The following is a 72,089-nucleotide window of genomic DNA, read 5'->3' as shown; positions in this document are numbered from 1 at the left end:
TTTAAAAAAAAAATGGGAAAAATACCTTCTTCTGTTGCCGTAAATGACAATTTTTAATCCAAAATATTAAAAAACTTTTATTCGGTCTACACAACACATATGACAGGTGCATTTGTGTTTCGAAACAATTGTGTTTTTAAGAAAATTGAACAATGATTATTGATAGTATGTTGACATGTTTCTGTTGATCACACCTCCTTCCGAAATGTGCAACATCAAAGCGGTTATACACACTTGTTTGTCATTAAGCGGATTAAGTTAATGACAATGACACATAATTATAGACCGTTATTGCTACTGCAGCAGGTACACGGTAAAACTAAAGGGAACAATCAAAGATATGTCCTACAACAATAGTAGTCTTAAATCGCTTATTGCTGATAGTATTGCTCATCCCGTTTTTATGGTAAAGTTTTAAAGAAAACTCGTAAAATTATTTTTTTTCCAGCAGGTAGTTGGCTTAATGAATTACTTGGATTTTATTTAAACCGTGCTATAAAGGCAACTTTTTGAAGAGCACTTGCCTTCTTGTTTTTGAAGATGAATACCTGAAACAAACTATTGGGTTGAATATAGCATCCTTTCATAACTAAGCTTTCAGTGCTTTGATTTTTATGAAGATTTTGCTAATTCATGTTATCTTTAAAACCGTATTGGCGAACACGTTTTGGCTGACTCCGAGTGTTTTTGGCATGTGACTTCATTTTCTTCAAATCTTTTACAGTTTCAAATCATTTAGAAGGAGAGATTAGCAAATACAAGTCGCTTTTATTTTAATATGTTTTTCTTTATTTGTTACCAGTTTTAGTACAATGATGCTTTTTATTCTTGATAAACATACCAAGTTTGTAGAGTTTTGTGCTGTTCTATGTTTCTTGTTTGTGATTTTGTGTTCTATGTCTGTAGCGTTTGCCCAGTGCCACTAAACCGGGTTTATGTTTAAACTTTTGCTACCGAGCTTGTTTCTGTTGCTTTTTGCATAAATATTAAAGGGGATGCCGACATGTCCAAAATGTTATTCTCGCCCAACTAACCCTATTTTCAGATTTTTACCCAAACTTATTTCACCCCCGAAAAATTTATTTTATCCAAAAACTAATTACATTTTTGTCAAAAATGGTATTTTCGCCAAAACTTACCAGATTTTTATCAAAATCTTGTTTTTGCGAAAATAACTTTATTTTATAGTAGCCCAAACTAATTACATAATTTTCAAAAGAAAATGATATTTTCGCCAAAACTTTCATTTTCGCGAAAATACCTTATTTTAGCCATAAATTAACTACATTGTACATGTTTGTCAAAGATGTTATTTTCGCCAAAACTAACCCTATTTTCAGATTTTTACCAAAACTAATTTCCGTGAAAATAACTTTATTGTATCCAAAAACTAACTACATTTTTTTTCCGAAATGTTATTTTCGCCAAAACTTACCCTATTTTCAGAGTTTTACCATAACTTATTCCCCCCCCCAAAAAAATAAAATAAAATGAAAAAATATATATATATATATATTATCCAAAAACTAACTAAATTTTTGTCAAAAGTGTTATTTTCGCGAAAATAACTTATTTTCATCAAAATAACCTTATTTTCGTATTTTAGTCAAAAAAGCTATTTTCGCGAAAATAACCTATTTTCGCGAATATAACCTATTTTCGTATTTTAGTCATACCCCATATCTCACTTTAGAAAATAATACAGCCCGAGCAAAACTGAGCAAGTTTTTATAAGAATGAGTTTAGTGTTAACTGAGAAGTAAAAAGCAGTTTCATATTTAATACCTACATGCAAACTTTTCAACGTCCAAAATATATCCGATCTCTTCTTATTGTCAAACAAACTGACCGGGAGCTCCCAAGATACCGTTTGCACATGCGCAGTGCCCATTTGGTAAGCGCGGTCTTCAGGTAATCAGATTTTAAAAGCTGATGAAATTACCCGCGGACATTGAAAAACACAATGGGTGTGAACATCGAAATGTACCAAGCTTTTATGAGAAGGCCGAATGGTCACGATTGACACAATACAGGTGTGAAGAATATATATCAAATATTCGAATATTAAAGGTTTTATGCCACGAGTGTTAATTTGTTATTTATACAAAACTGTACATGGTTTTAATCAACAATGAACTGTATTAGTACCCTATATGCAAACACCTATGTATTCTGATTGTCGCGGATTCGTCGTCTAGTGGTTACGCACATGACTGTCAATTCAGGGGTCGCAGGTTCGTTCCCCGCCGCACCACTAAACAAATACTTATCGCCTTCCGGGAGGGACGTTACATGGGGATCCCGTGTGACAGTGCTACACTAGTGCACGTTAAAGAACCAGACTTACATATAAAGACTAACAATCTTATCGGAGCATTCGTCGAATGGACAATGCCCGAGTGCGTGTATAAACAAGCTTACACACCACCAAATGTAATCATTACTCCGAAAAGCGACAATTTGACACGGACAGGCAGAATATGACCCAAATGAGCGGCATACATGCACCGTTTGAAATAAAATTTGAATTATTTATAGGTGTTAGGTTAACGAACGAAGGGATCAACAGGTGATATACCAATTCATCTTACACTTATAATTAAGTATTTGCCATATTTATGATGCAGGTATTTCAAATACATCTGACTATTGTAATATTTGATTTAACGGGTGTCATAAACAACGTAAGCGACATTTGAGGATGCTGCACACGTATGATTACAAGTCTTAGAACGAAATAGAACCAATAGTTTAATGTCACCAAAGCCATATGAAAACGAGAATCAGTGATTGACCACGGTGCTGTCGCGGAAACTGCAGTGAAACTGTATCAATATTAAGTTTCAATAAAGAATTTAAGTCGTATGTCAATAATCTTAATTATTTGTAAATGTCTAAAATTGCATATGTTTTTTATTTCCTCAATTGTGTGTACATTTCGAGTACTGACAGAATCTGAATTCGCTCAAATACAATTTGTTTTTATACATTTGAAAGAAACAAAACAATACAACCATGAAACTGAGACAAATTCTATAAAAGATCATATCGACTTAAATCTTCATCTAAACCTCCTTAGACGTATGTTGATTTTTTTTCTACCTTAAATGCAGAAAACTTATTTCTCCCACCTCAGATAAGTAGATCCAATAATTTAACCATGCATTTTACTATGCTTGAAATCACCACATTGTAATTACCTCCCTTGTTAAAGGCTGCTTCCAAAATAATATTTAACAGTGCTCCATCACGCATGCAGCGGTTTTGTCTAAGTATTTAAAGAAACTTAACTCTCAATCAAACTCTGGTAAACAACCAAAGGCGGGGTTATGTAAGCGGCGTAGATTGCGCTATGTTTCATTTGAAATGGTGAAAAAAGGAAAGGTATCTTTGTTAAAAGTCTACATTCGAAGCAAAATATTGCATTTCGACGTAGCATTTATGACGTAATTTATCACTTGGTATACACATACTGAAATAAGGCTTGATAATGATACTTACGAAAATATACAGGGTCCAACGTTCTTTGTGTTTGCCGAATTCTAAGTGAGGAAAATGTGTGATGTGCATAACTTTGCAGCGTTCGAAGAGATTTGGTGTTTTTGAAGGATATTTTCACCTGATAAGTAAGTTTTATAACTTTTCTCGCAATATAAATACGCCGTCCCGGAGGCCATACGTGTGAGCTTCTCTCAGTTTTTTAGATGTTTCTAGAGGCCTCAACAAAAACGTTATTGAATGTTTAAGTTGAACGATTTGTTGTTTACAAAGTGAAAAAAGAAATACAATTTTTCTCCCACCTCAGATAAGTAGATCCCATAATTTAACCATGCTAGAAATTCTTATCTTGCCCTCGGGCGAAGATAAAATGCCCGTATGGAACTCCTTTTTAATGGTCGCCGCATTGAAATTACCTCCCTTGTTGAAGACCGTCGTATGTAGCATCATTGAAACCTTGTCTTATGACAATATTTAGAACGCTTATTATTTATTTCTCGCTTCAAATGTCACCATTAAACAGTTTTCACGCACCTTTCACGAAATAATGCTTCACTCTCCTTAGAACTATTTGACTATTAACATAATCTTAATCACTGCGCGCATATCCATGACAACCACGAACACTCGCGGCCATGGAAGATACTTATACAGACGAGTGTGTTCACCATACTCAGAAGGTTCGCTATTAGCAAAATCACAAGATAATACAGCTATGTTTAGATTAAGTTTGATTTGTGGCGTGTGTGAAATTAGAAATAGAGCGGTTTCCTTCAATCAGTTTATGTTAGGCCTATGTCTTGTGCCTTTTTTTCTGCATTTGACTACATTGACTGTATTGTTTGAAGTAACTGTTGTCAGTAATAGAGACGATTATAAAAAAGTCACCGAACAACTTCAACAAAGATGTTTCACAAATGATTTCCATTTCTGCTGTACTAGACTTAATGACTTCCAAGAACACATTTCGTTTAATATTTGCATGGCCATACGCCTTTGCCTTTATCCAGGACCTTGTTTGATGTTAAGACTTTAGGACTTAAAACCTTGCTCGTAGCTTATGCTGTGGCTGAAAGCAGTCGAGATAGGGTTGATTTCACCGCTGTTGTAATATTATGAAGAACAAACACAACACACAAGCGACAGAGATGGTAACTTGTACGAATTGGTCTGCTTCATTCTATTGACGCATATTTATGCTAGCTTTCATAAAGTTTATGCTTCATTTTCCTCTAATTGGTAACAGTAGGGACAAATGTTTGAGTACTCATCCATCGGAAAACCGCCAGTACAAACATTTTCAATGACTCTTTTCTCGGCAGTTTACATCAACATTGAATTGTTGCGTCCAGAGTGACAACGGCGTATAACGGTAGAAACATAAGCAATGAACTGGTGGAACAATTGTGCGGTTGGTTATTTGTTAATTGGTCTACCTATAGTGCAATAATATTTTCAATGAACGTTTCACGAGACTAACGTTATAATGAATATGTTGAGACAAGTGCGTGAAATGGTTCTGTCATAAATCACCTTATACCCTAGTGAATGCATGTTTCCACTGATACTGAGCTTTCCTTTAACTGGTCTGTTGATTTCACGCTCCTAGACTGCCAGTCTTCTAGGCTGCTGACTTCACACTGCTAAGCTGAGCTTTCGTTTAACTGTTTGTAACAATTGTGCGAAATGCATATGTTGAACGGTTTTCCCCAAGTGCACTCATAGTTGTACCGACATATGTTTACTGCAACATGTATTTGTTAGGACAACTATGAGATTTGAACTTGTAATTCGCTGTTTTCACCACATAAGGTATGTTTTACAGACTGTTACACAGCTGTTACCCTTAGTTTTAATGTTTGGATGTGTATCACCATAATTAGTATGTGAGTAAATGTTTGCTATGATTTACCATCATATTTAAATGCATTTGTGCCCATTACATTCCAGTAAAATACAATTACTTTTGATTGTATTATTTTGTCTGTGCAATCATTATTGTTATGTGATATATTTTTTTTTTTACAGTCGAAACTCGTTGGCTCGATATCCTCGTTGGCTCGAACCAAATTAAAAGGAATGATTTTTATTTACTCTTTGTTCATATAAATTTCGATCGGATGGCTCGATATCTTGAGGGTCGATGTTTCTCCACGCTCGAAGTCGTTTTCGCGGTCCCAAACAAGAATTTCACACTTTGATTTGTTTGCATGGGTCGATGTCATTTTCGTGGGTTCAGTTAAGAATCTTACACTTTGATTTGTTTGATTGGCTTCATTTAGCACAAGGTGCTAATCGATTAAAATTGCTTATTATCGAATTTAAATGGTTTAACAGTTTGAATAAACATGCCATCACTTTAAGTTCTGTCTCTAATTGTTATCCATCCCTAAATTATTATGCATTTTGATATAATTTTAAAGCTATGTTTGTGTTTACAATTGCTTGTTTTTGCATAAATGTATATTTATTATAAATAAAAAATAAAATTATATTTTCTAATAATCGAATAAGTCATATTACGAAATTTAGGGGGCGTAATAATGCCCAATAAATACTCTTCCTTCTCTTGCGGGGATAGCGTAGCCAATAACAAACGAGGTAAATAAGACTTTATGTAACAAATGATAAAATAGCGTTCTGTAAGCAATCCCGCTTGGCTCGATATTCTCGAGGCTCGAAGTACTTTGCCCGGTCCCAAGAATATCGAGCCATCGAGTTTTGACTGTATTTTCTTTTGTTACATATTCTTTAAATGCAATTGTAGCTTGCCACAGTATCTTCGCGCGAACAGATACCACAGACAATTGAACAAACAACCAATTATCCGCTTCGAAACAGACATAATAATGTCACCATACCTAGACGTTTAAGTATTTACTCGAAATCACCAATCCCATCTTCCATAGATTTGTGGAACCGGCTTGATGTTCACCTTCGTAACAGTAACACGCTTAACGAATTTAAGGCACGTTTAAAAGATACTTACAAAGGCACAGTTGTTCCGAAATATTATCTTGTCGGGGACAGAATTTCAAATATACACCATACAAGAATCCGAAATGCTTGTAGCAACCTTAATGCACATCTCCACATAAACTTTCTTCGTGATACTCCTATTTGTGACTGTGGACAAGGCACAGAAGATGCAGAACATTTTTTCTTTAAATGTAGTAGATACGGCGAAGAACGCGTGTTATTTTTTCGAAATACTCGAATATTTCATCCTTTAAGTACATCTAAATTATTATTTGGGATAGAAGATAACACAGTCGATGAAAATAGTGTGCTTTTTATTGAAGTTCTAAAGTACATAAAATTAACGAAACGTTTCTTTTGATATCACCCTCAATCACGATATAAACGGTCTGGGATGTTATTACATTGTATTTTCTTTTGGTGGCAACCAATTCTTTTCTTCTTTTTTCTAAAGTAATTAACGTTATCTCTATTGTCTATTTACGTTTAATCAAAGATTTAAACGACATTGACGCCTGGGAAGGGCTGAAACTAATGTTGTAATAACTTGTAGCCCAACCCATTTGTTCTTTTTGTTTTATTTGATTGTAAATGTACATGTAAATTGTATGCAAAATAATTCTTTACAAAAGAGCAATAAAATATGATTAAACTAAAACTAAACTAAATGCAATTGTGCACTTTATCTCAAATGCATAGGAGCTCGTTTTAAGTTGTAATGCGCAACTCACAACTTTAAGATATACATGTTGTAGTATGATGCATAATATATAATGTATACAATAGTATTGCAGATGTTTGTGTATATGTTAAATAAATCACGAACAACAAGTTTTCAAGTTTTCAAGTTTATTGGCAATATCGGCAATACATAAGCCTTTGCCCATGAACATACACATAAGATGACATGTACACAAATTGAAAAGTTGACAAATACAAAATAAACTAAACAAAAAAAAAACACACATACATAATATAAAAAACACAATCATAATTTTATTATTGTAACTAAGAAGCAACTGCATCAATGCTGGCAGAAAGTCGTTGAAAAGCATTGTTATTGTATTTATATACAATTCTTATATTGTTTGTGCTTTTTGAAGACATTAAAACCCTAAATTTATTCAAGGTATTCCATGAATTGGAAAAATTGAATTGTAGTCGTAAATCATAATAAAAAGGACAAGCAAGCAAAAAAAGAAATTCAGACTCAACCATATTAATATTGCATTGTTTATATTTTCGTACTTAACGTGAACATTATTACACCTTCCAACTTCTATTTCAAGAGAGTGAGAACATAGTCGGAATCTCGATAATGCAATTCTATTTATCATTAATATTTAAATCGAGATACTTTTCAAATTCAAAACTTACCTTGAATTGTTTATAATAATTTAACTTCGGTTGTGAATGAATGGTATCAGTCCACTGATGTACATACTGATCGTGGAGGCGTTGTCTTAATGATTTAAAACAAGAATTGTTTATATTATCAGAAGACCAAACATAACTAAAACCGAGGGTGTCTAAAACATTCTTTACAGATTTAGACCAGTTATCTTTAGCATTGCAGTAAACAAAACTAGCATCATTAACTTGTCCACAATACATATTATTCATAAGCGAGGTTTGGGAAGATTTGATCTTGCACCAAAATTTAAGTGCTCTGATTTTACATACCAATGTTAAAGGAAATCGTCCTAGCTCTCCAAGAACAGCAGCATTAGAAGTTTGGGAGCGAACTCCAAGAATGTGTTTACAATATTTAAGGTAGAGTTTATCCACCTCTTTCCTGTCATATATACCCCAAACCTTACAACCATACATAAGAATAGGAGCAATCATAGAGTCGAACAATAACAGTTTGGTCTTAACGTCGACATTACACGACGGTAGCACCAACATTTACCTGCTGTGACAAGTTTGAGTTTGAGTAAATATGTATCCCTTTATCTCCATTGAACGCATTCTTTTACTGGCCGTTACACGGCGGTAGCATCAACATTTACCTGCTGTGACAAGTTTGTGACAAGTTTGAGTTTGAGAAAATATGTATCCCTTTATCTCCATTAAACGCATTCTTTTACTGGCCGTTACACCGCGGTAGCACCAACATTAACCTGCTGTGACAAGTTTGTGACAAGTTTGAGTTTGAGTAAATATAAATCCCTTTATCTCCATTGAACGCATTCTTTACTGGCCGTTACACGGCGGTAGCACCAACATTTACCTGCTGTGACAAGTTTGTGACAAGTTTGAGTTTGAGTAAATATAAATCCCTTTATCTCCATTGAACGCATTCTTTTACTGGCCGTTACACGGCGGAAGCACCAACATTTACCTGCTGTGACAAATTTGTGACAAGTTTGAGTTTGAGAAAATATGTATCCCTTTATCTCCATTGAACGCATTCTTTTACTGCCCGTTACACGGCGGTAGCACCAACATTTACCTGCTGTGACAAATTTGTGACAAGTTTGAGTTTGAGAAAATATGTATCCCTTTATCTCCATTAAACGCATTCTTTTACTGGCCGTTACACGGCGGTAGCACCAACATTTACCTGCTGTGACAAATTTGTGACAAGTTTGAGTTTGAGAAAATATGTATCCCTTTATCTCCATTAAACGCATTCTTTTACTGCCCGTTACACGGCGGTAGCACCAACATTTACCTGCTGTGACAAGTTTGTGACAAGTTTGAGTTTGAGTAAATATAAATCCCTTTATCTCCATTGAACGCATTCTTTTACTGGCCGTTACACGGCGGTAGCACCAACATTTACCTGCTGTGACAAGTTTGTGACAAGTTTGAGTTTGAGAAAATATTAATCCCTTTATCTCCATTGAACGCATTCTTTTACTGGCCGTTACACGGCGGTAGCACCAATATTTACCTGCTGTGACAAGTTTGTGACAAGTTTGAGTTTGAGTAAATATAAATCCCTTTATCTCCATTAAACGCATTCTTTTACTGGCCGTTACACGGCGGTAGCACCAACATTTACCTGCTGTGACAAGATTGTGACAAGTTTGAGTTTGAGAAAATATGTATCCCTTTATCTCCATTGAACGCATTCTTTTACTGGCCGTTACACGGCGGTAGCACCAACATTTACCTGCTGTGACAAATTTGTGACAAGTTTGAGTTTGAGAAAATATGTATCCCTTTATCTCCATTGAACGCATTCTTTTACTGGCCGTTACACGGCGGTAGCACCAACATTTACCTGCTGTGACAAGATTTTGACAAGTTTGAGTTTTAGTAAATATAAATCCCTTTATCTCCATTAAACGCATTCTTTTACTGGCCGTTACACGGCGGTAGCACCAACATTTACCAGCTGTGACAAATTTGTGACAAGTTTGAGTTTGAGAAAATATGTATCCCTTTATCTCCATTGAACGCATTCTTTTACTGGCCGTTACACGGCGGTAGCACCAACATTTACCCGCTGTGACAAGTTTGTGACAAGTTTGAGTTTGAGTAAATATAAATCCCTTTATCTCCATTGAACGCATTCTTTACTGGCCGTTACACGGCGGTAGCACCAACATTTACCTGCTGTGACAAGTTTGTGACAAGTTTGAGTTTGAGTAAATATAAATCCCTTTATCTCCATTGAACGCATTCTTTTACTGGCCGTTACACGGCGGAAGCACCAACATTTACCTGCTGTGACAAATTTGTGACAAGTTTGAGTTTGAGAAAATATGTATCCCTTTATCTCCATTAAACGCATTCTTTTACTGGCCGTTACACGGCGGTAGCACCAACATTTACCTGCTGTGACAAATTTGTGACAAGTTTGAGTTTGAGAAAATATGTATCCCTTTATCTCCATTGAACGCATTCTTTTACTGGCCGTTACACGGCGGTAGCACCAACATTTACCTGCTGTGACAAGTTTTTGACAAGTTTGAGTTTTAGTAAATATAAATCCCTTTATCTCCATTAAACGCATTCTTTTACTGGCCGTTACACGGCGGTAGCACCAACATTTACCAGCTGTGACAAATTTGTGACAAGTTTGAGTTTGAGAAAATATGTATCCCTTTATCTCCATTGAACGCATTCTTTTACTGGCCGTTACACGGCGGTAGCACCAACATTTACCCGCTGTGACAAGTTTGTGACAAGTTTGAGTTTGAGTAAATATAAATCCCTTTATCTCCATTGAACGCATTCTTTACTGGCCGTTACACGGCGGTAGCACCAACATTTACCTGCTGTGACAAGTTTGTGACAAGTTTGAGTTTGAGTAAATATAAATCCCTTTATCTCCATTGAACGCATTCTTTTACTGGCCGTTACACGGCGGAAGCACCAACATTTACCTGCTGTGACAAATTTGTGACAAGTTTGAGTTTGAGAAAATATGTATCCCTTTATCTCCATTAAACGCATTCTTTTACTGGCCGTTACACGGCGGTAGCACCAACATTTACCTGCTGTGACAAATTTGTGACAAGTTTGAGTTTGAGAAAATATGTATCCCTTTATCTCCATTGAACGCATTCTTTTACTGGCCGTTACACGGCGGTAGCACCAACATTTACCCGCTGTGACAAGTTTGTGACAAGTTTGAGTTTGAGTAAATATATATCCCTTTATCTCCATTGAACGCATTCTTTTACTGGCCGTTACACGGCGGTAGCACCAACATTTACCTGCTGTGACAAGTTTGTGACAAGTTTGAGTTTGAGTAAATATAAATCCCTTTATCTGCATTGAACGCATTCTTTTACTGGCCGTTACACGGCGGTAGCACCAACATTTACCTGCTGTGACAAGTTTGTGACAAGTTTGAGTTTGAGAAAATATAAATCCCTTTATCTCCATTGAACGCATTCTTTTACTGGCCGTTACACGGCGGTAGCACCAACATTTACCTGCTGTGACAAGTTTGTGACAAGTTTGAGTTTGAGAAAATATAAATCCCTTTATCTCCATTAAACGCATTCTTTTACTGGCCATAAATTATTATTATATATAATTTAGCAATTCACAATCGCCAAAGTTGGTGTTTATCAATTTTAGAAAACTGGATTAATTTCTTAGTTTCATTTCCACTTGATACCTCCGTATACAGTAAGGGTCATCATATAATTTTGATTATTCAATACCTAATTTATATTTCCAATCGTAGACGTTCTTATGAACCACGTAACCATACAATATATTTCTGTATTTGGACGCACGAGCGTACAAAAATCTCATATTTTTTCATATTATACGATTCACAGGCCCCATGTTGAACCTATGATAAAGACCGAAACACGAGAAAAGAAAAGACCGAAACACGAGAAAAGGTTCCGAATGAAAATACGAATCAACAGGCGCTCTAGATAAAGCGTTACGATTAAGCTTGATAGAAGAAGAAGAAGAAGAAGAAGAAGAAGAAGAAGAAGAAGAAGAAGAAGAAGAAGAAGAAGAAGAAGAAGAAGAAGAAGAAGAAGAAGAAGAAGAAGAAGAAGAAGAAGAATATAGGCGAGAGATCAAACCGGGAATAATGAAATTGTTCTATGTAGGTCTACAACCAATCCTCACTCTTGAACTACGATATTCAAGACGCTTGTGGTGCCATTCAAGCAAGAAAGGGAGAATGAAACGTCTGTAAATAAGAGCATCTGGTTGTATTATGCAATTGATTATTTTGACATCCGACAAACAAACACCGACAAGTGTTGACCTCTCGTTATGTTAACTGCACCGTTAGAATATTTGTTTAAGGATGTTTCTTTTAAAGGGGCTGGACACCCGATGGTACCAAAAGCTGCAAATACTTTATATCCTAAAGGCAAGCAAAACATTGTCAATACCAACTAATATGAGGCCAAAAATACAATTTTTACACGATTAAAAGAATATTTTGTTCATATCTCAGCTGAGTTAACCCGTTTAAAATTAATTTTAAAAGGTTTCCAGATTTATGGTGTGAATAATTAGCATGTGAAAGTAACGTGATAAGTACAGATACGTAAATCGACGCTTTTTATAAATTAACTGGGATTTATGTTGTGGATGTCGTGTCTACAGCAGTGAAATTCGATTACAAAAAATTTGGAACACAGTAAAAGATACATGCTATATCACAAGGATATCAATTTTATGTTATTTTTGAAAATATTTATTTTTTCTTGCAGTTGTATCATCTGGTGTTTAGTTCATTTAAATAGTTTACAATTCCTTTACAATTCCTTTACATATATGCACCTCAGTCATTTTATCAGACAATCAGGAATAACACGCTTTCTTATATAATTCGGAAAGCACGGAAAACACATTTGTAACATCAGATAATGACCTTTATGTGTTTACAACGTAATAATTTTTATTAAACACTAAAATTCATTGAAAAGATAGATTGCTTGATTAATGAAATAATTTAGAAGAGGAAACGTGCATCATTTAGCTTAAAAGAACTTCCAAAATAAGTGTATATACGACAATTATGGAACTTGATGGAGATACTACGAAGTAAAGAAAAGTTAAACATGTAAAATGTATCAACACGGATTTAAACGACACGTGTTTATGAAAATTATGGTAGCCGTAAAGTTAAAGGCAATCTACAACATGTATCGGCATTGCAAATCTATTTATTGCTGAAAAGTTGTCTGTTCCTTTTAATTTTTGCTACATCTATTTACTACGGTAATAAAACCTCGATTGATCTAGGCACTTGAAAATATGTTACATAACGATAGAACAATATACAATAGCCATTTCGATTAAAGTATGGCTTTTGTAAATGTTAATATTCGGTTGTGAGGTAAACAAAGTGGTTAGCGCACTCGCTTCTGAAAAAGGCGAACTTGACCCGATTTCCGGTCCGTGTGTATGGATCAGTATGTTAGTACGTTAGTTCGGTTTGTGTCAATCAAGCCGTACAGGGTGCTCTGATTTACACAAGACAGCATTCTCGGGCAACATCGTATAAATAAGAAAATAACACTAACGTGAATCTAGCCGAGCACACCTAAAAAGAGCTTGAAATCGCTTCTAAAAAGGCATGTGAGTGAATTTGTTAGTTTTTTCTGTTATCAACAAGACAGAGTAGCGTTTATCGGAGTACTACAGTCTCTCCCTTAATACAAGATTTCTTGCCTATCGTCGTGCCGACGAGAGTGACCTAAAATAAGTTAATATGTGTACCCTTTTACAAACGTTGTAAAATCAAATATTTTTTGACTACATATAATGTTTCAATTAAAGTGCGTTCCTTTAGTATGTTTAGTAGAAAATTTAAGTATATAGATAAGTTTTTATGATCATTATATAATTGCTATAAAAATAATGTGAAGATTATCTAGACGAATAAAGCAGAAATAAGATCCTGCTTTGACTCACTCGCTTATTGAAATCATAATTCCTTATTTTGAATTGAATACATATTCAAACATAAGTGAGGGTGAGGGTGGTCTAATGATATAGTTGTGAGCCTCTCATCCTAGAGTTTGTGGGTTAGCTCTCCACCAGCACTTTCTCATGGCCTCTTAAAATGACCACCACTACTGGTTTCTGCCTAGGAAATAGACTGCCAGCTTTCGCCAAAGTCGAGCTGAAATGAATTAGATTAAACTACAATTATACAAAGGAAACAATTATTTAACGACTCCATCACAATCAAGTTTAGCTAGTGGAAAGTATGTACTGTTTTATGCTTTATGATTGTTCAAATTAAAAACCACACTTTTTGGGAATGGATAATTAGTTTATGCTTGATCTTAAAGAAAGAAAGAAAGAAAACTTATCAAATATGCAATTAAATTTATCTTAAAAGATAGACGTTTGAAGAAATAAAAATCTTGCCTTCAGATTTGTACTTGTTTCTGAAAAATTATATTCTTGTATTTCTTGATTGCTGTTAAAGGCGCATTGATTGTCACAAATTCGATTTGTTTTAAAGGACATTTAACGTACAAAGGTACATTAACAGTGAATGAGTTATTAATACGGGCTTGAAGACAAACGCGAAGCGTTTGTCTGTACAAGCCCTCTTACGGTTTGTACGTGTATGCAAGGGACTACTTCTTTTTTGCCGGAGTAATAGGCATTAAAAAATTGGGCACCACTGAACCGTGAAAATGAGAACCAGAAAAGCTCGTCATACATTGTTCATATAAAGCGTGTGCATACCGGCAAGCAAATTGTACATGTTTAGGGCGGGGTTTGACCTCCGTTAGCCAATTAAAATCAATACGGAAATACCCGAGGTACATGTACAATCCACCTTCGGCACTTCCATAAAAGGAGTGGAGAACACATATTATGAATACACGTCTAAAGAGTACTTCTTTTGACCGGAAATTATATTTCATAACTCTGCAATAATAATACAAAAAGAACAGGGTTTGTCATAACAATTGTTTTTTTACCCCACATCTTAAAAAATACCGTCTAAACCGGATATCTAAATAATTAAGATAAATGTATTTATGCGCATTTTACGACAGTTGATGTAAACAATGATTTGCATATATCAATATCATGATGCAATAACACGGATTTAACGTTGTTTTCACGGTGAGTTGAACTAAGAATTATACTTGTTATTGTAAATTCAATCGTTCATACGTTGCTGTTTGGACACCATAATGACATAACGTTGGTTTTTACGTAATGAACAAGCTAAAGTGATGCAAACGGTATTCACATCAATTCCAAAGTGGTTGGGGAAGGTCAAAAACTAAAACGTTGAAAATGCTTGTTTTATTTAGATTTGAAAAAAGATCTTTTTTGGGGTTGAAACATTTATTCTTGGCGACATGTTTGGGGTTATTTAGGAGTTGGACAAATTTTACAAACAAAAGATTTTAACAGATTATGGATCAAAAAGCATTCACATTATTACGAAAAAGTCTGTCGACATAAGTACTTCGTCAATATGTCAAAATGCCACAGAATACTTATCCAACAACGTCTTGAGAGATCCTGATAATAGTTTGTCAAATAAGAATGTTATTCAGAAAAATAATGAATTTTCGCGGTTGAAATTCATTTCCAGGTTACAAAAATGCATAAATCTTTTAAAAAATAACAATCAACACAAATCCTCAAGACATTATTGATTGGGAAGTCCCGATAAATTTGACTCTCAAACATATTATTTTTGCTTTACGACATTTCCGGGAAAGCGTAAATTTATGCTTTTTGAATAGATATCTAATAAAATATTCTTTTCATAAAGATTGTTCAACTCCTAATTACAACTTTTTATGTAGCATCGGATATATAAGTCATGCTGGTTAAATATTGAACCTCAAAACTACATAGAAGTGGATTTTTTCAATATTTAAGATTTTTGGTCCTTCAATCGACTTTTTCATCGCTAAGTAGTGAAAACTAAATCTAAAAAAACATTTGATTTTCATTAAAAATCATTGTGCATGATTATGGTAAACCTGAGAAGAAAAGTGTGCCTGGTGTGGGGCTCAGACTCACGGCCGCAGGAACACTAGCACGGCGCTCTTGCCAACTGAGTTAAACGGGCAGCTGGTCACTCAGGCTAGACTCGGTCGCCCATTAAAGGGGCTGTCTCACAGATGATAAAATAAAAATTAATATTTTTGTCATGGCAGAGTGGGGCAGATGACTCGCGAATACTTTAAGCGATAAAGATGCATGAATGAAATTACAGAAAACCACTTCAGCTCAAATAATGAAATCAAATGTTTAGTAATTCATAATTTGTTTTTCAGGGGAGGGTTCGGGAGGGGTCTCGACAACCGTCAAATTTGGCATGTTTGACCTGGTTTCAACAAGCATAATAATGTGAGTGTTATAGATTATGAACCCGGGGGAGATTTCAGCATAAAAGGCAGCGTTTCTTTTTGGCAGAATTACATGATAACACTATAGCTACAGCGTCTTACTGTTGATTTTTTTACCAAGGTTTTCAGAAGGATACCTGTAGGCGAGATGAAATGTATTAACATGTCTCGGTTGAACTGGCACATATTTCCGCACAGAATTTCTTTAAGTTAACCTCTTTTCAAAATTATTCAGCTGAAGGCATGTATAAGCATGCAAGACAGTTTTAGAAAAACTCTTTCCTACAAAGTAAAAAATGACATTTAAGTAATTAATTATTTAAATGTGGTGGGTTCGGGAGGGATTTCCACTGACGACAAACAATGTTTATAATACCTTTTTTCTTCTGCATATAATCAGAAAATGCGGGGTCATCAGTTCAGCACAAAAACAGTGGCGGTTTTCGCAATATTTTTCAGAAGTTTTTAACATGCTTGTAGATTAGTGATTTTTCTTCGTGCAGTGTGCAATTTACCCTTCCTAACTGCTGTTTCGACTTGAGATAGAATATGGTCGAGAAATGTTTTCTTCTCAATTTTTTCTTCAAACACAGTCTATATGAATTACTTAAAAAGCGATATTGTTCATGTAAAATTAACAAGACATTTATAATCCCAGCTCGAATATAGTAAAGCATAGCAAAATTCAAAACATTTTTATTATATATGCTTTGTGGTGATTTATAGACATTTATAGACAATAGAAAAACAATCTTTCACTGTTTCAAACATATTGATATTTTTTTACTGTTTGAAATTTCATCCAGCTCTCAAATAAATATTGAATGCTAGTGCTAAGAGGGCTGGGACACAATTTGAAAAACTTCATTACCAAAATAATGTAACCTTTGAATACAAATTATAATTTGTTGCCCTACTTCAATAATTATAATTGAATGCCATTTTATACACTTTTAGGGTCTAAAATTAAATTGTTATGTTTGTGATAGATCGCAAAATATTTCAGTTCGTTACTCTTAAAATATAGCCTTTGATTCTCACTCAGTGAAATTCATGTACATCAGGATTTTACACTAGAACAAAACAAATCCACTATTTATTCTTTCTTTAAGTTATCGCACATAGGTTATGGCATGGTACCATCCTCTTTATTTAGATTGTCAGAAAATGTGAATGCATCTCAGTAGCTCAGTTGGTGAAGAACTTGCCCTGTTAGCAAAGGGGTCCCGGGTTCCAGCCCTGCAACTGTCGTACATTTTTCTGTCTCAATTGTACTTCAATGGATAAATTTAAATTCTGACAATAAATAATGACAATTTAGCAGGTGGAGCTATGATCCTATTCATGTCATGTATTTTCATTTCTCAGTGATTAAATTTAAAGCTGCACTCTCACAGGTTTACCGTTTTTACCTTTTTTTTGCCTTGGAAAGAGCATTTTTTTGCGAAAATATCTGCAAACCAATGATAAAAGATGGCTGATAAAAGATCTGATTGCAGATCCGGGGGTATACCGGGGATAGCCGGGGAAATGGGCCGTGTTTTTACTTTCCAGGTGGCCCCGCAGGGCCGGGTGACCGTGGTGGTTTTGTCTTAGCACTAAATTTAGCGGAGATTGGGCCTTATATTGAGTCTCTGGGGACAGGGTGCGGGGGCATTTGGTCGATGTTTTACCACCAGTTCGTTCCCGCAGAGCGGGGATTTTACCCGGGGTTGGCTGGACCAAAAGTCAAAGTCCCCACTATTCCCCGGACCTGGGGGGCGTGGTTACATTTGACTGGTGCATTAATGTTTTATGTTTTTAAAACGTTACTAACGGTTTAAGAAAAATGAATAAAAATTCATTTTTTGGAAATAAGATATAAAAATCTGCGATCAAATATTTTGTCAGCAGTCTTATATAACTTGTTTCCATGCATTTACACAAAAATTGGCTCGTTAAAAGACAAAAATAAGAAAATTGTCAAAACGTTAAATCTGTTGGAGTGCAACTTTAAGGGACACCAGATTGTACAGTTGCAAGAAAAAAGAAATAGTGAAAACTTTTGCTTATGGCGCAATATTGCTTCTTTCGCTGTTTTTTTGTGTTTTACCAATTTAAAATTAAATGTTTGTGTACCATATAAAACCTGTTGATTTAAAAATATTGTCAGTATATGAGTATGTTCTTATCAAGTCACTTTTACATGCTAAATATTCACAATATGAACTGGGAAATAATATATTTGCTGATTTTTGGACCATCTGGTGTCTAGCCTTTCATAAACCATCTAGCTGCCAATGTGAGTTTTAGATACATATTGGACAGTTTCATTGGAATTTATTTAGTATAAAAAAATTGTTTCATGGCTCAAAGCGTAGCACTTACTCAGGGCTTTTTCTATAGTAACCACGGGTTCGACTTTCGGACCCATTCCCAAAGCAAAATATAAGATGTTTTTCCCAATCTTCAGAATTTTTTTTTTGAAAGTCTTTTAAAATGTACTGGTTCATTTTCAACATCTTAATAAATTATGCGATGTAAAGTTTTTTTGATAATTGTACTCGGAAATCATTGATTTTCATCACATTCAGATATATCTGTATGAAATATTATCTGTCATGATTGATTAATTGCAATAGATATTTACACCCAAGGATTGATATTTCAGCCATTTTGGTTCTAATAAAGGGAATTAAACTAATATAAAATCATTTCCTAATTCCCAGGAGACTAGACAGCTTTTTCTTTTAACAGTTAATTTTCCCAATTTCAGCATTTTCACGACGCAAAATTATCCAAAATGTCTAAGGTCTTTTTCCCAAATTGGGCAGAAAAAGCTCTGTTACTTAATAATGTTTTAGGAAAAATGTAATTCAAGGGACATTTTCATTCACTTGAGATCTGTTTTTGTAATGATACAAAAATAAGCTGATTCTTTCATCTAATACAAAAAACTAAACTGTCAAATGTGAGGTTGCATCTGTAAACTTAATCTTTGTTTAGGAAATCTGTGAATATAACTTTCACCACCCAGAACAATAAGTATCATTATAAGAAGCAAAAAAATATTCTAGTCACTATTTCCTCATATCAGGGACAATTCAATTAAAAAATCAATGGAAAAAACTGTTAAATACTATCATGTTGTTGTTTTTTCTAACTTTTAATAATATTTCTTCCCTGTGGTCGGTCGGTTTGTTGGTCGGTCCGTTGCAACTTTGTCCGGAGCAAAACTTAAAAACTTCTAGATGGAATTGGATTAAATTTCAGACAATGGTAGAGCATAATGAGAGGAAGTGCCGTGTACAATAACCATAACTCTATTCTTGCTTAATACTGAGTTATTGCCCTTTGTTACTTTTTTGGTCTGGAGTAGAACTTGAAAAGTACTGGATGGAATTCATTGGAACTTCATACAATGGTAAAGCACAACGAGAGGCAGTGTTCAAAAACCATAACTCTACTTTAGCTAATTCAATTTTTTTTCCAGACCTTAACTTGCAAACTACTATATGGAATTTATTGAAACTTCATACAACTGTAAAGCACAATGAGAGGAAGTGCAGTGCACAAGAACCATAACTCTATTTTAGCTAATTACAGAGTTATGGCCTTTAATACTTTTTTCTTGTCCCGAGCATAACTTGAAAACTATTGGATGGAATTTAATAAAGCTTCATACAGTGATAGATCATGATGAAAGGAAGTGCAGTGTATAAGAACCTCAATTCTATTTCAGCTAATTACAGAGTTACTGCCCTTTGTTATTTTTTCTTGTCCGGAGCATAACTTGAAAACTATTGGATGGAATTTAATAAAACTTCATACAGTGATAGATCATAAAGAGAGGAAGTGCAGTGTATATGAACCGCAATTCTATTTGAGCAAATTACAGAGTTATTGCCCTTTGTTACTTTTTTCTTGTCCGGAGCATAACTTGAAATGTACCGGATGGAATGTAATAAAACTTTATACAATGGTACAGCACAATGAGAAGGAGTTCAGTGTACATGAATCATTACACTATTTTAGCAAATTACAATGACAAAAGTCCATAAAATAAAGTTGTCATTTATAGGTTGGCTTTCCAAATAGTTGACTGCAATTTCATATCAGGGCGGCGTTCGGGGGTATTAATCACCTTCAGTGACAGCTCTAGTTACCTTTCAGGTGGTTCCGCAGTGCCGGATGAATGCGGTGGTTTTGTCTTTGCGCAAAATATAGCGGGGAATGGGCCTACCAAGAGTCCCTGGGGTTCGGGGGCATTTGGCAGGGATTTTACCATTTGTTCGTCCCCGCAGGGCGGAGATTTTAGCCGGGGTTGGCTTGGCCAGAAGTCAAAGTCCCTGCTATAGACCTGGGGGGTGGGGGGGATGGTTACAATTGACTGGTGCATAAATGCCAGCTTCACCAACCCAACTCGAAGCCTTTAGTGAATGTCCTTGTGAAAATAAGATTTTTAGTAATTACATCAACCAGGTATAGTGGACATTTTTTAGTGATCCAATTCCTTAATAACTTATTATTAATTTGTTATTGTTTGCAACAGGCTGGAGATGGGGATGATGACAGACCAGCCAGCCGAACTCAAATTAGATTAGACATCATGCGGTAAATTATTAGTATTTCACAATCACTTTATGAAAATGCATCCAAACAGTAGCGGGTTTGAACCTTTTAAGTACATCTTTTCTGTTTGTTTCATTCCTAAATAACTTTGTTTCATGTTGGTTGTAAAATATTTCCGGTCACGGTCATGAGATTATATCATTTTCTAATGAACTAATTTGTTTGCTTTTTTTATAAATTTCACATTTTTGAATTATCCCTCAATACTTCTTAATACATTTCCACATTCTGTAAAAGCACAAATGTATTAGTTCTTTTTTTATAGCCAGCTGGTTGCTGAAGCTCGAGAGGACCTTTATGGACAAAAAATCCTGTTCAAGATAGTTCTGTCTGGAATTCCATACCACCTCCAGAGAATGGAAAATGTCTTCAAATTAGAAGAGATTCTAAGCAAGTGCATTTCTGACTCCTCCAAAATGCTTCTTTGTAATCAATTACCTTGGAGTTGTTTAATACTCATTGCAAAATATTCAAACATAATATATTTCATCTATTTTGTCTTGATCTTTGAATCCGTCAAATTGCACTATGACTATCATTATGTGACTATATCAACGTTATCAACGTTGACGTCGTCATTTGATGTTGACGTCATTTCCTGTTCATTATATACGTACAACCTGATGAATGCCGAATGGCCGAAACGTTGTTTCATAAATAAATTATTTGTGTTGAAGTTGGACTTCTTTAATTATCACCATATGTGACTATATCAAATTTATGACTACATAAAGAAGTGTGTATGCTTCAAATGATTGTTAACTGGTATACCTTCACAGTAGTAGATAGTACTTTTATTCTGTTAAAAACATTGCATTTATGTTATTTGCAGATTCTGATGTGCCAGCAGCCTGAAGTGGTCAAACAATTTGAAACTGGATGCAGCACAGAATCCCATATTTCAAGAGAATGCAGATGTTAGTCACCCTGTCAAACTTGTTTGTGTGAATAATACAAAATGTAAATGTGACATTTACAGCAAATATGTAATAATTGAGCAACGTATAGACAATTGCAAAACTCCGTTCTGTTAATTTTGTGCCATATTTAGCATTTAAAACCAGATACTTTCAGTTTTTGCTGGTTTGTTCGGTTTCTTTTATTCATGATTTTTTCAAGAAGACACCAGTTCGGTGTATAGTACTTATGGTGTTTTAACTGTCAATGAATCCAAGATCACTGTATGTTGTTGAACTGATATATATGTTAAACATTGAAGATCCAGCTGTCAGTACAGAAAACATTGATTGTGCTTTTGAGAACACTGAATTTAATCAACATATTTTGACACTGTACATATTGCAAGCATTTTTTCAAATCTATATAAATTAATAGTAGATAACTGTAGCCTTATTTTGTGCATATTAACATATGTGAATATTTTAATAGCCTCATGATGTCATTCTGTATATATTATATAATATAATCATTTTAATTGTTTCAATTGTTTTCATATATATATGGTTTTGGAACTGAAATTTGGTCTTGCTCTTTTGGCTGGTACACTCAACAAATATATGAAATAGTGCTTAGTGAGCTCAGCTGACAGTTTTTTACTGGGTTCTTATTTGGGTGTGTTCCAACAATATCACTGACCTGATTACTTTTATTGTATATTCTATATAGGTGCTAAATTTAGAATATATTTTCAGCTCTGTTGAATGTTGATTGTAATTGCAATTTATCATTTCTTTTTATATCACCCTGTGGGTTAAACATTATGTGATAAGCTTAATCTTTAATACACTGGGTCTTGAAAGTTCCATGATATGAACAATTGATTTTGACTATTGTCATGCTTCATTTAGAATATACCTCATAAGAGGTCATAACATATTGGGCCTTTAAAAGTTAGAAATTTTTAACATTAATTTATTCATACAATTTTATTTCCCACCAGATGTAAAAAACAACAACCTTTTTATCAAAAAGGTCACTGTTGGTGATCTGTAAAAACTACATGTGTTGCTGCATATTTAATTGTCACAGGTCTTTTAGTTTATACCTGATTTTAGCAAAGCTGTTTACAATATTCATTAATTGAAATTTAGATAATTTTGATCATTAGACATACTGTTTGTCAGATTTGTAATTGCAAACACAAATTATTTTAAAGTTTATTGAAAGCATCGTTAAGATAATTCTGTAATTAAAGCAGAATTGTATTTGCCCTTAAAATCTAAACAACACATTTGTTCATAATTAACATTTTGCAACTTTTTTGGCGGGGGTGTGGTGTATGTTTTTGTAACAAACAAATAAGAATATATTCTGTATTCTCACTGAGATATTTTGCAGACAATTTTCCAGAGCTGCTTGGCTACATATTGTTCATATACAATCATAATTATAAGTAATTGATTAAATGTTTTGCCATGTTTTACCATCATATTTAAATGGATTTTTGCCCATTCAATTGTAGTTAAAATTATAATTACCCCTGCTTGTAATATACTTCAGTGCAACATTATTGATGTGTGATCATTTTTAGCTTGACTTTTCGATGAATAAGGAGAGCTATCCTAGTCACCCGAGTGTCAGCGTCAGCATTACCACTTATGTTAAAGTTTGAGTACCACCTCAAATATTTTCAAAGTCCATTAACATACTGTTTTGAAACTTCGCACGCTTGTTCATGCTCCCAACCTGTACACAGGAGGAGGTCTCTGTATCGAGCAATTTTACAGAATTATGCCCCTTTTTTACTTGGAATTTACGTGTAAGTTTGCGTACCACCTCAAATATTTTCAAAGTCCATTGACATCTGGCTTTGAAACTTTACACGCTTGTTCACCATCATGCCCCCAACCTGTACACAGGAGGAGGTAACTCTATCAAGCATTTTGACAAAATTATGCCCCTTTTTCAACTTACAATTTATGTTAAAGTTTGCGTACCACCTCAAATATTTTCCAATAAAATTTATGTTAATATCTCAGCACATCATTTATTGCATTGAAATCTAATATAACAGTGATCAATGCCTGTTTCTCCAAAACTTTTCAGTCCATACACCGAAAAGCGGCTGAATAGTCGAGCGCGCTGTCTCTGTGACAGCTCTTGTTTTTATCTATTTTCTGTTTGTAACATATTCCTCAAATGCGTTTGTGTACTTGATCTCAAATGCATAGTAGCTTTATTTAAGTTAATTAAGAAAAATAACTCTAAACTTCATATGAAATATAAAGTAATGCATTATATATAATGTATACACTATTATTGAAGATTGTTGCGTATACACGAAATAAATTGCCAACAACAACAGAACTGCTTGTTATTTAAAAAGTTTTATCAACATATACAAAAATAACGTTTCCCTTTTACTCCTAGTATGTTTCACTTCGTCATTAAGTAAACTTAAAGTGTCCGGCAATAGCACTTCAAACCCGTAGAGGCAGCGCCTTAGTTCATATTATATCACTGATGGTATCAGATATTTACGCAAAGATTGGTTTATTTCAAGATAAAAAAATATAAGAGTTTTCAAAACGGTCAATCTGTGAGAGTGTAACTTTCAGAGTTTGAAAGCAATGAAACAGAAAACAAATTGGTACCATTTCCCATTTTATTTTCCCATCTATTTTCGTTGTGCAAAGATATTGCGTAAACGCAGAAATATTGTTGAATTACGCATGTGTTAATATATATATATATATATATATATATATATATATACATGTATACACAAAAATACGCGGTAGTTACTTCATACCGAAAACAAAGTATAGCATTTAATAAAATACATAATATTAAACAACAGAAGTACATGAAAAGCGTTCTCATCATCGACATCAAACAACAATTGTAAAAGGTTCAGTAACTGAAATAGCCAACCATCAAAGGTACTTGTACTTTTTAGGCCATTTTGAAAACGCATGATATGTTTTCAATATGGATGCGAACGGCCATCAATCTACTTGTATTCGATCGCCGTTCTTTCGAAATGCGATTGTGTTGGCATCGCCATTTTTTAAACTGTATCACACACTACAAAATGTAACAAATAAACAATCACCTTATCAGATTGAGGAATCACGTGACTTCAAAGGGGTTCTCAAGTGGGTCATCACGGGTCACAACTGATGTTAACAAACAGGGAAATTACTTATATTCCTAGATAACTTTTTTGCAGAAAATATATGAACATATATCTAAGCATATAAAAGGCTATGCTATTTCTGCTTCTACACGTTTGATTTATTTCGATTTGCTTGTATTCTAATAATGCAGTCCAAAATTTCAGCGTTGCATCGTTCTACAAAATTCCCTCAAAGTCTCCATGAAGAGACTCGCTGATGTTTTTATAAAATGCATTTCATTGTATGGCGAAATAAAGTGTCGGTAATCATTAGGATGATTTAAACATAAAATACCACAAGCTAGAACCCTTCAGCAAATGTTGATATTTGCTCAAATATCGTCTTAGAAGACCACAATGTTCAAAACCATTACTAGCGGATTTCAGCGATTCGTTGTTCTGTGATTGATACATTGACATTATCACGCTATGTTATCAATGTATTGTTAAAATGTCGAAGTATCCATCATTTTTGTTTAAATCCTTCTGGCCTTGTGGTTAAGGCGACGGTATTCTAATTAGATCTTGACTTTACCGGCGTGGGTTCGCACCTACTTAAAAATATTTTGTATACCTAAATTGTATTGTTTTTCCGCAATTTCGATATTATATAATAGATTAATGATAAAATGTCTTAAGATGCCTTACTGGTAAAACTATTTTTTGGTTTCAAAGCATGAACGTGTCCCTTAAATTGGCACTAATGCAACCAATGTACACAACAAGATGTTCTAACAGAAACGCATTCGGAACTCCTCGACCATTTTTCATCGAAGGTTATTTTCGATGGTTTATTCCGAAGATATAACGGAACGGTATAACACATTTACAGAACAGTAATTGTATTATAAGATATATAACCCTTAAGTTAAATTTAAGGCTAGACCAAGACTGCTTCTGTAATAGCTGAAATAAATCACATTCAAAATAATTTTTTATAGATCGGCTACGGCACATCTACGATCCCGGCTTTAAAAACTTTAAATCCTTTGTAAGTGCAGCCATCTTCTCGTTAAAGGGATGGTAAAAGTCGTTTAGAATGGCGTATGTTTCGTTCCACATAGGTCCTTTTGCTTTGAATGATTCTTTCCTGTGGTAAGATTCTTTTGTGTTGACTTCAGCCGCTATTTCTCCTGCATCTAGCTTAGCTGAAGTGTAAAAAGCGATGCTTATCAGACCATAGTAAGTAAAGTTTAATTTTTGGACATGCTACAATATGTATATTAAAGGGTGCGTTTATTAGAGTACAACTAGATTTAAAGGCTTACAATATTGCGTTGATGCATATTCATTTCAATGCATTAACTCATTTGACTTTAGGAATAAAATAGCATTTAGGTACAGATAAAAAGTATAAGCCTTTATTTAAATGTTTGTGTTTTCTTTTCAAAAAAATAGCTACGTGACCACATATTTCCCATATAAAAACCGCCAAAATATGGCTTATTTTTTGCTGCCTCTAAATCATATGCAATTATATGTTATGATAATTAATATCAATAATATTAATATTTCCACCATTTTCATTGAAATATATCGCAGTATACGCCGCTTACGGAGCCCCACCTTCGGTTTTTTACCAGAATTTAATTGAGGCTTTAGTTTCTTAAATCACGTTGACATACCTTTTCACATTCAGGCCGTCTGACGGAGCACTGTCAAAACATTATTTCGGAAACAGGTTTGTCGAAGTGTTTGATAAAAATTTTTTTTTATTAAACTCCGGTAATAAAACGAAGGCGAGGCTCTTTTAGCGTCATATACTGCCCTTTGTGTCCTTTTAAATGGTGAAGTAAAAGAAAAGTAATCTTTGTTAAAAGTCTTCTTTTTAAGCAAAATGTTGCCTTCCGACGTAGCATGTATTACGTCATTTATCACGTGGTATAAACACACTGTACACTGCTTACTGGAACTTTTAATACACTTAATAGTGTAATAATGGACTGACAGTCCTGATAATTTGTAACTTGAAAAAGTTAATTTCACAAAACATGTTGCAAAACCTTTTTCTTAATATTGACCACAGACCAAATGCACTTTTCTTCACAATTTATTTCAATTACAAAACAGGAATATCACAGGAACGTGACAAATACCCCCACCCCTATCCCATTTGGCCTTGTCAGAGTGATTGACTTTCTTGTGTGAACGGTTTCTATATATAACCAAAAGGAGCATGGTATCGCATTATCAGACAAAAAACGAAATAAACGCTAAACCAACATAGAGCGCTTTGATAAAAAAACAAAAATATTTGATGAGTCTAGATTGTCAATCTTTAAATCTGCATTCTCACAGATGGACCGTTTTGACACTTTTTAAAAACATTTTTGTCTTGAAATGAGCCAAATTATGTTTTGAAACCAGTCATAGAAGACTGCTGACAAAAGATCAGATATCAGTTGTTCATATTTACGTTCGACTATTGATATTTTATGGCTAAAAGCGTTACACAGGCGTAAATTTAAGAAAATGAGTAAAATACGCAAATTTGTGATACGATTACGTATGAAACGCATAAAATTGCTGTAAAAACACGAACAACAATAAACTATATTTGGCTATGAAATGTGGTTAAAATACTCACATAATCCCAGAAAATCGAACATGGTTCTCACTGTGCGTTCTTTATCTCGCATATCTTCGTTGTGAAAAACGAGAATTTGTTGCCTTGGAAACACGCGCAATAGTTCCTCCCAGTATATGTAATAAATTCCTAGCTGCATTTGAATCTGCAAAATTGAATAATTATAGAACCGTGAAGGAGTTCAATTGTAATCGGAACACCTCGGCCATCTCCGCCACCGAAGAGCCTCGGATTTATGCCGGTGCATTATTACAAGTAGTTCGCAACAACAATACTTATGATATTAATAAATTGTTGTAATGTATAATATATAAAATTAAGTTCAGTTGAAGTATTATTGCTTAAATCATTAAGATTCCTAAGGAAAAATGTCCTAAGGCTTAAAATTACTACATGCAGCGTAGTTAAATGTAAATGATTCTGACATTGTAATCATTCCATATACGCAGCTTGTTATTGATGGAAAATGGCCGGGATGTTCCGGGTTTCTATTTCCAATAATAAGTCTGCTGTTTTCACGACGGAAAATACTGATAGGGTTAACTTATAAATGCTGACCTTTGTTTTATCATAGAGGGTATGATCATAAACACAACTGCGAATAGTTCGTGCACGGAAGCACTCTCTGTACAGTTTCACACCCCGAATTACAATCTCGTGGAACTGGGCGGGCCCAGGGTCGTTTTTCTTCATGAGGCTACCATACTCGTGGTAATAGTCAGAATACAACCTGTTCAAGATACAAGATACAGGAAACTTAATTTAAAATCGGGTGTATATGCTAACACGAAATAATAACTCAATGAGCTATTTTGCGACATGAATAACAAACATAAATAACATAACAAAACACAACAATCAACTGTTTTTGTCTCAAATAGATATAAACTCGTGTGACCGTACTGAAGTTTAGATAAGAACAACATCGAATATCAACCAAGATGGATTAGTGGTCAACATTATATTGTATCCAATGAGAAGGCAGTATTTTTTTTCAAAAAAGTAGCTTTTAGTTTTTTTTCCAGTTTTCCATTTTAGTAAATCAGCCGTTATTGGTTTTATTTAGGTGTGGCGGTAGATTTAAGGCAGTGAATGACCAAGGTAGTAGATAGTTTACACAATATGATGTAAAACTCTTCGTAAAAGATTATTAGTATGTACTTCCACAAAAAATGGTTACGCGAATGTGTCGCATCAAACCATTTATTTATATTACATATGTAGTTCGTTTACTCTCTAAATCGTATTTTTAATTGGCACTCTTCTGTACTTACCTATCAATCGGATCTCTAAAAGTTATGATGAGCTTCGCGTCAGGGATGAAATGCCGAATGTAGTCTAGAATGACGTATTTAGGCTCTGTGAGGTTCTCATTCCCTGGCAACCGTTGCCAGTGTGAGTTGAGATGAAGATTGGAAGGACTTGCCTCACCTGTAATAATATTTTTAGGAATGTACTACATCAATTAAAATTGAGTAAAACTGAATTATCAATGTTTCAGAAATGAGATTTAATTTCGTTTGTTTTTCCTTCTTTTAAGACCGCTTAATTATGCATTGCAAAATGATTTACGTATACATGACATTGTTATATTATTTGTACAAATATCGGCGTCATTTTCGTTTAAAAAGGTGTTCAAATTATTTAATTCTATTTACGATTACAACAAACTCCGACAGAGAAATACTCATAATATTAATAATTTGGAAATATTTACACCTCAACTTCCATTCTTTAAGTGAACGGCCTTTCGGCAATTGTAAATATTTTCCGGTGAATGCAGCATCTTCGGATATGTCCCGATCGCGAATCATCGCATTTTGATATAAATTTAAAATCGTTTGTCGTGCTATTGTTTGTATCACAAGGCCACGAAACAATTAATCCACATGTTGAAAAGTGGTAATTCATTATCTGTTTAATATATTGTTGTCATTACAAATTAAAGTTAAAAAGTGTTTTGAAGTGATTAAATATTATTGTTATTATGTTATTATGACGTCATATGATAAGCTGTTTAAAGCCGGATCGCTCTATTTACAGGATGGGTGAAAAAGGATAACGGTAAGGTTTTATTCAATGTTTTGGTTTTATTTCTGGAAAGTAATAATTAACTATTGGTTTAAATATAAGTAATGAATTGCGTGAATTATGTTATTTTCAGGGATCTGAACGCAGTTGGGCTGGGTAAAGTACGCATCGTGTCCTTCGGACACCAGACATTTTAAACCAGCCCCATGATTTCATACCCCGATAGTGACATCAATGATGCAATTCACTCCTTAATGAAGAATTGAGCATAAAACAATTTTGAAATTGTGACAAACGCTTTTCGTTCGCAGATGAAGTAACTACGATACATTTTAAAATATTTACTTAATAAAACTATTTCGTCATACTAGAATTTAAACATCAGAGTTTTAATCACATTACACATAAAACTAAAATTACATTGTGTAGCCTATTAGGCCCATATGTAAGCAGCAATAAAATAAATGACTGAGTAGAAAGGTAGAATAAATTGTAACATTGAATGGAAACCATTTATCATCATGAAATAACGAATACTAACTGTTTTTATTTTCTTCATACGTGTTATGAACTTAAAATGTTGTAAAGCTGGCTCCTCATCGGACGATTGATATACAAATATTTCATTGAAACGCGTGATATGCCACCTAGCAGATTTGTTTAATATCGTATTATCTTAGGATTTCCTTAATGCATGGATGAAAGGAATTATAGTTCTGGCCCCAATTTCTCGACACTTCTTAAGCTTAACAGGCTTAAGTCGCTTATTTCAATTAGCCAAAATACATACTAATAATGGATTTTGATAAATGAAAAATGGTTTCTTCTAATTAGCATACAGATTGTTCTTGTATAATTTCTAAAAACTCTTAAAGAAGTAAATATAACGCATATTATAGAACAACAAAAATAGTGAGCTTAGCTTAATCCTGTTATATGGGACTTAAGAAGTTTCGAGAAATTGGAGCCTCGTGTGTAAAAAGGGAGATTACAAAAATGTTAACAATTTTAGGGGGATATATATTATTAACTGTTTAGCTAAAATATACGCATCTATTATTTACAAGTGTTTAATGTTGTGGGGGAAAATGTATGATACAATTTCAGATACGCAGTTTGGGTTCAGAAAGGGGTTTTCTACAACAGATGCAATATTTTGTCTAGAATCTGTTATTGACCATATGTTGAATAATGGTAAGATACTACAGTGTACGTATATTGACATGCAAAAATGTTTTGATAGTGTTAATAGGAATGCTCTGTGGCTGAAATTACATACATTGTGTATAAATGGAAAGATTCTTAGAACCGTACGATTAATGTATACTTTTGTAAAAGCAAAGGTTAGACATTGCGGCAAATACTCGGAGCTCAAAGAGATATCAGAAGGCCTGAAGCAAGGAGATATTTGTTCGCCATATTTTGGTGAGTTTTTATAAATGTCTTAGAGTTATATCTGGAAAAAAAATAAAGCAAGTGGAATATCTGTAAATGACATTAACATTAATATTATTGTTGTAATCTATGCTGATGAAATGACACTATTTGCAGAAACACTAGAGGAGATGCAGTCAACACTCAATAATCTTAAAGCCTACTGTGATAGGTGGAGGCTAAAAGTGAACGTTGAAAATAGTAAGGCTATGGTGTTCAGACGGCGTGGACATGTTCGTTTTAATGAGAGCTGGAAATACGGCGTGGAAATATGGCGATATTTTATTAGAGATTGTTGATAATTTCAATTATCTGGGAACGGTGTTTAATTGTCATGGATCCTTTTCTTTAAAGATGCAATTGCTATGTCGAGAGACATTAAAAGCAATGAATGTGCTCCTTAATAAATTGAAAGAGCTTACGTTAAGTCCTAAAAAATATCATTTGTTTGATGATTTTGTAACTTCAACCCTGAATTACTCATCTGAAGTTTGGGGTTTTACTAAATCGAAGGACATTGAATGTTTACACTGAAAGTTTTGCAAACGTGATTATGGGCAATCAGCAAACCATCAGCAAGCAATGCGGCAATATATGGTGAGTTAAGAAGATACCAACTATTCATTAACCATTACACACGTATCATCAAGTATTGGGCAAATCTATTATGTACCAAAAAAGGATTGTGAAAACTATATATGAGATGTCTTTGCGTGACTTAGAATCAAATAAGAAAAACTTGTTAGGTGTTCCTAAGAACTTATTACTTAAGTACAACTTTGTTGACGTTTCGGAGAATTCCTCACATATAAATACACAACTATTTATAAACGATTATCAGCAAAGGATTGAAGACTGTTTTATCCAGGACTGGACAAGTAATTTACAATCAAACTATAACGTATAAGGAAATGAAAAGTGACTTCGAATTTGAAACATATCTAAGGGCGAATATTCCTACTCATTTTATTAAATTGTTCACACAAATGAGGAAATATTGCCATAAACAACGTGTGAAAACTGGGCGATACGGTTGCAATCGTATAGAGAGACATGAGAGACGTTGTGAACTGTGCCATTCTGGGGACATAGAAGATGAATCACATTTTATGTGCGTTTGTCAAAAATAAAAATAAAACTATTCGAAAACGCTATTTACCGGTGAACGTTATTCAAAGGCCAAATATGGTCAATTTTCTTGAATTTGTTGTATGCAAGAACTCTGATGTATTATATGAAATGCTTACTTTTATACGTTGTGCTATTAAAACTAGAGATAATGTATCACAAGGTTAAGATCGTCATTTTTTAACATTTATGTAGGATAATAATTCTTTAAAGGAAAAATCGAGGGAAAATGCTTAAACGTCTGTGTGAGGGTAACCTTAATTTTCTTAACGCATGTGTGACTTGAACAAAGATGACTCGTATAATTCTCGTACTTTCCAACCTGTATTGAGAGCCCCCTTTTTGGGAAAAGGTCAAAGTGGCTGCTTAAGACAGGTGGCCACTTAATCCGAGTTGTAAATTTCCGCCACTTAAGCTGCTTTCAACAGATGTCGATTATGTATGTAATTATACGAAATAATTGAATAGAAGTTCAGTTTAAAGCTTACCCGTAATTTTAACAGAGTTCGTCAATGCTCCATCTGCGTTGATGTGCGATGTAGCTTGTATTAAGTCGGCGGCCTCATCAAACCTGGTCACGTAAGTTTCAAAATCCAAGTTATTGGTTTCTGCAAAAATAAAGTGTGTCTCTAATTATGTTACACAGTCTAGAGAACTACATAATAGAACAATACAACAAAAGGGTTATTAAAGCGGATACATTCGACCCCAGTGACTTTTTGCAGAAACGGATTTCACGAGGCGCTAGCAAATCTGCAAAAAAAACAGAAGAGTCGAATATGAAATTCAGGATCATAACGCAGTAGTTGTGTATTTGCTTATGCAATTTATATTGCGCCTTGACTATATTTCGAAGTATGTACCGGCATCAATCAAATCAATATGATGAACAGAACAGAACGGAACAGACAGTTTATTAGACTTATACAAGAGTACATCGTCGCAATACATATAGTTATATATATAAATATGTCACCTAACTAAACATAATATTAAAAAAATAGAATGTTATTAAGGCAAAAAGTTTATGTAAAGTGAATACAAAATAATTATTATGGTAACTTTGGCAGGGAGGGAAAGTTTCATAACTACTGTTTTAAGTTAAATTATTTATAAGTGAGTTGTGTATAACAAATGCTTCTTTTATATATTTACAAACATTCATAACTTCCTTTTCCTCATATAATGACAATATGAATATTTTACAAATAATCAAACAACCGCCAACATGTCAGTTATTTCGGGAAAATATCATTACAATGACTCTACAAACCCATTCACGTTTTTTTCGCCATTTGTTTGTTAAAAAACGTACCTTCATTTCTAAATCTCCACCTGGCAAACCACTGAGCTTCCTTAAAGCCCGGATGTGCAAAATGTGGGTGTTTTGACAACCGGAAGAATAGGTCACTGGTTCCACACTTCTTAACGCCAATAACAAACACGTAGGGGAGACATCGTAATCGGTTCCCCTCAAACCAACATGGATTCTTGAAGTTCTTATTGAACTGTATCGGTGGCTGAAAATACACATAGACCGATATAGTGTTGAATTGTATACAAAAGTATTTATATCTTTGCTTACAAATATTTAGATGTATATTTAGGTCAATGACGTCAGAGCCAATTTTCTTAGCGCCTTAAATCACGTGACCAAAACTTTAAACCAAGTGTCTTATATAAGCTAATCAAAGCACTCTTACTCCATTACAGTTCGTTGATATGCAAAGCGGAACTACGCTAAAAATGGAAAAAAAAAATATTGTCATTTTTGCACATTCTTTACCGTTTGTTGGATATATTGTTATACGGTATTAATACAGTGCATTTCTTTTATAACGGACATACATTAACTATATTTTTTCTGCCGCGGCTCGGATGATTAGGCGATCATTATAAGATTGACCAGAAGTTCTTTGTTTCATAAAAGAAGCTCAACCCCGCGTTGGGCCTGTGTGCTTACACGCGGTCATGTGACTGCAAAATGGCGGACAAGGTGAAGAAAGTATTAACTTTTGGACACTCTTTTGTGAGTCATTTAAACTCTCTAGTGATTGGAAATCGGGATTATCCAAGTCATTTAGCACTTTGTTATTACACTCTTGTTTGTCAACATTAAGGGATAATTTAAACAAGATAGAGGACTCTCCCCCGGATATTGTGGTGTTGATAATTAGAACAAAACGATCTTTGTTCGGCAGTTAGTACACCAGCCAGTGTTTCCAGTGCTATTTTGGATTTAGTAGATACCTTATTATTTAACTGTGATGTTCGACGTTTGGTAGTTTTACCGGTATTCTACAGAAAGGTGAATTCACGTCCTATTCGACATGTCATAGACATTCTCTGGTTTAATGAACGGGCAAAAACAAAACAAAACAAAGAATGCCATAGCTTCAGGCTTGTCAACTCTCCGCACTGTAGAGCACGTTAATGGGTCCCTAAGGGCTTCTGGTCGCCCGAGACAGTCAATATAGTGTTGGCCGATGATGGCGTTTCCCCGGTTGGGGAGCACAAGCTTTACAACAACATCCGTGCCGCGGAGTTGTTTGTACTACACACTCAGGAGCATCAAGGTATGTTAATCTGTCTAGATTTCTTATGTTTTTATAACATGACGGTTATGCAGACCTTATCGAGTTTTCTTAACTCATATACAACTGCTTTGAGATAGAATATTGTTCTATTCGGGCAGCGCTAACACATCTTGGGCCTTATGACGTGCCTTTATCTTAGTTGCCATATTGCATTCTTTTTTATATGCCTTGAGAGATACTATTCGGGCAGTTTATATGTCAGCAATGTAATATTTCCATGCTGCTCCTTAATTATTCCTTCCTTGACAGCATCTATTCTAATCGGGCAGTGAGTGTTATATGTCATAGACGTTGATAATGTGTAGTGGGTGTTCTAGATATCTCTCTGTGCTAGTTGATATTAATATTGCCGTCTATGACACAGCCATTCTGTTTCATTTATCGTTTTTTGTGGTTTGTCTTTTCTCTATGGACAAACTTCTTCATAGTGCACTACCTATTTCTAAATGTTGTTTATAGAATGGGGGTTTTCGTACATAAAATTCAAATATTTTATTTAAAATCCCATTTTTTTATTAATAACATCTAAATTAAGTACTTTTTGCAACTTGCAGATGAGGCCGAAGCGGCTGGTTTTATCGACAACAGCATTATGTTCGTGCTGCCATGCCCCGTCTGCTCAGACCAGCATGTAGGTCACGAGTACGAGCGGCTGTTCGGTTGAGGTGCCCCCTCTAAAGAAATCGAGACTTCAGAAGGCCCGACTGGTTTCAACAAGTAAAGCGCTAGGTGGCAGGCACGCCAGTTCTGCGGGTAGTGGTCAGAACAGTGTTTCAAATAACGACCACGTTGAGCACCAAGAAGCTAGTCCTCATGTGCAAATTGATCTTGATTTACCTGCTGTCCGCCCCATACCACAAACCAATTCGGTGTCCGTGCCAAATGACGACAGTGGCTTCGAAGCTGCTAGTGAACTGTCTTCCGATGACGACTTCACTATTGATGGTACTATAGTTCAACACACACAAGACATTACCGGAGGTAATGACATCCAGTTTGTAGAACCGATTTCTACTCCAATAGCCGTACAGGTAAAAAACAATCCAGTGAAGGATTGTACAAAACAGATTCGTTGACTTTGCCTTGGTATTGCCGCTGCAACAAGTGGACTCCTACAGCAAATTTACGTTACAATTTGATCGCTTCTCACAAGTGAGTATTGTGCCATCTCATAGACCGAAGACAATCACATCTATCGAGATTGTATGAACATGTCTATGAACATCTTATATTGTTTTACCCAATAAACTTATCGTATCGAATACTTGATAAGGGCATTTGAGAAGATAATTGTGAAAAGTTTATGACGAGAATTTAATCGTATTCTTATGTTGTTTGTTTAGGAAATGTGTTGTATTTTGTAAAAAACAACTTTGCTAATTATTTAGTTCTTCTTTTTTCTTTGGTATTTTCACATTTAGTAAACGACAGCTTTAAACATATAAGCTATTTCTACAACGCAATACATACTCGGTGACAAAGTAAACTTACGACTTCAAATTCATGTACATTGTAAGACATTTCATAACAGACTTAAATGGAACTTTGGGTCGTTCAAAACATCGGATCACTCGATGTTTTGGCTCGGTTCCCGGTGTCCTCGAGCAATCGCAGTTTCACTGTATTTGTAAAAAACTAGTTCTTCTCAATAATAGAATGAAATTACAGGGACAAGTCGAGTAGTCAAAATTTTAAATGTAAACCCGACATTGAACTAGAAACACTATCTTACAGATATCACACACGCACGCACGCACGCACGCACGCACGCACGCACTCGCACACGCAGGTACGCGTAGGCAGGCACGCAAACGCACACATGCACGCACGCACACACACACGCACACACACACACGCACGCGCACGTACACGCACGCACACGCACACACACACACACACGCACACACACAATGCTATCATTTTGATCGAGCAAAATTGAAAAGATCAAGTTATCACTCATCAATACATGTATTTTCCACTCTTTTACCCACATATATGATATCGTTCACTTTTACAAACTATTATTTTATATTAGTTCATGCTTTATACTCACAAAGCTTAACCATTTAAATGTCCCGTATTTTGGGGATGGGGGTTGAATGATTATATTAAATACATATTTGGTCGACTTTCATTAATATCTTTGTTTTACAAATAAATATCTGTTGGGATTAAATGAAAAATTAAGTATTGAATTAATATTTGGTTGCTTTGAATATATACTTATGTTTTACAATAATGATTTCGCGGCATCCACAAAATATATAACAAATAAACAAAATTTATCAACGATATAATATTGCATCGTTTGTCACACGATAATAACCGACCATTTTCATTTTTTTGGCAGCACAGTTTACGATAACTAGAGAATAAAGGTTCTACTTAAAGCTTCCATCAAATCGTATCCATCATAAGCATCATTGTTTTCCAAATATTTTAACCGTTGAAGGACTTGATAAGCAGCACGTTGGTTAAAATTTATCCTCGATAAGTTTAAACCTAGTTCAGAATATTTCTGTTTTTCATCACGACGAATTGTATATTTGCTGTCTGCTTCATTTTCCGACTGTGTCAAAGATCTTTGCTGCATTAACGTGCTCTGACGAAGGAATCCGATAACTAGACGTATATTTATTAATGCCACCGCGATAACAATATAAAAAAGGCATTTTTTTATATTTTAAATGCATAATTTATAATAAAAAGTGAATGTATTATGTTTATAGCTGGTCAGTTATACTAGAAATGATTCCAATATTTATTGTCGTTTAAAAACTTGACGTTTTATTCCACAGCTTAGCAGCTTGACCTTAAGACCAAAGAAATAAATTGTGGTTTATGACACATTCTGCTTGTTTTACATACGTGTTACATTGTGTATCTATCATTCGTTCTATTGTTGTATTTATGGAAAAATGTTTTTAGGAGTGAAATAATATACTATCTTGCACTGAAATCAACAGTATTTCTTTTTTACTCGATACAAAATTCGTGCTTTCTTATCTTAATTAATCCCCACCCCTGGGACTGTCTCGTTATACTAGTTTGAACACCCTTTTTTCACATCAATGTATGAATTTTGCTTTTATAAATTTTAGTTTAAGTTAAACCTTAAATATTTTACACGGATTGTGAATAAGGTTATTACAACATTATTTTAATCAGTCTCGGTGGCACAATGTTGCACAAGAGTGTGGTCTTGTGTTGTAGGGGACACCGGAGAACCCGGAGTTAACCTACTTGTCCGGCTTGGTGACCACCAACCAAATTCATTTTCAATGCCCCCCCCCCCTCCCCCGACTAAAAAAGTTACAGCTGCATGGATGTTCGAGCAGTAGGCCCAGTTTTATTAAATAGTTTCATGATCATTAAAATTTCATGTTTTCATATATTTTTTTATTTCAAATAGTATTTAATTAATTCATAAAAAATAACGGAACCAAACGATTTTAGCAGTTCAAATCAGTATATTTTGAAATTTTAAACAAATATATAATTTCGTTAATGGTTTCGTAATACTTTGTATATCCTAAAATTGAACCCCGTTGGCTCGAGCTCGCTTGCCTCGAATTACTCGTTGACTCGAACTAGATATAAAGGAATCTTTTTCTTTATTTGATAAGTTAACATTCCCGCTTGGCTCGAATGTATTCGAGGCCCGAGATATTTTCGTCGGTCCCTCGGAGCTCGAGCCAACCGAGTTCGAATATTCGACTATATATATATATATATATATATATATATATATATATATATATATATATATATATATATATATATATATAAAGATTATGAAACAATGATAACAATAAGACACTGTTATATACACAGTATATACAGAGTCGCTGTATACAAAGACGAATACATTTAGAGCCGATTAGTCAGAACGTTATTAAAGTTAACAACGTTGTTAACGTGGTTTTTGTGAACTTTTAAAGTTGAAATATTTTATGATGTGCTGATGAACATTTATTTAAATAAAACAATCAGAGCTAAACAGCTGTCTCAATATGTGTATGAATGAAGTACTTTAGATCACAAATGTGTCGATGTAAATTTGCTGAGTAAAAATATTGTAAAGTTATCAACGATGACATTAACAGGGTTGTTAACTTTATAAACGTTCCGAACAATCGGCCGTTAGACTTAAATAACACAACAATTAATTGGGTATACATAGATACGTGATTCTTATAAAGCAATGTTATATATTTCAAAAAGTTTGTGAGTATTATTTTATAGATGTTTAGGTCACTTGCTAAGGTTTAGATATTAAATGTTGTAAACTATTGCACAAAGTTTTAACAATAGGAACTTGTCCTTTTTCATAAAACTTGATCAACGATTAGTCCTACAAACACAATTAATTTGTCTCTCCTTACTGTTGTCTCATAATAATCTGTATAATCTGTCTCGATTTTTCTCTCGGCAGTCAAGTATTAATTTTTAAGCCAGCTTTCTGATCTGTTCAAACTGGCATTAAATTAGAAGATTATACCTTCAAACTTTTAAGCACTGCTTGCGAAGTACATTGTTATTTATATCAAATATTACAATACATACATTCCAAAATTTGTCCAGTGTTGATCCGAATAATTAACCTTTTAAAAGATATCCAGATACAAATCGATACTTTATCGTAATGCTCTGATCAATTTTGAATATCCTACTGCTGTTTAAACCAGTTAAAGAGACCTGTTCAAACAGACCATGAATAGTGATGTTTTTAATTCCTCCTAAGGCCACACCAAATTAATGTTTCGTTCCTCGAATTTTTGCCAAAAAAAATAGACCGAGCGAGCGAAAAAAAACAAAAGCAATTTTGTTAGTTCACATTAAACCCGAAGCGAGCGAAGAGCGAAAAACATTTTTTTCCTTATTGTCAATATATATAAGAAAGATTGTTTAATATGATTGCCCTTAAACCCATTCAAATGTATTCTTGACCTGAATCTCTAATTGACAATGGGAAAATGTCGAAATACATTAATCTATTAAATTACTATTTATCATCCGTGTTTAGTACAAACATTTTATGGATAAATCAAATTTCTAATATAACTAAAACCTATTTTAATATGACGATCATTCATAATAAGAAATAACCCTGCTTTTAGTAAAAAGCTTGAAACGACTTATATAAATCTACCTAAATCAGTTTAACATCATTTGCCACTGTATCTAGACATGCTTAGGATTGATTTTGGATTTGTAAAAAATGATTTTTTACACAGGCATCAGCAAACATCAGTCATATTCATTTAAATTTTTAGAATAAGTTTTGTTTTTATTATCAACGGAAATGCAATGGCATGTGCTTATCAAAACAAAAGAACAAGGGTATGTTCAGTGTACTTTTATGGTCATTTAGATGTTTTTATGCACTAGAAGGAATGTCACCAGTCATTTTAATCTGTTAATTGCTGTTAAATTGAGATAAACACACATTTTTTCTGTTATAAATAAACTTATCGTATCGAAAACTTCATAAGGGCATTTGAGAAGATAACTGTGAAAAGCTTATGGCGAGAATTTAATTATATTCTGATGTTGTTTGTTTAGGAAATGTGTTGTTGTTGTTTTTTGTAAAAAAACAACTTTGCTAATTATTCATTTTTTTAGCATTTTCAAATTTAGTAAACGACAGCTTTTAAACATCCGAGCTATTTTCACAACGAAAAACATACTCGGTGCCAAAGTAAACTTACGACTTCAAATATATGTACATTGTAAGACATTTCATGACAGACGAAAAAGGAACTTCGGGTCGTTCAAAACATCGGATCACTCGAGGTTTTGGCTCGGTCCCCGGTGACCTCGAGCTATCGCAGTTTTACTGTAATTCTAAAGAACTAGTTATTCTCAATAATTGAATGAAATTACCGGCAAAAGACCAGTAGTCAAAATTTCAAATGTAAACCCGACATTGAACAAGAGACATCAGCTTACAGATATCACACACACACACACACACACACACACACACACACACACACACACGCAAGTACGCACGCACGCGCACACGCTGGCACGCGCAGGCACGCACACACAAACGCACACATGCACGCGTACGCACGCACGCACGCCACACACACACACAATGCTATCATTTCACTCGAGCAAAATTGAAAAGATTAAATTAGAATTCATCAATATATGTGTTTCCCACTCTTTTACCCACATATATGATATCGTTCACTTTTACAAACCATTATTTTTTATTAATTCATGCTTTTAACTCACAAAGATTAACCATTTCAATATCGCGAGTTTTGGGGGCGGGGGGGGGGGGGGGAGGTGAATGATTATATTAAATGAATATTTGGTCGTCGTATATTAATATCGTTGTTTTACAAATAAATATATTTTGGAATTAAATGAAAAAATAGGTATTGAATTAATATTTGGTTGCTTTGAATATACACTTTAGTTTTACAATAATGATTTCGCGGCATCGTTTAAATATGTAAAAAAAAATATAAACAAATATCAACTATATAATGTTGCATCGTTTGTCACACGATAATAACCGACCATTTTATTTTTTTGCAACACAGTTTACGACAAATAGGAACAAGGTTCTACTTACAGCTTCCATCAAATCGTATCCATCATAAGCATCACTGTTTTCCAAATATTTTAACCGTTGAAGGACTTGATAAGCAGCACGTTGGTTAAAATTTATCCTCGATAAGTTGAAGCCTTGTTCACCATGTTTCTGTTTTTCATCACGATGAATAGTATTTCTGTTGTCTGCTTCGTTTTCAGACTGTGTCAAAGATCTTTGCTGCATTAACGTGCTCTGACTTTATCCGCACCCTTGATACAGTCTCGTTATAATAGTTTGAACATCATTTTCAAATTGATGTATGAATTTTGCTTTTGTAAATTTTAGTTCTAGTTAAAACTTTTTTATACTACCAGGATTGTGAAAAAGGTTATTACAGCATTATGAAAATATAAATCACTCTCGTTGGCACGATGTTCCACAAGAATCTTGTGCTATGGGGCACACCGGAGAACCTGGAGAAAACCTACTTGTCCGGCTTGGTGACCACCAACCAAATTCATATTCAATGTCGGGTGCCTCCCTGACGAAAGAAGTAACAGTTGCATGAATGTTCGAGCAGTAGGCCCAGTTTTATTAAATAGTTCCATGATCATTGAAATTGAATGTTTTCATATAATTTTCATTTCAAATTGTATTTAATTAAAATCGTAAAAAAACGGAACCAAACGATTTAAGCAGTCCAAACAAGTATCTTTTGAATTTTGAACAAAAACATCATATAGTTAATGGTGTCGTTATACTTTGTACATCCTAAAATCGAACCCCGTTGACTCGAGCTCGCTTGCCTCGAATTCCTTGTTGGCTCGAACATGACATAAAGGACCGGTTTTTTTTATTTTTATCTTTATTTTGAAGGTAAACATTCCCGTTTTGCTCGAATTTCTCCGAGGCCCGAGATTTTTTCGTCGGTCCCTTGGAGCTCGAGCCAACCAGGTTCGACTATTCGACTGAATATATAAAAGAATATGAAACAATGATAACAATAAAACACTGCTTTATACAGAGTCGCTGTATACAAACAAGAAGAGATTTAGAGCTGATTACAATACATACGACAAACACACATTTACATGTTTTGCTGCTTCTATCAATATTGTTAATCCGAATAGTAACCCATTTAAAAGAGATCTAGATACAAATCGATACTTTATCGTAATGCTCTGATATATTTTGTCTATCATACTGCTGTTTAAATCTGTTTAAAAGACAAGTTCAAATAGACCAGGATTCGTGATCCATTTATTTCCCCCTAAGGCCACACCAAATTAATGTTTCGTTCCTCGGATTTTTGCCAAAAAAATGGAGCGAGCGAGCGAAAAAAAATAATTAAAATACAATTATGTTAGTTTTCATTAAACCCGAAGCGAGCGAAGAGCGAAAAATATTATTTTTCCTTATTATCAATATATATATAAGAAAGATTGTTCAATATGATTGTCCTAAAACCCATTTACATGCAATCTTGACCTGAACCTCTAATGGACATTGGGAAAATGTCTGAAAAAATACTATATAATATATTTATCATCCGTGTTTAGTACAAACATTATATGGATAGACCAAATTTTCAATATAATTAAATCCTATTTTAATATGACGATCATTCATAATAAAAAATAACCCTGCTTTTAGTAAGTTTGAAACGACTTATATAAATCTACCTGAATCACTTAAACATCATTTGCAACTGTATTTAGACATGCTTAGGATTGATTTTGGATTTGTAAAAAATGATTTTTTACACAGGCATCATCAAACATCAGTCGCCATATACATTTAAATTTCTAGACTTAGTTTTATTTTTATTATCAAAGGAAATGCAATGGGATATACGTATCAAAACAAAAAGAACAAGGGTATGTTCAGAGTACTTTTATGTTCATTTAGATGTTTTATGCACCAGCCAATTGTATATGGCCTTCCTAAGTCCGGAAAAGCGGGAACTTCCATTCCATCCAATCCCGGGTAAAATACCTGACCTGCTGGGACATACTGTTGGTAAAATTCCTGCCAAAAGCAGCCCGCCCACACCCCGGGATACCTAGGCAAGGCACATACCCCGCTGTTTTCAGTGTGAAGACAAAACCACCGCATTCACTTGGCACTCGGGGCCACCTGAAAGGTAAAAACACGGCCCATTGCCACGGTGTCCCCGGTATACCCGGGACGAGGGCAGTGCTTACAATTGACTGGTGCATTATAATCCCGGATTATGCTGCAAATGAAAACAAAATTAAAGGTGATAAGCTTAGGCTTACCTTTGTTTTGGTCAATCCAGACCTGTGTTTATATCGCTATTGGTGAAAAGATATTTGTTCAAAACTGTTGTTTTGTCAGACTTTAATCAAATATGAGCTTGATACATCAATTTGGACCAAACAATGACTCATGTTCCTGTTAAGTTGAGCTGTCATCTCATCGTCGTAACAAGGTAAAATTTTGGTCACTTGTATTATGACTTGAATACAATAATACTTAGTTGATCATTCCGATTTCCATCCAAAACGAGTCCCTAAGTTCAAACAACGCAATATAATAGCTACTAGTCTCAGATACACTTGCTTAATGGCATAATTATTGCTTTTATTAATGATCCTTTTGTGCATGAGACGAGTAACAATGACTTCAAGCATGCATCAAACATATTTATTGTCAAATATAAGATTTAATTTCCAAAATGCGAGCCACATTGTTTATACCGGAAGCCGCCATTTTAATTGAACTAATTGAAACCCATGCTAAACCGATATTAAAGAATGTTTGGCATGATAATCGCCTGCTGTGCATTTCCTGCTAATCGCACTGGTGTCACAGTAGGGGCCAATTTTCTGTGCATTGGTGTATTGGCTCAGGGCCATAAAGGGTCCATTTTTATAATACAACATCGAAAACTACACAGCAGGATACTCAGATTGGAGGTCTGATAAACCAATTAAGCAATAAGATTAAGATCAATTTACAGAGGTTGTGTACTATTACACGTTGTTTTTTTGTGTGTGTGTGGGGGGGGGGGGGGGGGGGGAGTCACTTAAAGAAGGCTTAAACTAGGCCTTTAAGGTCTGGAAACCAGTGACATAAGATAGCTGACAAAAGATCAGATCGCAGTGTTTCATATTAACGTTCGAAAATCGATGTTTTATGGCTAAATGCGCTATTTACGCTTTAAGAAAAATGATTTTAGTCAGTTTTCAAAATCATCGAGATGTGCTTTAATGAGTTATCTTAATATATAAATGAATTGAATGTATTAATGCCACATTAAGCCAATTCTATAACAAAAGATAAAATAAAAGTCGAAACTGTTAATCTATGAGAGTGAAGCTTGAAAGACAAATATATGACAGCTAATAAAATTTGAAAAATAAGAATCACTTTTGACCTATTCAACTTGAGCGAGTATCTTTAAGTTATTGGCAAGTTTTGAAATTCGAACTTTGTTTTTTCAAGAGGGTTATACTCTGCATCAGTAAATTTTATGCGAAACCTGTGCTTCATAATAATAATATTGTCAATAAAAGGTGTCGAATAACAATGACAAACGATTTGCTATACACTTACTGAAAGATGAAATGTGACAACTCCCCGTACATAAAGTTTCATCATCCGTGCCATTTTATATCGTTAACTCCAAGCAAACGTTATGTTGTGGTTCCTGGTACTTGCTAGGTAGGAAAGAAACACAGTTTACTTTGGAAAGTTATTGTAAATCGTAATATTGTTTAAATACTTCTAACTTTAAAGTTGTCAAATTTTGACGCTGACTGTATAAACACAAATCATTTATATTTTGCGTTTTCAGCTATCAAATAAACGGTCACAATATTATTATCAGTAATTAATTTTACCATCAAATGTATTTTTTTGCAAATAGTTAAAGATTTATCACTCAATGTCAAACATGTATTTGTATTGATTTTGAATATAAGTGTTACTTTAAATAAACAAACTTCTAATTTTGTATGTATTATTGTGTTCCAAGAATGATATAAGAAATAAAAACTGTTTTGATAAAGTTATTCTTATCTAAACGCAAACTAGTCTGTAAGTATAAGAAAGGTGATTAAAAGCAGCAGTTAACCATACGATTTTAACAATGAATAAACTATTAGTAACTATGTTACTGTACGAAAGCTTTATCAATGTGGGGAACTTCATATATTATGCTTGGTGTGATTAAATTAAACTATGTTAAATTGCTTGCAAACTTAAAGAACTTTTAGTATTCATATACAAACAACTGATAGGACTTCGTTCAATTGCCTGCACACTGAAATCTGAAATAACTTTTAGTATAGATACACAAACAACAAACAATGCACCATCCAATAAAATCAATAATCTGCCTTAAGCTCTAAAAATCAAAGAGCAAAACACAATCATATTCTATTATTGCTTCTTCCATCTAGGACAACATCACCATCCTTCAATTAATGTTAATCAATTTTTTTCTGTATAAGGCTTATTCACTATCCACACAGAAGATAAGATTGTAGCTTAGAATAATCTATATGAAGTTTACAATAATATACATGAAGTTCAATGGAAAAGTCTGATTGTTAAATTAAAAATGAAATTTCTCCTAAAGAATAAAGTGTATACTAATTATTTAATCTATGAACCTAAAAAAGAACAATAATTACTTTAGGATTGACTATGTTGAAGACTTAATAGAATTTAAAACATATTCACTTGTAACTAAAAATAGAAAGTTGTGGAATCTCCAACAAAAAGGGAGACCATATAGCAAGACTTGCTGCCCTTGTTTCAAGAGTAAACTTTACATAACTATCAAATTTTAACAAAATGTATTTATAATGAACTTGTAACCAACTGGGTAAGGCCAATGTTTCTCCACGGGCATTATTTGAATAAACATGATAGATAACCAATAGACATTGTTACACAACAAATATTTAAGCACTAGGCCTAATAGTATTTGCCAAAACAAGTTTTGTAAAATTTCCTTTAGGTTGCCGTGGCAATAAGAGTTCTGCATGGAATTTATTTCTTTGAACAATTTTGAAAAATCACCAACCAAGGATCACTCCAATGAAGTTTCGTTAAAATTTTCCAAGCGGTTTAGGAGAACATGATGATTATAACCAATTGTAGACACTTTTCCTTTAGGTTGCCATGGCAATAAGAGTTCTGCATGGAATTCATTGCTTTGAACAATTTTGTAAAAGCACTAACGCCGCACGACGGACGAGGGACGACGGACAACTGACGCCGGTCATAGACCGACCACAATAGCTAACCTTGAGCACTTTGTGCTAAGGTGAGCTAAAAAGGACAGAGAAAAAAATTGCCTTGATCGTATAAGTGGACAATGTTATGACAAAGTAGTTTTTATATAATTTCAGAGAAAATAAACTGCTATGAAAACGTTATGGCATATTTATGGAACTCGCAATACCCATCGAAATGTACGGGAACCTTAGGTTTTGGGATAGAAAAGGTTTATTATAGTCCACGTAACGAAAAGCAATTGCAATATCACACGTAGACAAACAGAGCTAATACACACTCGTAAACTATAATAAGATTGAAAAATATCGAACACTAAATTTAAACAGAAAAAGGACTGAAACGCGACAAGATTTTCACTGCTCAGGAAAATACAAGAGGCATACGAATAAATGACGCACAATAATATGACAAAAAAAAATGAGAAAATTCTAAACAGTCAAATGTTTTTAAGAGGAATAAAAGATGGAACCATGGAGCACGGAAGCATGTTGCGTGGAAATATGTTGCAAAACAGCAGAATTCATGGCCACATGATGAACGAGCACAAAATATGTTATAAAGATCGGCTCATGACACTGATATATTTCTAATTTTAGATACATTCAAGCAATGATTGATTACCCTTTTGGACCAAGCCTCAGATACAAACATTAAATCCCAATTAGTAATATAATTTCTATGATTATCTTATGAACACTAATAGAGATGATTTTGAAACGCTTATTTTGTTTTTCAAAAACGGTTTGACAAATAGTCCGAAATTTATATGTAGTTGGCCTATAAATGTATATATTTGAGTTGAGATGTATGATAATCCAGCAAAGAAGGCCGCATTCATGTTTATGGTCCTGAACTTTCAACCGGTGACGCTCACAAACCACTCCAAATGAAGCACTTTTTCCCAATAGTCGGCTTGAAACAAATTGACATTGTACATCGCAATGTTTTATTTCGGAATGTTAGTATTTTATTTAACAATGCACTCGATGACATACGAAAGTGAAGTCAATTCTTGCCTTTTTATGATTAGTGCATGACATAAGCGATGTTTAACAAACATGTTGACAGCACATTAAAGTTATTTCATTTTGCAGTAATTAACCGCTTCATACCAGACTGATTTCATCTTAAAAGATGTGAAGATTTCTACGTTTGATCTAATTATAGTTACTTTAATCAAAACGAGGCTGTACAATCAGTGACTGGTAAAACTTGGCGTGTTATCTGGTTGTATGGAAAACCACATTGAAGTATGTTTCAATTACCAATAGTATATTTCTAATTCCTTTCATTTCAAGTATTGTATTGCTTGTTATCGTATGTATTGACACTAATGCTAAATATTTTTTTTTAGATTAAATCCAACCCATGTGCCGAAATTAACCCTAAACGAAAACTGCACAAGCTGAATATTTAAAAAATGTTGTCCAAGTCTTTGTTTTGATATTGTTATGAAAACCCTAAAATACGAAATTCGAAAAAAATACTGAAGCGTAGTCTTTGATCAAGCAAACCAGAAATATGTACTATACCTTAAATATACAGGTGAAACATGAGTATTTTCATATGCCAGAGTTTATTCTCATTTATGAAGAAAAAACTGATTGCATAAATGGAAGGTAGCATCAACAGTTGAAGTAGTAGTAGTAATAGTAGTAGTAGTAGTAGTAGTAGTAGTAGTAGTAGTATCAATATTCATCATAAAAAAAAATTTGTCTTCAAAAAGAAATTACTCATCGGGGAGATGAAGCGTATAGCTGAGCGATGGGAAATTTCGTTAATTGGCACATTCACATTGAATAGTATAGTTTATAATCGTATGCATTCTACCGACTTGTTTGATATATATTTGATTTAAGTGTAATGACTACTTTAAATACAAACATATTCTTACTTCTTCAAGCAATTTAAACTTGTATTGAATGTGAATTCAACCGAAAACCACACCCTTTTTCACCACGATTTCATTTGCCTAAATTGATATAGGTTGTTGTATCATGTATTTCGAATGAATTGCTTTATAAACTATGTCTATACGAAAAATCTGATTGAAGTCTTTGGATAACTACCGTATTAGGTAATACTTAGATAATAACACTCAGGACAAATATAGTTATAAGGTCAATGCAAAACATCCGAATGCAATTATGTAAAGAATGAATCAAACTAGAAGGAATAAAACAAAAGAGAGTGATTCCATGCGTGTTTAATGAGAAGTGGTTGTTTGGAAACTGGCTGATGTTCGGCAAGGCTTACAAAAGCGGTAAATCACCTGTACGGTTGTTTTCACGTTAACAACGGTAAAGCTCTGAAAATAAACGTACAAGTATGGGAGAAATTTCAAAAGGAAATTTAACCATGAGCAATCTCAACACTGAAGGATATAATAAGATGGATCCAAATATTCAGAAAGTAAGAATTCATTGTTTTTAAGCAATATGTGCGTCGCAGTGGTGGACATATTGTGTGTCTTAAGCAATTTTGACCAGTTATCATTGTGCCATTAAACAGTATAACAGAAATAATCTTTTACTGCCGACAGCTTGGAATGTCTCTATTTATCATTATTAATATTTTTTCAAATAATGCTTTTTGATGTTTTTCGTCAAAGATCATTTAGATGTATAACGTACATTTTAGAAGGTAAGATTGTTACTTTTACCAAAAAAGCTAAAATAGTTTTGACAGTTTTTCAGCACAGAAAATCATGGAGATTTCATCCTTAAAGGATTGCAGCTTAATTTTCCTGCAGGTAATTTCATTGTCATACTTAAGTCTAGCTTAACATGTAATATTATAAATAGCAGAATTTCAAAAATGAACTTTTCCTACAAAGAAACAATATGGAGGCTACATTTGATGCGAAATTATTATCGACATTGACTATTCATGTGTGCATTTATTTACATATATCTCCAATGATGCATAACACGATCTAATTATATTTCGTAATCTTGGTTTTACACTTTAAACATTAAATGTCACATACCTCAGGCAAATAAGATTGTTACACAAATATTTCCTATACAAAATGTATTATGAGCTTGATCTTTTTATAGTATACTATTTTCCTGGAGACACTAGATTCCTGTTCTATTATAAAACTATGAAATAACAAGAAGGAAACATATGCTTTAGTGCAAAATATTAAAATGTAAGTTATGTGTTCACTCTCATATGATCACATCAAAACTTCCAGGTGTTGTGTTGTCGATGTTGTTCGTTCTGTTGTTAGTGATGTTGCATGAAGGATTTACCTATTGGATTCAACACAAATGGGAAATCATCCGTAGTCTAAAGACTTTCAGGTAAATCTTGATTTGTGTCATGTGAACAAAACATATCATAGTAAAGTTAAAACTATTGTCAGTAGTATAAAAGCATTTTTGTAGCGATTAGGGACATTCAATTAATGCATTTAAAAGAAAAGATTCTTTTGCGGAACAAAGAAGCGGTAATACAAATGAAATATGAAATTCGATCGCCACAGTCGTGATATTGAATGGACGTTGACAGTACAGTGGTATATGCGTTATTAGCACCGTTTTATATATTGAAGTTTCATCACGCCATAGTCTGGGATTTTTTAGGACTAAAATCGTTTTCATTGAAAACAATTCGGTTATGTAATTAAGCAGAAATCTAGCAAGCAACCAGCCAATAGGAATAATTATGTGATAACTGGGATATAATTACACAGGGAAGAAACTGGCATACAATTTGATAAATTTATACTTCTTTGTTAATATTCCAAATGAATGGAACGGACACCTTCTGATCATTTTCATGTTATTATGTAATACTTGTGAATTTATCAATGTGTATTATTAAAAAAGAGATCCTAAATTAATTCACAATAATGCTAATCTTTGGTGCGTTATCTGAGTAATAATTACAAACATATCTAAACAAGTTATATTGTTTTTATTTCGATACTATGTTGTACTAGTTTCATGTTTATTTCAGATCAAAGAATGACCAACAGGCGGCTGAAAGTCGTTTTCATTTAATTGCTACACTGAACAAACTGTTGACAACTACCCTCTTGTATCTTATGGTGCTATGTCTCGTGTCAAGAAACATTTGGATTCTTGTTTCCGCTATTTTGGGCAAAGGTGTTGGATATCTTCTCCTCCGGCCATTCGTGTCGGCGTACGGCCATGTGGGTTTCGAAAAGTCCATAGAGCGACGTACGTACATTGAAATGGGACATGTTAATGGAACTGTGTCCGGAAACAATGAAGAATTAATATGTCCACTCATAGAGGTTTCGTGTTAAGAGTCTCTAACTAACGTTTAATATGATGTCTATATCTTTCCATAGAGTGACTCTGATCTGAAAACTGCTAAGCTCATTGTATTGTGTGTAAAATATACATACAATGGATTTTAATCCTTAGTGAACTTTTTCGTTGACCGTCCAAGGCCAAAACCCCACCATTCATTAATGCCTGTACCTTGACCGTCTACGGCATGTCTGTGTTAATTTTGTACATTATGTGTATAAGTATAAGTCAAGCCCTTGTCTTACGCCCTTTAACGGTTTATTCGTGAAATCTTTTGCTACTAGGTTTCTCTCTGTTGTTTTATTGTTTGATAATATGTTCACGCAACACTTACTACGTATAAGTAAAACATAATACATGACTCATTTTGATGCAAAGCATCAAAGACGTCGCGAATGTTGTTGAAACAAGACTAAAAGAAAGAAGATGCAGTATAGAAGCATACCATCACTGTCCTGTGATACCTGGATTTTATCAGATGACAAATCTCGGTATCAATGACCCGCTATTTATTGCCTATTCGTATGAGTATCGGATATAGATTTCTATTTGCAGTTTTTTATTACAATAAGATTATCTTAGTGTCATCTCTCATAATTCATGTAAAATGGTGATATGAAAAAATACCTCATTGAAGTATATTAAGAGTAATAAACGTATCAAAGGAACTTTGAAATGCAATTTACAATTTCAAAAGAATCAGTGTATCCCGACTCATGTGTCGATACCAAACGTGACCGCAAACAAACATAATCTGTAACAAATGTTGTCCGAATACTTGTTTTGATAGTTTAGTGAATCTGGTTGTTAGCCCTTAGAACTGCAAGCCAAATTCGAAGGTAACTGCAAGCCGGAACCTAGACAGTCTAGTACGGCCCGACTTATTCAGTGATTTCTTTTCTCTGTTCTTCTGATGATCTTGTTGCGTTTTCATATGCATATCGTACAGAATGCGTTACGTTGCAGTTGCAGTTGGAGCTATGTTTGTTGTGATAGTACTAGCAGGCTTTCTCAAGGGTTTTAAACTCTGGCTGTACATACAACAAATAGCTTGTTCTTTTAGCGGATAAAAACGAGCGAAACCTGAACTTGTTATTCCCCTTTTCCTCCTAGCAATTGTATTATATGGCCATTGAACGACTTCAGGCTCAATATTATGTAACCCTTTTTAAGATAAGCAGATTAGCAGTTCATTAACGACGGCCATAATGCCTCTTGGTCAATTAAATGCAGGGTCCTGAAACTTCGCAATAATGTTAAGGTCCATGTTAAGTTCTGTAATGTTGTTCTTGTTATAATCAGTTACGTAGATATAATCAGCAGGAACTTCACATAGTAAAGCTAGGTAAAGTGAAGACTTGAGTATTTCGTGACTATTGCCATCTATTTTCGTTTTCTGAATTGCATTTCCTTTCATATCCAGTTTTTCCAGCTTTCCATAGAAGTGGGACACTATTAACTTGTGATTACGGTATGCGACACCGCGTGAACCACAATTAACTAAATGTTCTCGGGTCTGTAGCAATTGAACATCTTTACTTGTAGCAGCCACCCTGTTTCCTGGAATAAAACAAATGCCCCAATGTCGGTCTGGTACGCCATGAATTTGGTTAGCAGGTACACAAGCTTCAATATGTTGCTGTTTGAGTCAGTTAGTGGAAGCCTGTACCCAGGCAGGAGGAGCACACTAGACCGCCTGCAGTCACTGATGTCAGTTGGAGACTTGACATGGAAGGAAGCAGCTGAGGAATATTGCAGGCACTTCAAATCAACAGAAGCCTGCCGTACTGGAACGTAATGAAGGTGACATTCTACTCCCAATGTATAATACACGTTCATTCGTACAGAAATAAACAACATGTTATATTCAAAAACAAGACGTACTTCATTATATAATGCAAGATAAGACATACAATTACCCATATTCAAAGGGGATAACATATTGAAACATTACAACCAGGCATGTTCTAGACTTGCAGATGTTCAATTCTCTTGTGAGAACCACGAAGCCATGATCGTCGACATCTTTGTATCAAAATGAGTGAAATGATTATCGAAAATAGGTCAGGATTTAAAATTGAATACGCTCGTAAGATTTATCTCTGTCTTCTTGCGGGATAAACGATTTAAGCATTATTTACATAGTTAAAACGTATACAATCAATTGGATATTACACCAGACTTGATGTATCTTCCTTGCGTAACCAATTAAATTTTACAATATTTAGAGACGGTTTAAGAATCATGTCAACTATTGACTATTGACTATTTCTTCTACTGTGTTGTTGTTGTTATTGCTAATTGTGATCCTTCAGATTTTGTTTTTGCTTTTATAATGACAACGACGAAAATGACGATATTGCTACTGCTGCTGATTATGATGATAAAGATAATGATGATGATGTTGACATGATTCTATATCTCGTTTATATCCTGACCAATTTGAGCAATCAAATATGGTCCTATATGTCAGACATCATTACTTCAGTCTAAATATGACATATTACATGTATCTACTAGGGAACACCTACGTTTTTATTTAATACTACTTCGCTGGATTTCTGCGTTTACCAGCACTGATCAAAAGTGTAAACAATTTGATATTTCCGCCGTCTGACACATGTTACAGCCACTAAATGTCAGAAGCCAATTTGGTCTGAAGAAATTATCACGTCTGCCTTTCCATTTTGGCGTGTCAAAAGTGTAACTCTCCTTTAATATTTGAATAATAAAGACTAGAACACAAGGTGCATATGTTCCTACCATTGTCGCTCAAGGTCTCTTAAGATCTTAAAAGGTCTCACAAGAGCTTGATCGTTCCCTCAAGATGTTTGATTCCTTATTCTTTGTAAATGTATATTTAAATGTACTAGAACGCATCGTTTTTACTGCAGTTCCATTTACGTTTCTCTTTTCAAATCCCTCTCCACCCAAGGAGCAAGACCAAATCAATATGAACTGCCAACGAAACTCTTGGCGCTAATATACCCATGATGAAACATTGTCAGGACGTTGTTTGGCAGAACAACATGTCACTTATAAATCTGGTATTGCTCAGAAAACGATGCCATGACTACAGTACTAAAGAATTTAGTCGAGTGGATGACTGGCAAGCTAAAAAGTTCTCTTCAAACTGGGTCATTTTCAAGTTTTGTAATATTAAACCTAAACAAAGCATGAACTCATTTAGCAATATTATAAAACGTATGCATCTTTCAAATATGCATAAAACATTTGTCGTGAAACTAACTAAAAAAACATAGTTTTCAATCTTAAACTGCATTGCATCTTGTAACAACAGTAAATAATTTAATTCAGTTTCTTCACCGACGACAATTGATATAAAGATGCCAAAGGAAAATAATCATTATCATTTCATAATTTATGAAAAAGTGTAAAGTCAATCACCTTACTAATACTGAAAAAATACCACCTGATGAATGACGTCATAAAAGATACACTCAGCGCAAATAAAATAAAATAACAAAGTTTACTGCCGGAGCATGATAAACACTTGGTTAATGACTAATTAAAATCCAGTAAAGAGCCAGATATAGGGCTTAGTATTTGGCTAAGTCTGTGTTATGTTTGGTTTAAAAGTGTGGAAGCGGTTACCTTTGTTTTTATTCGTTATACGAGACAACACATTGCTGTACGCTGCCGTTATGACGTGATATACAATGTGGCATGGCACGGCAGTTTTTTTAAGCCAGTACATCATTTGATTCCATTCTCACTAGCAGGCAATCACGAATACTCACAGAGAAAATACCGATATACTTGATAATATAGGTAAGTCGCTATACACATACATGTGTTTATTTATCATCTAAATAGCTTGACCGCCTTTAAACTTTATTCTCTGAAAGGCCAGAACATCTCTTCAGCCAGTTCACAAAACGGTTTAACATCGCTCGAAAGTATGTTGAACAATTATTTGACCAATTTAAAACAAATGGTTAGACATGAGTGCATTTACTGCCATGACAAATATGTTTGCCAAGTGCCAAACAATACTTCTTAAAGTGTTGTTGTAGTTTGGTCTACGCTGTGTGATAATTTAGTACATCTAATAATGTGGTTGTTTGTCTTCGAACACATTGTATTTCCGCCGGAAAGTCTAACTGACCAGCAGGATGATGATTCCTACTGCATGCCATGGACTATATGTGGAGTATGTTCCATCACTGAGATCTCAAAAGCATTTATAACTAAGATCACTTTAAGTACAAAATACTTCATTTTTCAATCATGATGAATACATAAGTGATTTGTTTTCAAGTTCAATGTTAAGACAAAAAATACAGTAACACCAGATGTATGATCAGTTTTCATACACAATACAAATCAATACAAAAAACCTGTCGCATCATTATCCATGCCCAACCTGTGGACGTTGCCATTAGGTGACATTCTTAAATCTTAACCAGTTTAAATATTATTCAAGCGAATTAAAGATATTATTCAAGCCAATTAAAGTTCATCGCGCAATCCTGGTGTTTCTGGATAATTCACATTGCTTTCTTTAACGCCATTATCTCTAACAGTGTGTCTGTCTCTTGTTTTTGATCTTGTTATTCTCGCTCTGTTTCCTGCAGAGACAATATCGAACCGCTTATTTTCAATGTTCACAATTTCAATCATTTCTGCATGCTTTCGAACATGAGCAAGATTGTCACCAGGTAACTCGTGTCTGTAGTTGTTATTTACGGAAAGTAGAAATTCGATTACATTTGTATAGTTAAAATATCCAAGATTTTGCTTGTCAAACCTTAATGCGTTAAGGTTATTTGTTTGACCATCTTTTGTAATGACTACAAACAATACAAACAATTCAGGTAAATCAAGGTTGTCCTGCTCTATTCCAATACGTTCTAACTGTTTTGACGATGGACGTACTAGTTTGGTAAATGTAAAGTTTTTCGCAAAATGCTTAGCCAGAGCCTTGAATGTTGATGATGTTTCTTCTTCATCTGGACAATTAAAAACAGCTATGATCCATATTATTAAGACAAGCATGCCGCTGATTGAAATAACAAACATGTTATCTATTAAGTTATGACGACTCGTTTATTATCGTTAACAATTATTTTTATGTGTTGATTGATTTTTGAGATATTTTGGAGATAACCTTGAACCAGACGGAAAATCTGGTTGGCTTTGCCATAAAACTATCCATGAATATATCTTTGACTTCCTCCTCCTCCTTGTTTAACACTTCGTCCGGAATTGATCTGACGCATACTGCTTTTGCAGTATTGTCATCTTCAATGTTTCGCCAGTGATTCTCTTTCCTGTTCCGGTCTCCATATGGACCTTTTGATTCGTCGTAGCCCTTCAAATACCTTATATACTTTTACATACAACTACAATGATGTGCATCGTTGATGCGCGACCGTTTTAATTTCTAATTTCTAAGTTGTGTACTAATACATTAAGACCGTACTAGAATTCGTAAATCCCTATCGTCTATACCTCGATATTTTTGTTAAATTTATTATAAACCAAATCAACTGGTTTTCCAATTTTTTACTATTTATAATCTTAACAGTCAAAGCAATATGATCATCTACGTATATACCAAGCATACCTACCAAAAGAGAAATTAGCTCTGTTTCCTTTGTAACATCTACTATCCCTACCCAACAAACAACTTTGTTGACATCGTTTTCCATGCTCTCTCGACGGCGCCGGCATGGAAAATTAAAATCCATATTTCTCAATACACAGTCCGTATAAATAGTTTTAGAAAGTGGAAACATATCCTGGTACATTTCGTCAGGTGGCTAGGCAGGTGTTCGGCTTCTGCCTGAGGCTTCAGTGTTGTGAATCGCAAGAACACTTTCGAACAGTAAAATGTATATTCACATTATTATAACACTCATTAAAGTAACTGATTTTAAAAGCTCCAGATCCGCACATACACACACTTTTATTAAGTTAACCTAAAGGATTATATTGATAAAGTCGGCACTGTTTAGATAAAATGTTATCATAAATATGGATTAAACCCGAAAGTAAAAATCCTGAATGCTTTAAACTTATTGATCGAAGATTTGCTTCAGGAACAGTCCTTGTGTATATGATGTATGTGTCTTGATTATTGTGTTTGCATTATTTCAGATAACCGTTCCTTTACGTTCCGTTACGTTCCTATACGTACAATAGCGTTACGATGTGTTCCATTACGTTCTGTTATGCTGACTGATTGACTGTTTGATTGTATGGAATAAATGTGAACGAGTATATTAAAACGAGTTCCGGTTAATTATGTGAAAAGAAGATCCCATGGTTTAGTGACTTTGAAACCGCGATATTTATTAAACATTAAAGTTTGCAATGTGCAAAGTGCATTAAGTGTTTAGTTGGATTACGATGGCAACTGGTTCGATACGTGACGTCGATGTCTCTGAGGACGGCAGTAAGAGAGAGACGATCGACGGTGAACAGCTTAATTGTGATCTAGATAGGAATTCGGCTTTTTTACCCAAGCAGTACTAAACTGGTGAGCGATAGCGTGTCAAATTACACTTCGCTAACTGGTATACAGAAAGAAATACGAGAACAAAACGAGGTTCTGGCAGTTACCTATGAGAGGCTTATCAGCTCGTTAAGTGGGCAGGGCTGAAATGAACTAGAAAAGTTATTTAAAAGGTCACAAATGGAATTTGTGGAAAAGAACAACATGATTATAGACTGGTGCCGGAGCGTAAGACAAGAACATGAGACTGGCATCAAAAAGTAAAAGGGATATTTCTATACAGAGAAAACTGTCTTATCTTAAACTTTCGCAATTAAAGGAAAGACAAAAACTTGAGCTACAACAAAAGGAGTTAAACATGAAACTAAAAGAACAAGAACTAATCAATGAAATAGAACGTTCAAAACTTGAGGAATCTTTATGTGACAAAGATGATTTGCACAGTTTGACAGACATTAAACAATCCTCAAGGGGGATAACCTTTGGTGACGTGATAGGGCAGAAGAATTAACGGCTAGGCGGGCAAGCGGGAACACCCCTCGAGGAGACGGCGGAGATGGAGACATTTTCCAAGGGTTACAAGCGATGGCCAATACCATCCAGGAGAATTTTAATTTACCGAGACCTGACATTTAACTTTTAGTGGTAATCCGGCAGATTATTGCAAATTCATGAGAACTTTTGAAACAAACATTGAGGGTAGAGTTACTGATTTTAGCTAAGGGATCTATTGAGGACTGCGTTGTACTTTCACCTGAAAATGGCTTTTCAAGAGCAAAGGCAATTTTGGCTTCACGGTATGGTAAACTGCATCTTGTCGCGTGGTCCCATGTAGATCGTTTAGTTAATGGTCAGCCGTTAAAGGCAAATGATGTTCAGGGTCTCATGAGATTATCCCTAGAAATCGATAAGTGTGAGATTACACTATCTCAGTTAGGTTTTATTTCAGATGTTAATACCTCTGAAAATTTAAGGAAACTAGTAAAACGTCTGCCTATGCAAATTAAACCAAAATGGTTTGTTAGGGCTAGTTCAATTTTTGACGAGGCCGAAGACCAAACTTCAATGATTTAATGAAGTTTGTTGAGAAGCGGGCTACCTTCGCAAATACTTGTGAAAATCATCCGTCGATGTTTTTTTTTCCATTTTAAAAAACGACTTTCACGAATTGCTTAACACAAAATGTTAAATGTCATCGAACTAGCTGAAAACCAGTTATTGTTATATATTAACCTTCTTTTGGGTTGAAACAATCTAAACCCACCTGATTTAAATCGTGTTCGTTTATGAAAATGTACAATGTACCTGTTTGTAGCTTAGTACATCAAACGAAAAGGAGAATGATCGATAAAGCGTATATCTTAACTCATATCTTAAGCGGTAAATTAAAGACAGGACACACTGATTGGACTCCAGACGGCTGTCCTTTGACAAACAGCCAGAACGGTGTATATGTGTCAGCATAACAATAAGCAAAAGAAAAAAGAAAAAGAAAAACTTACATATCAATTTGATTCGATAAACCTTTTGAAATCACAAATCGTGCACATACAACAATGAAAGGCAATTCTAATATTTCTAATACATTTAATTCTTAAATAGTATCGCTGCTTGAAAGCATATGTCACTCAAAATGGAAAGAATCGTGAACCTCCATTTGTCATGGCGTGACCACCCAAAACATAGGCAACATGATATATGTCAGATGTAGCTGTTAAGGTCTGCAGGAGGACATTTGACAAACTAAATGTGGAATGATTAATGTTTAACATCATATATTTCTAGTCTGGATTTAACTGCGACCCGACGGCAGTTGCGTTAGCTTGTAACAAGGCTTGTCGATTTATCTGCAAAGCAGCGGCTCCATGGGTCGGATTGTTATTTTACTTATATATAAATATATAAGCTTCACATTGGCTACCTTTTCAGAATGTACTAAACAACAAATAACTTCGACCGCGTCTTGTAACAAATATGCACATATAGACGAGGCATATCACACGTTAGTATAATGCTTAAAAGCATTTTTCGCTCAAAATGGAAAGGACCGTGAACCTCCATAAGCTTCACAATGGTTATAATTTTCTTTCATAAAAGTCTAAAATTCCTACGATTTTTGTTCTGCTTTAGAAAAAATACACATTAACGTTAAACCTGAACTGTTCAAAATAACAACACCAAATAAAAACAGCACTTCTTCGTTCACCTCTGAAGGGTAGTTAGGAATGCAATAATAAAGGCATTGTTGAATAACTAGACACTTTGAAATTAAAAGCCAGTAATTCCGTAATTGATTGTGATTCATGTTTCACGGAACTGTTCAAGAGTTTGATATTATCGCATTTGTTTTGATGGATTGCATTTGGCTTGTATTTGATTGTTTTTCTTTTTCACGATAAGGTTGTTTACCTCTTTTATTGTCTTTCTTAAATCATGTTTTACCTGCTAAATGTTTACTATGCACATTTTTATGCCCCCCTTCGAAGAAGAGGGGTATATTGCTTTGCACAGGCATGTCGGTCGGTCGGTCGGTCCGTCGGTAGACCAAAGCTTGTCCGAGTGATAACTCAGCAATTCCTGGACGTATGGTCATTAAACTTCACATGAAGGTTGGGCCTGACCAGTAAATGACCCCTATTGATTTTGGGGGTCATCAGGTCAAAAATCAAGGTCACATTGACCTTTAATGTTAAAATAATTTTAAAGCTTGTCCGAGTGATAACTCGACAATGCCTGCATCCATGGCCCGCAAACTTGACATTGAAATTGGGCCTGAGCAGTAGATGTTTTTGGGGGTCATCAGGCCGAAGGTCAAGGTCACAGTGACCTTGAATGATAAAGGTTGTCCGAGTGATAACGTGACAATGCCTGCACCCATGGCCCTCAAACTTAACATGGAGGTTGGGCCTGACCAGTAGCTGACCCCTATTGTTTTTGGGGCTCATCGGGTCAAAGGTCAAGTTCACAGTGACCTTGAATGGTAAAAGGTTGTCCGAGTGATAACTCAACAATGCCTGCACCCATGGCCCGCATCATTGAATTGGAGGTTGGGCCTGATCAGTAGATGACCCCTATTATTTTTGGGGGTCATCGGGCCAAAGGTCAAGGTCACAAGTGACCTTGAATGATAAAAGGTTGTCCGAGTGATAACTCAACAATGCCTGCACCCATGGCCCGCATAATTGAATTGGAGGTTGGGCCTGACCAGTAGATGACCCCTATTGTTTTGGGGGGTCATCGGGCCAAAGGTCAAGGTCACAAGTGACCTTGAATGGTAAAAGGTTGTCCGAGTGATAACTCGACAATGCCTGACCCATGGCCCTCATAATTGAATTGGAGGTTGGGCCTGACCAGTAGAAGACCCTTATTGTTTTTGGGGGTCATCGGGCCAAAGGTCAAGGTCACAGTCACCTTGAATGGTTAGAGGTTTTCCGTGTGATAACTCAACAATGCCTGCACCCATGGCCTGCATAATTGAATTGGAGGTTGGGCCTGACCAGTAGATGACCCCTATTGTTTTTGGGGGTCATCGGGCCAAAGGTCAAGGTCACAGTGACCTTGAATGGTAAAAGGTTGTCCGAGTGATAACTCGACAATGCCTGACCCATGGCCCCCAAACTTGACTTGGAGATTGGGCTTGACAAGTACATGACCCCTATTGTTTTTTGGGGTCATCTGGCCAAAGGTCAAGGTCACAGTCACCTTGAATGGTTAGAGGTTTTCCGTGTGATAACTTGACAATGCCTGCACCCATGGCCCTCAAACTTGACTTGGAGATTGGGCCTGTCCAGTACATGACCCCTTTTGTTTTTTGGGGTCATCTGGCCAAAGGTCAAGGTCACAGTCACCTTAAATGGTTTGAGATTTTCCGTGTGATAACTTGACAATGCCTGCACCCATGGCCCTCAAACTTGACTTGGAGGTTGGGCCTTACCAGTAGATGACCCCTATTGTTTTTGGGGGTCATTGGACCAAAGGCCAAGGTCACATGTACCTTGAATGGTAAAAGGTTGTCCGAGTGATAACTCGACAATGCCTGCACCCATGGGCCTCAAACTTGACTTGGAGAATTGGAGTGACCAGGAGATAACCCCTATGGTTTTTGGGGGTCATCTGGACAAAGGTCAAGGTCACAGTGACCTGGAATGGTAAAAGGTTGTCAGAGTGATAACTCGACAATGCCTGCACCCATGTCCCTCAAACTTGACTTGGAGATTGGGCCTGGCCAGAAGATGGTCCCTATTGATTTTAGGGGTCATTGGGCCAAAGGTCAAGGTCACAGTGACCTGGAATAGTAAAAGGTTATCCGAGTGATAACTCGACAATGCCTGCACCCATGGCCCTCAAACTTGACTTGGAGGTTGGGCCTGGCCAGAAGATGGTCCCTATTGATTTTACGGTCATTGGGCCAAACGTCAAGGTCACAGTGACCTTGAATGATAAAAGGTTGTCTGAGTGATAACTTGACAATGCCTGCACCCATGGCCCTCAAGCTTGACATTTAGGTTTCTGGTGACCAGCTGATGACTCTGGATTTTGAGTTAATAGAGTCAAAGGTCATGGTCATAACACACTCTATCCTCACACTTTAATGGTCATAATCTTAAAACTGCCTTAACGGCAACAAATCAGCTGTCATTTCGGTCCATGCATATTTCATTCAATTGTCCATATAATCCTGACAACATGGCGCTCAGGGGGGCATTATGTTTGACAAACATCTCTTGTTTATTCATGCGTTGATAGACAGGGTAAAACTCCACACCAACTATCCTGTTTTATATAGTGGTATGTCTATGTCGATGTCATGTTCTGAGTGTAAATAAGCATGGTATGTTTTTATCTTACATTCTCATTAGTTCTTATTTTGACTTCACAATCCTTTATTAATCTTTGGCGACTAATTAGACTTTTGTTTCAAGCACTCGAATTGCGATGTTCGCGTCTGTATTACGTGTTCACCAATATTCAACCATACGATCTTTACCAAAGTTCTTGAAGAAATGTTTCGTTATTAGTTTATATTTTATCATACGGGTACGCAGTCTAGTGAGTTGTTTTATCATACATGATAGTGATAACTTTGTAATTAAACTATGGGCAATTATTAAGCCAGCTTTTATTCGTATCAATAAAATCAGCCTGTCTCTTGTATTTTGTATTGAACATTGCACATATTTGCTATGTTTTTATAATCGAAATAAAATTGTAGGCTGATAATTCATTGGATAATAAATATACGAAAATCCGGAAGTGTGTTATAAACAACTTGCTACATGCGACTGTCAAAACAACACAGACCCTTGGTAACCTGTATACAAGGGAGTCGGAGAATGATGAAACTGGGCAGATATCAAATACAGTTCACATAAATTAAATGGTATTGGTTTGTTAGATTTATTTTGCTTTAATTATATTAACAACTGTAAATGTTATATCGTGATCCGATACAATAAGCAGGAGAGAAATAAACAACTTTAAGAAAACATATTAAAACTAATTGAAGCTACTTCACTTTGATCAAAACTGAATACGTCACATTTGAACTAGTAAAATTATGTCCAAAAAGTAATTTGATCATACAAAAGATGGCATATGTTTGAATAAAGATGCTTTGGATGAAACAACATTCCGTTTGATAGGAAAATGCAAAGTAAATGTGTCAAACGTAAATTTGAAGATGAATAATCTTACAATTGCTTCTTTACAAAGCAGATCACAACGAATGTTCTAACATAAATGCTATGTTATACCATGTCTTAAACTTTTAATGTTTGTTTTTTTGTCTGACTTTGTACATAAATTTCCAATGAAATTCACAGAACAATTGACTGTCACACGTCAATCGCGAAAACACAGACTTTGCTGGTCTTAACCACATCATGGAAGCGAACTGTCTCTTAGCGTTTACAACTTTGAACAGTGAGATTGACTTATTATCCATGTAAAATGAAACAATTTATCATGAAACAAACACTTAAACTTGGAAAGTCGTTCTTTATCTAATGTATATCCTATGTTGTGTTTAAACTTTCAACCTCAGTAAATGGCGACCAGACTACTATAATTCATGAGTTGTTCATTTAAAAAAACGTGTATTAACTGTAATTATTATGAACATGTGTGTTTTTTAAAAAATGCACTGTTTAATGTTTATAAAACACTCTTGAGGAACTATTCCTTTACGAGCCAGCGTAGGAACGACAGTCTACGTCATGAACGATCAGAACATTGCCTGCCTTGTATCAAAGGGTTTTTCAGAAAAGGGGTACTTATATATAAAACCTTATATTTTTATTTAAATTAAAAAAAAAATATGTGACAAATTAAATGCAACATTACACTGTAATTAGCAGATATATATTAACATACTTGGAGAGTAGGCAAACTTATTCCTTAAGACATTTCTGGGCGTCTTCGTTTTATATGTTAAGTATTGCATAGCAGTAGTTTACAGCCTTTCAAATCATCGAACGAACCAGCTATTGTATTTTGTTCCCATACATGCAAGTTTATAGTTGGAAGCTAATATCGATGATCTTACTTGCAATAGTTGAATGTTTCAGCTAACCTGTTTTAAACATTAAAAATAACGAGACAATTCCAGATACTCGAGCAGGTATACAGTACAGTTCTACTCTTCTACCACCGCATGTCTCTTAGTCTGTCAAACTTGAATATTTGCCGGTTCAGTTACCCAGATTTGCACAATGAAAGAGCAATGGCTCCGTTTTTGTACAGATGCAGTTTTTGAAAAAGAAATAAGTTGAAAATATAAACATTTGGGCTTCTTTGAGTTTTCGAAATGGAAGTGATATCGAAGACCTTGGTGTAAGGAGGTTTCTCTTTCTTATTAAAACTGTATCAAGGTTGCAGTGGTATGCGAACTCGTGCTCTATACTCAAATAGTTTCATTCTAGCCAATTTCTCTTTCTCAGCCCTCCCACCAATAAAAAACAAGAGCATTTTCATGAAAAAACGAATAACATTCATTTCCTATAAACCTACATGAGATTTACACAAGATGAGTATTAGCATAGTGATACTGTGAGTATTTATACTTTCTAAAGTTTCAAATACAGTTTTCCTTTAATTTAACAATATTTTGCATTTTAACCAATTGCAGATGTACCTTAATATATTTTATAATATTAAATAATTCAAAATCATATTTCACAATTAACTGCAATTTTACTACTTCAATGAATTTAACAATATCAATCTCATCGTGCCATTTGCATTGTAAGCTTTAACAATGTCCGTCACTAACTATGTACTTTTGCTAAGACTTGGTGAAAAAAGTTTTAAGATATACGAATTTAACTTTCATTCTTAGCCTTTACACTAGATTAAACAATATATGTATCTGTTTGTCTTTATGTAATGTATGTGTACTCTGATGAATGTAGTACGTTTAAAATGAGAAATACAGTTATTTACTACATAAATCATGCAAGTTCAGATAATCGACGGACATCTGGTTTGTACGGTTCAAAGTCCAGGTTATATGGTTTAGCCAACGGCTTCAAATTATGTTTTTATACGGTAAACTATGAACAATGTAGAAATCAAGACTGTTCAAGTTACACCACAGTATGTATTTATTATATAAACTTACACATCACAATATCGCAATAGAATGCACGGCTTTTTAAGGACAGCGGGAGACGGGGTCGTAACTTGACCATACATGTCATCCCTATCACGAATGTTCACAAAGTCACGAATGTTCACAAAGTACACAACCGATCACGAAGTCACAAACATAATTAATCTTAGAATCATCGTCCGCAGCGGACCCTGGTAATCAGCGGTACCTGAAATATTAATATTTGTAAAATATTTAGGCACATCGAAGCCGCCATATAAAGCCCGTAGGGATCCACCGCCGAAAAGGTTAAACTTGGACCGTAATAGGATCCCGGAACGCCCTCCAAAATATCTTTTGGGCGGTCGATATGCCAAAAGAGGCCGTGCATTGGAAAAAAAAACGGAATAAAACCCAGCTTAAGTTTAATGTATCCATAGATGAATTTGGTGACGTTTTAAATACTACGCACATTTAAAAGCAATTCGCACAAAGCTGCTAAAATGTAATTTAAGAGCAAGTCTTAGCCTAGATTGATCAGATGGACCCCGTCCTTAACGTGGAAAGGGGGACTGCAAACCGTAAGTTCTGTGTGTTTTAAATAATGGCCACCAGATTCCAATGAAGATTTTGCAGTTTAGCTATTCACCCTTTTGCGGACGGAATCAATGGCTTTCACGTCGGACGAAAGTCGCCAAACTTTACGCGGTATCATTTGAGACCAAATGAACTTAATTCTGGGCAGCTGCTGTTACTTGAAGTCTAATAGTTTATCAAACTCGGACATAAAATCGAAAGTTTTAACCCTACCTATATCATTAGCCCCGCAATGTACGAGAAGGTAGTGCGGAGGAACCCTTTCGTTTAGCAAAAAAGACAATACTTGTTTGACTTGTTAAAGGGACATTCCCCCGTATCCCTGTGTGATGGGCAGGCGTGTGTCTTTTTCCGCTCGTTGACGTTGGTAGCCTTTGAGGAGTTTTATCACTATAAACAGAGTTGACGGATCTGGTGCCCCCATCATTTTGCACTTATAACCGATTGCTGTAACATATAACCGTGCAGTGGCCGGAGCGCATGACTGAAGTGACATAAATGAGATGAAGAGTACTATGTTATCTACGGGTGGGGGCCATGACTCTCCTTGGTTGTGAGTCTTACAAAACTCAGAAAACTTGGCCAGAACCTGGGCATACAATGACATGGTGTTTTGAGCTATAGCCGAGTTTAAGAGTCTTTCAGCTTCGGCGAGTAAATGAGGTTGAGGTTGAGGAATTCCGCCAAATTGAATTGGCTTTGGTTGGAATGTAACGCGCTCTAAATTGTATTTAGAGCGCGTTTCATTCCAACCAAAGCCAATTCAATTTGGGATTTTATTTCACGCAAGATGTGGCAGAAGTTCCGCCAGTTTGCCCCAGAGGCGGACCCATTTCCGGAGGTTTTACCGGCGGAATTCCTCACCCTCATTTAGAGCTTGTTTAGAACTTTCGTATTTGCCACGATTTAAGATAAGTTTTGCACATATAATTTGAAAACGTTGCAAGTTGTATGGATCACATTGTGGTATGCCAAACCGTATATAATTGCAGTGATCTTAGTGCGAACTGACTAATGAAAGTTCACGGATATTTGTAGCATCTAAAAAACCATCTTTTGCCGATGCCGATGCTCCACATTTTTAGCTTCACTGAACATAGTACTCAGTTTGTGCTTTAATAAAAAGACGTCAGACTTCAAACTAATAACTTAATTCATCTGACTTATAAAACACTTTTGACAAATTGGCTAAGTGTGTTTTTGCAGATCAGAATTAACTAAAAGGAGAAACTTCTCATATTAAATGTTAGGATTAAATATGTTCGAGAATTATGTGAAAAAATACAGAAACATGCTCAGTAGCAAAAAGTTTAAACAAAAACCAGGTGTAATGGCACTGGGTAAACGCCAAAGACATAAAACACAAAAAAAAATCACAAACAAGAAACATGGAAGAACAGCAAAAAACTCCACAAACAGCACAGTGCATACATACTATATATATATATATATATATAAAACTAGGTATGTTGATCAAGGATTGTTAGGTTCCGCCTTGGAACAGTAAGTACAATGTAAATTTACTGGGGGTTTAAACCAGTTTACGTGCACAAACCTCACTCTTATCCCAACAATCCTAAATAAAGAAAACAATTTACAAAGTAAATCGTATCAAAGTATGCATTAACTTGAGGAAACGTTATAATAAAACAATTGATAATAAACTTATAGGTAAGCCCCAATACTTCAATGAGTATAGATCCCAACTCTATCTGCAGACGGAGGAATACAATTCAGAGCACCTAATGCTAAAACTTTTAAAATATACGATGCAGTCATTGTTTGAAACTATGAGCATCACACACAGTCTGCCTTAAAAGACAAAATGTTTAAAACTGGGAACAAATAAAGAAAACATTATTAAAAGTAAAAGCGACATATAAAAGCTAATCTTTTCTTCCAAATGAGGCCTTTCTCATAATGTCTTCTCGTTTCGAAATCATCGTGTTAATGAGTCATAATTTTACATGTATTGCACAATATAACTATCATCTGTTTTCTAAAACATTCAAGATTCCTTATAACACAATCACAAACACTGTTCAGGATATTGAACTACGTTTCTGTCGAAGTAAAATCGTATAGGGGTCATCTAATTAACACACGTATAGTACGATCACTTTTTCAAGTTTATATTTCATAGCATTTTTAATAATATCTTCTTCAAAAATAAAAGTTTTATTTGTCGGTTACGGCAGGTTGCATTTCATTTTGCAAGTGAAACATTCAAATTGATTTGTGAATGGCTAGATATTTAACTGAAGTTTTTGATCTTACGATGTTCTGTCGTGCGATCGTTGAGAAGATTGACTATAGCAATTAGCATTTACACATATTCCAAACACACGTCATCGGTTGTTAGGTAATGCGCAATAAATCCTCCGTACACATATACATGAACTTCTTGTAGTACGTATTTTTTTAATTAAAAACGATTTAGTTAAAGCGGATTTGAAATTCAAACATACACAAACATTAACAAAGACTATACAATATCATTTTAAGTTAGTAACAAAACAATATCAGAAATACAATGAAACTGTTCGCCAAAAACAACAAATTACGCATATTTCAATGTTTCATTCACTATATATGTTATTTGAAGATATACATTATGTTACCTGATGTTAGACCAGTGTTGTTGTTTAGTTTTCATTGTTTTATTTTTCAAACCAAATACCTTCTAGACATTCATAAAAAAACACTCAGCACACTGTTTATATAAGTCCATGGTATATATCTTTAAAGTTACAATGAGCCTTCTTTTTCTTTTAATAACACAATTAGGAAAAGTTCGTTTCACAATAAAAAAACAACGTCTCATCAATTAAACTTAGAATTGTTTCGATTCAAGGAAAGTGTTCGTAATTTGTTATTGCCTAATATAGGGTTTTCTTTGTCCCATGTAGCCACGCACTCGTATCAACATAATCAAGAAAAAAAAGGACGTAACCGTATGTTATTAATTTATGAACCATGCGCACACATCATATATTGTGTCGATGATTCAGTTTATAAAGAATGTTGACTTACGGTCAGACCAGTGATCCAGGTTTGTCTTTTGACGGTTACGATATATCATGATGATAGCTGGCGTGGACTTTGTTGTGACATAAAATAATTTTAACACAAATAAATAGTTAGTAATATGTGTTTCACAGGACAGTGTATGAGGCTAATGTAAATTAACACTTAATATAATGTACAATATCATATTTGTTACATTACATTATATTTAGTGTCAAAATGGATAAACTGTCCAGTGAACCCCATATTACTAAGTATCAAAATAATTATGAAATAAATCAAACTTTATCGTGTACTCGTTTTTGTGAGTGTGGTACAGTTAACACTTGGCAAGAAGGAACGTTTTTTAACGTTGTTGCTGATAAGTTACTGAAGGTCTGCTTAAGCCCATTGGCTGTATTTGGTTGACCCTGCAAATTTCTTCCTTCACGACTTAAACTGCGTATTAAGGAGTTAAAAGGGACTTGACTTTGGAATGGCTGGATACGCATCTCCGTAGGAGACTTTCCCTACTGAAGCGGGGCTCCCGGAGTCGTTACGGAATGTCATGCGGAATTGATTGGTCCTTGTTGATGGAAACGTGCTGAAATTAAAAGAAATACCCATTGAAGTCAAAATTATATAAATTCACACACAATTATAACGAATGTATAAGGTAAAACATAACGCAATCATATTAAAACATGAGCAAACGTCGGAACCATAGATCAAACTATAGTTATATCAAAAAACTAAAAACATTGCATTACCAAATAACTTATGTCACAGGATTCTTGATAAAATGGCATCCTGACACCAGGGCAATTAAAATAACTCGCTTTCCACGAACAAGCAGGTTGAAAATGAGTATTTATCGTATGTTAAATTGGCAGGGTAATGTTTATCCTCTTAAGTCTATGTATACGTATCTAAAACCTAGTTTAAGCATCGTGTTAATATTTCTAACGTTTTTAACACAGCTTACCTTTTCAGCGTATGCAAGTGAGTTAAATTTCGGCGATCTGAAACAGAAAAAGAAAAGTTATTCTTCGTTGATCTGAAACATATATATTCCAGATTATAACCTACATTTCAAGCCAATGGAATCGCCTATTGGGCCTTCAAAAAGTACCACGCTTAATCGCTAAAAATAGCCGTGTTACAACTTAACACACGTGGTTCCCAACACGCAGAAAAATCACTTTATAATATGAGTAAGTTTGAACATATTGTGTAAATTCTTATGAACTAAGAAGGGCTTGCTCGCTCCGTCCTTCAGAATCATTAACAATTGATATGTCTAAACTTAAACTAAAGGAAAAAACTATAAGGCCTGGATGTAAATAAGATTAAGCACATATTTTTATTGTACGTGATACTATGTGAGCTTTAATGTAATATGTTTTACTTTTTCCTCTCGTTCATATAGCAAAAAAGGATATCACAATTAGAACTTTCTGCTCACATTAACGAAACATATCTTAAAAACATTTTTTACAGTCATTTGTATATTTCGTTTATGAATACAAGCAGCGCTTTTCAGACAATATGTATATATTCAACACTCTGATGGTTCTCACCAGAATGGTTATTTAATAACAAGCCAGACATGTTTGCAAAGAATGTGAATTATCCAATAATATGTAATAACCAATACATTACATTCCCGTAACTATTGTAATGAGGATAGAACTTATGTGCAGAAGATGCAGAAGATGCGGCGCGTGTTTGATGAATGTTCTGATTTTTAAAATGCATTCTGGAGACTATAATGAACATTGTCCACTACACGTTCTTTGATGATTATATTTTCTAACTTTTACGTTTTTACAACTAATGTTATGTGAGTTATAATAAGTTATGCTAAATCACTCTCGAATCGAAATACCCTTAGAAAACCTATTTGTCGTGCTTGTTAACTATAAAAGGTTAATTCAGAGATTATTGGCCACTGGAGAAGAACAAGGCTAACTCATCAATTTCATACCTGGCGTACGCTAGCCTAGAACGCTTATGTAGGTTACACAAATCAGGCTGCGCATAAATTCATCACAATTACATCGTTTGTACTTGCCAAATACCTAGACCTAACAGTTACTAAGATAAGTTTGAATATAATGTTAAGTCGCGGTTGCGGTGTTATGGTATAGATGGAACATATTGTTTAGATTCTTAATGGTAAAGAAGAGTGGAAATAGCAAATCCATTTATTTGCAGGCGGTACCAAATTATGACGTCATTTTGTTTCAGTTATAAAAGTGCAAGTCTTAACGATGAAACGTTGTACTAACTGGGAGCCAATATGTGATTTCATTGGCTGAACATATAGGTATTTATTTAAATTGAGTCATATTATACAGATTATTCATTTTCCTTTCAAGTTTTCAATCGATTAATTAATACTTACATCGTCTCGTTTTCTTGAAGCAACAGCAACAGCAACGCAAATGGACATAGCAACCGTGGCATGCCGTCTTAAATTGCTTCCGAAACTTCACTGAAGCATACAAAAACAACAAAATTTGTTATACGCACGTTGTCTATACTTTTCGACTATAACCTTGGGAAACAGTTTAGTGTCGAAAGCAGATCCTAACATAATGTCATAGCTGACCGTCTGTGTTCATTCGCCGACGGCAAAATAAATAGCTGCTGTTATTACTTCATCACTGGGAGATTTCCAGAAGCCATTTAACGCTATATAAACGTATAGTTCTTATTAAACTCATTAAATTGATAGCTTTGGAAGAGTTTGAACTGATTTCGAGATAAAATATGCCAAGTCGGCACTTATGCGAGTGTAACGTTCTCTGTCAGCATTGTAAAATAATTTGTAAGAAGTGGGCAGAAGTATGTTTTGGTCAGCGAAACTTCTCGCTATATGAAATTACAAAAAAAAACGAACCTAAGCTGCGTTCTTATATAATCCAGATATTACAATTATAACATTTGATAGATTAACATAGTTTTACCTGTTATGTGTATGTGTGAGTTATATAATTTCCTTTAAATGAAATTAAACCTCTGTGACCTTGATGTTTGACCTACACAACTCTATCCAATACATGATTATTATGTGGATTGTTATTATTAAAAGGCCTATTATCGGCTGTTTTATGTAACCAAATATAAATATTTCGAAAATTAAAAATATATAGTTTGCTTATAAGTTAAGACATAAAAAAATAATTCTGAATACAATCATAAAAAAGATAGAAAAATAAAGCAGTAGAAAAAATAAGTTAACTTATAACCTTGATAAGTATTTCAAACTTTTCTGATTTTTTTATATTAAGTTACATTAAAACAACCGATAATGGCCTTTTATAAATAAGAATAATTCCGTAGGTAAGCAGGATTCGAACGGGAACTCTAAGTCAGCAGGCGGGGATCATATACATTACACCATTGATGACAGATAATAAATAGACGGCGTTATTCAAGATATAAACACACTTTAAAATTGTGGGGTTATTACTCATAAAACTTGAGTTTTGAAATTTAAAAACGAAAGTTGTCAGTATCACTATGTGTATTGTTATTATTATTTTTCAGGTTGTTTGAAAATGCTTTAAAACGATCAGG

The 72,089-nt window shown here is 34.7% G+C and overlaps 3 protein-coding genes across 3 annotated transcripts in view; 1 reads left to right on the top strand and 2 right to left on the bottom strand.

The window, feature by feature from the left end:
• Positions 1–25,902: 25,902 nt before the first annotated feature.
• On the bottom strand, positions 25,903–33,953 carry LOC128215387 (carbohydrate sulfotransferase 15-like). Its single transcript, XM_052922074.1, has 7 exons — positions 33,936–33,953; positions 33,441–33,645; positions 32,614–32,733; positions 28,807–28,963; positions 28,091–28,262; positions 27,533–27,677; positions 25,903–26,093 (listed from the first exon to the last, which is right to left on the bottom strand). The coding sequence occupies exons 1-7, from the start codon at positions 33,951–33,953 to the stop codon at positions 25,903–25,905; spliced, it is 1,008 nt and encodes a 335-aa protein (XP_052778034.1).
• Positions 33,954–48,533: 14,580 nt separating this feature from the next.
• On the top strand, positions 48,534–52,073 carry LOC128215597 (probable low affinity copper uptake protein 2). The gene is made up of 4 exons (XM_052922310.1): positions 48,534–48,958; positions 49,235–49,298; positions 49,746–49,854; positions 50,513–52,073. The coding sequence occupies exons 1-4, from the start codon at positions 48,875–48,877 to the stop codon at positions 50,823–50,825; spliced, it is 570 nt and encodes a 189-aa protein (XP_052778270.1). The 5' UTR covers positions 48,534–48,874; the 3' UTR covers positions 50,826–52,073.
• A 16,325-nt stretch (positions 52,074–68,398) lies between these two features.
• LOC128213269 (orexin/Hypocretin receptor type 1-like) overlaps positions 68,399–72,089 on the bottom strand; it is a 4,752-nt gene continuing 1,061 nt past the window's right edge. Inside the window, exons 3-5 of the mRNA XM_052918857.1 lie at positions 70,912–71,001; positions 69,490–69,526; positions 68,399–69,108 (exon numbers count right to left, since the gene is read on the bottom strand). Of these exons, the coding sequence (XP_052774817.1) occupies positions 68,979–69,108; positions 69,490–69,526; positions 70,912–71,001 (257 nt within the window). The 3' untranslated portion in view covers positions 68,399–68,978. The remainder of the gene's footprint in view (positions 69,109–69,489; positions 69,527–70,911; positions 71,002–72,089) is intronic.

Source organism: Mya arenaria, chromosome 13 (genome assembly GCF_026914265.1).
Source record: "Mya arenaria isolate MELC-2E11 chromosome 13, ASM2691426v1".
In the NCBI taxonomy this organism is placed as follows: Eukaryota; Metazoa; Mollusca; class Bivalvia; order Myida; family Myidae; genus Mya; species Mya arenaria.
This window is presented reverse-complemented; position numbering and strand designations above follow the sequence as displayed.

Coding starts and splice junctions, on each gene's coding strand:
- LOC128215387 (XM_052922074.1), bottom strand. Junction 32,734..33,440: donor GTGGAGATTTAGAAATGAAG/GTACGTTTTTTA, acceptor TTATTTTTGCAG/AAACCAATAACTTGGATTTT. Junction 27,678..28,090: donor CCCTCTATGATAAAACAAAG/GTCAGCATTTAT, acceptor TCAATTTTGCAG/ATTCAAATGCAGCTAGGAAT.
- LOC128215597 (XM_052922310.1), top strand. CDS start 48,875: ATGGGAGAAATTTCAAAAGGAAATTTAACCATGAGCAATCTCAACACT. Junction 48,959..49,234: donor TGGATCCAAATATTCAGAAA/GTAAGAATTCAT, acceptor TAGTTTTGACAG/TTTTTCAGCACAGAAAATCA. Junction 49,299..49,745: donor GCAGCTTAATTTTCCTGCAG/GTAATTTCATTG, acceptor CAAAACTTCCAG/GTGTTGTGTTGTCGATGTTG.